Source organism: Vulpes lagopus, chromosome 10 (genome assembly GCF_018345385.1).
Source record: "Vulpes lagopus strain Blue_001 chromosome 10, ASM1834538v1, whole genome shotgun sequence".
Lineage (NCBI taxonomy): Eukaryota > Metazoa > Chordata > Mammalia > Carnivora > Canidae > Vulpes > Vulpes lagopus.
The window spans coordinates 55268067-55339776 of NC_054833.1; the positions used below are offsets into that span (position 1 = coordinate 55268067).

The 71710-nt window shown below is 42.2% G+C and overlaps 3 protein-coding genes and 1 pseudogene across 3 annotated transcripts; all 4 read left to right on the forward strand.

Annotated features, from left to right (window-relative positions):
* Positions 1-853: 853 nt before the first annotated feature.
* Positions 854-9410, forward strand: MMP3 (matrix metallopeptidase 3). The gene is made up of 10 exons (XM_041771851.1): positions 854-1004; positions 1772-2016; positions 2111-2259; positions 2393-2518; positions 4105-4272; positions 4444-4588; positions 5430-5563; positions 5942-6101; positions 7458-7561; positions 9038-9410. The coding sequence occupies exons 1-10, from the start codon at positions 900-902 to the stop codon at positions 9136-9138; spliced, it is 1437 nt and encodes a 478-aa protein (XP_041627785.1). The 5' UTR covers positions 854-899; the 3' UTR covers positions 9139-9410.
* A 19784-nt stretch (positions 9411-29194) lies between these two features.
* Positions 29195-37400, forward strand: MMP1 (matrix metallopeptidase 1). The gene is made up of 10 exons (XM_041771713.1): positions 29195-29387; positions 29833-30074; positions 30169-30317; positions 30556-30681; positions 31930-32085; positions 32199-32316; positions 34285-34418; positions 35878-36040; positions 36558-36661; positions 36841-37400. The coding sequence occupies exons 1-10, from the start codon at positions 29283-29285 to the stop codon at positions 36939-36941; spliced, it is 1398 nt and encodes a 465-aa protein (XP_041627647.1). The 5' UTR covers positions 29195-29282; the 3' UTR covers positions 36942-37400.
* Positions 37401-47554: 10154 nt separating this feature from the next.
* MMP10 (matrix metallopeptidase 10) lies at positions 47555-57590 on the forward strand. The gene is given in 14 exon segments (XM_041773006.1): positions 47555-47639; positions 47642-47664; positions 48493-48737; positions 48832-48980; positions 49114-49239; positions 50920-51084; positions 51271-51313; positions 51315-51413; positions 52983-53120; positions 55331-55407; positions 55410-55488; positions 56171-56229; positions 56232-56273; positions 57490-57590. Coding segments are annotated over 14 exon segments (1431 nt in total).
* A 12136-nt stretch (positions 57591-69726) lies between these two features.
* LOC121500905 overlaps positions 69727-71710 on the forward strand; it is a 6349-nt pseudogene continuing 4365 nt past the window's right edge.

Below are 71710 nucleotides of genomic sequence, written 5' to 3' on the forward strand. Positions count from 1 at the left end.
AAATAAATAAATAAAATCTTAAAAAAAATAAAATTCAAAGTATCTACAAATTTGAACTGAGGGATGAAGGAAAGAGATTGCAAGAGAATTTTGGTCCTATGCATGATGCACTTCATGTCAACTCCACCAGTAATTTCCAGGCGGCCATCAGAGATCTGCCACCTGCTCATAAATTGGGCACAGAATGAAGACAAACCAGAAGAGAAAGGTTACACCTCCTCCCCTTCACAATCTTCCTTCTGTCCATAAGCTTTCCCTCCTCAACAACTAACAAATCCAACCAGAAACTAATAGCATATATTTCAAATCAAGGAATCAAAAAATAAACTCTTCCTTCCAATTTTATTCTAGATGTATTTCTTCTGTTTTAACAGAATCTAATAGTATAGACTTGAGCTATGTAAACACAGCTTTTCATTTACTTACATCTCATTACATTTGATTTTAAGTATATTTTCCTTAAAATAAAACTGCGTTTAAATCTTCTAACCTATTCTGACTTTTTACCAACTCAGCTTTCCTCTTCTCTCAAACATACAAACATAAATTTTCTAGTAAATTCTGGTCACTTTTTTTTCCATAATAAAAAAAAATGCCCCAGTTTTCTTCTTACAAAGACAGGAAGCATTTCCTGGAGCTTAATCACTGTTATGATTTGCAAAATTGGAAAGGTTGAGAGAAATTAGTAAAGTAGGTTGTATCATCCTACTTTGGATTTGGAATTTTGGACATGGTCCTGCTGCCACTCGGATGAAAGCAATCATGAGTCAAGCTGCGGGTGACCTAAACCAACACTGTCGCCCTATAAAAGTCAGGGCTCCAGAGAGTGCATCCAGAAGAAGGTAGGCAGGGAGCAAGGCACTACTAAGACGTCATAGAGCCAAGAAGAGACTGTGGAAATGCAGAATCTTCCAGCTCTACTGCTCTTCTGTGGGGTTGTGTGCTCAGCCTATCCAGTGGACAGAGCTGCAGGGGATGAGAACAACAGCATGGAACTCATCCAGGTAAGTGACGGACACATCCCTACATGCACTGGCAGTGGGAAAACCATCTCTGCTTTCCATTCACCCAACACTCGGGATGCTTGAGGCTGACTGTGTAGGAGCCGTTCAGGGACCGAGGGCTATAGGGTAAGGGATGTGGACAGTCTTCTATCCCACCGTGCAGCCTCTTCTCACACAGGAACAAAAAAGGCCAGAAATATTAGGTGTTTATTTAAGATTGGAACCACTGTGGCGGCAGTGGCACGGGGGCTTGAGGTGCAGGAGTAACAGGTGCAGAGCATCATTAAACGTACCTTGGTTGGAACTTCTTGAGGCATTTTAACCCAACGAAAGTTTAGCTAGATATTTATATTGCTAGGGTCGTGTTTAGACGCAGGCAGGGATTTGTCCAACATTTTTCCTTAAGCCAGGTCCCCATGAGACACATAAAGTAGAAAGCCAAGGGAGTTGAATAAATGCGCTTGGGATACACAATTATGCCCAAAGAAGCCTATTTGCTCTGTGCTCCTCCTTTAAGTTTACTAGATACTTATCTTGATTTTCTGCTTCATTTTCGTTGCTTTGGGAGTAGACTAAGTTCTGGTTACAAAGATAAAACAGAAGTGAGGAGGAGTCTGTTACTGAAGAATTGAACAGAATATGACATTTATTTTGATTTCAGTAAACCAGAGGAATACTGTAGACAGATTAAGTCAGCAGTTGCCATTTACTATAAAAGGCTAAAAATCATAAGTATGACCTGAAAACTCTACTTATTATCCTATTAGCAATACCTAGAAAACTACTACAACCTTGGGAAAGATGTGAAACCATTTGTCAGAAGAAGGGACAGTGGTCCTGTCGTTGAAAAAATCCGAGAAATGCAGAAGTTCCTCGGGTTGGAGGTGACAGGGAAGGTGGACTCGGACACCCTGGCGATGATGCGCAGGCCCAGGTGTGGCGTTCCTGACGTCGGTGACTTCACCACCTTCCCTGGCATGCCCAAGTGGAGGAAAACTCACCTTACTTACAGGTAATGGGTCCACAAAGGTTTTCACATAATAACGACATTTTAAAAATTATGACCACAGGAGAAAATAACAACCCATTCAATTTTTTTCTTAAAGAATTATGAATTATACACCAGATTTGCCAAGAGATGCTGTTGATTCTGCCATTGAGAAAGCTCTGAATGTCTGGAAGGAGGTGACTCCACTTACTTTCTCCAGGACTGATGAAGGAGAGGCTGACATAAAGATTTCTTTTGCAGTTAGAGGTAGAGGAACAAAAACAAATAAAACATGAAACGCGTCCATTTAGCTGCCGTTGTTGAGGGAGCGGGAGGGTGGGGGATGTTCCAAAGAGATCCTAATTATCTATCTTTCCAATAAAAACATTTTCTCTGTTAGATCATGGAGACTTTAACCCTTTTGATGGACCTGGAAATGTTTTGGGTCATGCCTACCCACCTGGGCCTGGCATTTATGGAGATGCCCACTTTGACGATGATGAACAATGGACAAGAGATACATCAGGTTAGTTACACAGCTCTCAGAATGATTTTGGTGGGTGATTTTTTTAGATTTAGAAAATTCTTAATAGCTAAGAATCTTTAAGAAGCAGGCTTCCCAGATTTTCCAAATGGCTCAAGAGTTAGTAGAATATATTTTTGTTTTAACCATTTTTCAGATATCTAAAAAGTTTATTCTCTGTCTTGATCAGCACAGTATGGAAACATCATTAGGTACTTCTTTGATGACGACAGCTCTAGTGTGGGTTAGGAACATCATTAAGAGTATTTTCTCATTATATCAAATTACAGACATCCAAGGGATGGTGCATTGCATTAATTCTGCACTAATACAGGTGCTTGATACCACTTGTATCCCATTGGGGGAAATTTCTTCTTTACTCTTCAAAATGGAGATGAGAATTAAATGTCAGAAGCTGAGTTTTCCTGTTTGGGTTGTTCTGGTAAATCAGCATTTTACTGTCTCTAGGTTAACAAGAGTTTCAATGGACTTGTTCTGAAATAAAGCACTAGCCCCCAAATACAATGTCCAAATTTTTTAGATAGTAGAACATTTCTCAGTTCTTAACTGTATACTTTGAGGATTGGCTTCCAAAGTTTTAAAACAATTGGCTAAAAGAAATAATATAACTTCTGAAATTTATTGGGATTTATAATCAAAACACAAATAGAATCCCTGTAGACAGTATGAATGTGACATTAGTGTTGGATATATTTCTTTGTTTTAACTCAACAACTTCTTACTGCAAAGTCTCTAATGAGGACTTTCTAGGATCACAAGTTACATGTATAATGCTTACAAAAGTAAACTTAGCATGTCAAACATAATTATCCAATAACTTCCAATTTTGAGCATTCTGGGTTTACTTATTTATTTTTATTTTTTTAATTTTTTTTTGGAGGGGGGGTTTAAATAATATGAAGGAAAAATATGAATACAGCTAGTGTTTGTGTGGCCAAAATCTCTTTTGTGACAAATGCTAGGCGTGATTAGGCATGCTATGTTTTAGGCCAATCTTGAAAAATCTATGACAATTATCATTACTAATATTTCCAGACCCACTATATGCTTAATAATAATCTTGAGGTGGAAAAATTATGCAGGCAATAGTCCAATGGAAAATAATAGGCATATGGTTGTTTAAGGATTTCAGAATTGAGATGAATAAATTGTGATTCATTTAACTGAGACCATAACTGGCAAACATTAATATGCTGAAACAGTGTTTAGCTTTTCGTTGACAAATGAAGAGAAATATTTATGGATGTGCTAAACAAGTGGTTTGGTTCCCTTCCAGAATATAAGAAAAGGGACGTGGTTCTCAGGAAGTAAATAAGAGCCTGGGGCAGGAGTGGGGGGTAGATTGGACATGGCTGGATATTTTGTCTCAAAGATTGATTTCAAGAATGAGCCTTGAAGAACACTTGGCTTTCCATGAAGTGTATAATCAGCTGATCAGTTAACCAAAAAATAAGGCAAAGAAAACCCTGTGTACTTCCAGGAAGTAAACTAGTATAATACACAGAGGACTTAGGGGATATACATGTGTTTAAGGATGAAGTAACTATTATTTATTATTTCCTACTTAGGAACCAATTTATTCCTCGTTGCTGCTCATGAGCTTGGCCATTCCCTGGGTCTCTTTCACTCGGCCAACCCTAGCGCTCTGATGTACCCAGTCTACAATGTATTGACAGATCTGGCCCGCTTCCATCTTTCTCAAGATGATGTGAATGGCATCCAGTCCCTGTATGGTGGTAAGTGATGCTGGAAAAATCAAGCATGGTAGCTTTGCAGTGATAGTCTTCAGGAAAGCTTTAAAATGCTGCATAAAGCATTTGCAATGCATTTCAAAGCACCCTGAGAGTGTATGGGTGGCTGTCATCACATTTCTCCTTCTGTTTGCACCCCACATCTGTTCCCTTTAGGACCTCCCTCTGATTCCTCCAGTGACCCCGTGGTGCCCACGGAATCTGTGCCTCCAGAACCTGGGACACCAGCTGCATGTGACCCCACTTTGTCCTTCGACGCAATCAGCACCCTGAGGGGAGAGATCCTGTTCTTCAAAGACAGGTCAGACCAGAAAATTACATTTCTCTATCTATTCTTTTGGTGTACAATGTTTAGAAAGGAGAACAGAGACTTAATAAAGATTTTTAAATATTGAAAGCAAAAACGTTTTCTCTGAGCTTGAAATCATTGAGATCTAGTGCTTCGCCCTCCACATTCTCCTAAAAGTGTCAAGCTCTTTTTCAAAGACTTGATTTGATTCCTGTCCTCTTATTGTTGTTTCCAGTCACTATAAGCTGGGCTTGCTCTTCAACGGCTCAAGTTGAACATCAGAATCGAATTTTATCTTGGTCTCCTTTAAAAATGGCATCAGAACAGCATTACATTTAATCAATTAGTTTACTCACAGCTGGATAAATATGCCCATGATAACACATTCAAGCTGCACAAATAGGAAGAAAGTGAAAGGCAAGCCCTCACTGCTCTGGCACTGGGTTCCCCAGGCATCCCCCCACCCATCAACTGCTAAGGACTCTGTACATACTTCCAGAATCACCCCAGAAATACCGACATATACATATGCATGTACACACACCATCTACCTATTTGAATCTGTAAACGATGTGAGGACAGCTACATTGGTTTGCATGAATTGCTAATTATTGCACAGTTGGGTCGCCTTCTCTTTAGAAGAAGCTGGTTTGGAATACTCTGGCTGGAGGTCCAGTGCAGGCTTCCCAAGAAAAAGAAGATATTTTCCCATTGGTGATATCCCTAATTTCTGCCTGCCTTCGAGCCTAGAACACAAAGGGGGGAGGAAGATGGGTGAGGAAGACAATGAGAAAAATATGCTAAAGGTGAAAATCTGTTTTTCAATCTTCATTTCCCTTTTTATGTATTTCAGACATTTTTGGCGAAAATCCCTCAGGACACTTGAACCTGGGTTCTATTTAATCTCCTCATTTTGGCCATCCCTTCCTTCAGGCTTGGATGCCGCATATGAAGAGACTAGCAAGGATATTGTTTTCATTTTTAAAGGTAATTATTAAATAATTTCTTTAACTTGTTGAAATAAATGCTTTCACAGGAAAACTGAATAGGACTTGAATTTTCTCTACTTTGACGAATTGTGTCTCCTTCATTATTCTAAGACAGTGAAAAACATCTGGGTCTGGTACGATTTTATTTATATTTTACAGATAATAAAAATGCACATAGGAATACAAATCACTCAAAGTTGTAAATTCCCTCCTTTGATTTGTGTTCATTAATTCAATCTGCAAATTTTTGTTAGAAGCCCACTTTGAGCTGGGGATTAAATCTTCACTATGAAAACAAAGGTGCTGACAAATATTTTCTAAAACTCAGACTCGACTGTTATAAATTCAGTGTGACTCTGAATTATTTTCTTAACAGGAAATCAGTTCTGGGCCATGAGAGGAACTGAGGTACAAGCCGGTTATCCAAAAGGCATCCACACCCTGGGTTTCCCTCCAACCGTGAGGAAAATTGATGCAGCTGTTTTTGATAAGGAAAAAAAGAAAACGTACTTCTTCGTAGGAGACAAATACTGGCGGTAAGATGTGGTTGGGATGGCTTTGTATGAACCCCATTAGGGAAATTATCTTCTCTTTCCCCCCCCCAACCCCGGAGGAAACCTGCAGGTCACTCTCAGCGTGACCTCCCTTCCAGTATGAAGGATGGGGTCACACTTGCTTTCAAAGGCAGCAGCGCTGGTCACAGAGGCCTCTGCCTCACTTCTGCCTTAAGCCTGTGAGCAGCAGGCAGGAGCTTCCTGCTGGAACTGCCCCACCTGCCTGGAGGGCCTCTTCTCTCCTCTGCCCCCAGCCCCCACAAATCCACCCCCACCAACCCACTCACCTTTCAAGACCTGCCTCAGATCCCACCACCCTGTGGAGCTCTGTTCCTGGACTCCAAACCTAGATGGGCTTGGATTTTTTTGAAAGAAGCCTCAAGAATCCAGGCCACAAGTTAACATTCTTTTCCCATGGACTCATCATCTCTGTGGGTATTTGCCTCATCTTCCCCACTTAACTAGATGATTCTTCAGGGCTTCCCTTAACCTCATGCTCTCATTAGTGCTGCCTGTTTCAGAGGATGATGAGCAAGAGTGGTCCAGTTTTATGGCTAGAACCCAAGACTCACAGAGGCTAATTCCTGGGCCATCTGCCCAGACGACTGGGTGGACGAACCAATGTCCAGTCAGTGAGTCTGAAATACATTCACTGTGCTTTCCTTATCTCTGCCTTTTCCTAAGAGGCTGCCATAGGAAATCCAGATGTGCAGGGTACAGAGGACATATACGAGCTAAGTGTGGTAGAGAACTTGAAATCTGTATTTGAGATGAATGAGCCAATTCATCTGTTCATACCTTCATGTCTTTGCAATAGAAAGATAACTAATGTTCTTTCTGTCCAGACTTAGATGTATGATAACAGACAGCATCTGCTGGATCAGGATGTTACCTCTGCTCCTGGTGGAGATACAGTTCTCAGAAATAAGTTTGCAATACCATTAAAGGCACATATTTCTGTAATACTTAACATGTTTGACATTTATTTGTGGTGCTTGGGAAGCTTACTAGAATTCTACATTAAACCAAACATGACTTAAGAATTTCAGTAACTTGGGAATCCCTGGGTGGCTCAGCGGTTTGGCACCTGCCTTTGGCCCAGGGCGTGATCCTGGAGTCCTGGGATCGAGTCCTGTGTAGGGCTTCCGGCATGGAGCCTGCTTCTCCCTCTGCCTGTGTCTCTGCCTCTCTCTCTCTCTCTCTCTCTCTCTCTCTCTGTGTGTGTCTATCATAAATAAATAAATGAATCTTTTAAAAAATTTCTAAAAAAAAAAAAAAAGAATTTCGTTAACTTGGCCTCTGTGTGATGCTGTGCTGTGTTTCTTTTACTGGATGCAGATATGATGAGAAGAGACAATCCATGGAGCCAGGCTTTCCCAAGCAAATAGCAGAAGACTTTCCAGGGGTTGACTCGAAGGTCGATGCTGCATTTGAAGCATTTGGTAAGAGGACATTGTTTTGTTGGCAATGGGTTGCTTGAAACATTGTATGGTAGCAGAGGGACAATTGGATTAATTTGTAAGACAGAGTTTCTCTTTTTAAGATTTATTTATTTAGTTGAGACAGAGAATGACTGAGGAAGAGGCAGAGGGAGAGAAACTCAAGCAGACTTCCCGATGAGCGCAGGGCCCAATGCAGGGCTTGATCTCATGACCTGGAAATCAAGATCTGAGCCAAAATCGAGTCAGACGCTTAAGAGACTGAGCCACCCATGCGGCCCATGTAATGACAGATTTTCTTTAATCAGTTCCTTCCTCTCTCCCAGATTTCAATTTACTAATTCCATACCAGTTATATGACCACTTCATATAATACATTGATTTGAATTATAAAGACAATTAACACAAATCTCTATTTTGAATATGCAGAAAAAACCTGAAGTGCTCGAGTGTCACTTCCTTACATCTAGACTTTTCAAATTACCAAGCAGGTATAAAAATCCCCTCAAGTGAAAAAAAAAAAATTCCCTCAAGTGGTGTGGCTAGGTTTCACACTGGCTGGCTTTCCCTTCCACTCCATCTTGCTATAACTACTCATTCCCAGGGAGATTGCCCTGAGTGGTCAGTCATTGCCCACACTGGTCAGTTGTAAATAATTGCTTCTTCATGCACCCAAAGTTTGAAAAAAGTAATTTTGGGGGGCACCTAGGTGGCACAGCAGATTGAGTATCTGACTCTAGGTTTCAGCTCAGGTCATGATTTCAGCATCGTGGAATGGAGCCCTACAGCGGCTCTGTGCTCAGTGGGGAGTCTACTTGAGATTCTTTCTCTCCCTCTCCCTCTGCTTCTCCCACTCATGCTCTCTCTCTCTCTAAAATAAATAAATAAATCTTTCAAAAAAATAAAAATGAAAAATTTAGATTTTTTTCCTGCTCAAGGCTGGAAGCTGGTGATCCTTATTGAAAGGTAACCCAAGCACCATAATGGCAGAGCCATAAATGGCTCTCTGGTGTTCTGAAGGAGTTTCCATGCTTCTCTGGGACCAGAAATGACCCTCAGGCTGTAATGTGAGGAAAGGGGAGGAGGACTATTGGGGAAAAGAAAATAAAGAGATCATAGTATCCAAAGAAGCAGAGTTTTGTCAGACTGAAAGCAGAATAACCTAGTAAGTTGAGCCTGGCTTTGCCTTTAGGCAGTGCTGGGAGGCTGTCTCCAGCCTTTGCTCACTGAGTGACCTTGGGCAAACATAAGTTGACTCTCCACTTGCTTATCTGTAGAATGGAGTTAGATAATGCTTCCCTCATAGGGTTATTGCAGAAAGAAATGAAAAGACAATCATATAAAATGCTTATCATTGTCCCTGCACATAGTAAAACTCTAATCACTTAGCAATTTTAATTATCTATTATTCTGAGTTTTATATGTTGCCAAATTTATTTCTTGGAAAAAATATCTCATTTCCCTTGTCCATGTTTCCAGGGTTTTACTATTTCTTCAATGGATCTTCACAGTTGGAGTTTGACCCAAATGCAAAGAAAGTGACACATGTTTTGAAGAGCAACAGCTGGTTGAATTGTTGAGCTGCTGAGATGCACAACACAGTCATTTGAAATGAAGCTAATAAGTCTTTACCTAAATCTTTGTGAATTGAGCTGGTTTGTTTTCTTCTGCATGTATGGTGACTGACAGTATGAGGGTCACCTGCATGTCTTGCTGGCCAATTCACATTATTATTGGACATTTGAGCATGCTGCTGAGCTGGTGCTTTGATCACATGGGATAACTTCCACAGAAGGGGAAGCACTCATGTGCAAGACCAGTGACTGTATATAGACTATTTACTTGTTATTTAATAAAGAGAATTGGTCAGTTATTTTATCATTTTGTTTCAAAAACAAGTTGTCCTCAGAAACCTGGGTTCAGGGATCCCTGGGTGGCGCAGCGGTTTAGCACCTGCCTTTGGCCCAGGGCGCGATCCTGGAGACCCGGGATCAAGTCCCGCATCGGGCTCCCAGTGCATGGAGCCTGCTTCTCCCTCTGCCTGTGTCTCTGCCTCTCTCTCTCTCTCTCTGTGTGTGTGTGACTATCATAAGTAAATAAAAAAAAAAAGAAAAGAAACCTGGGTTCAGTGTGGACTAGACAGCAGACAGCCCAAGATCATTGACCAGTGGTGTTAGGACTTGGGTCTCTATGGCTGAAGCCTCACAATGGGCTCGTCCAGACCTGAAGACAATGTATATGTGCCCTTACCAAGCACCCTGCAAACAAGTGTCCCTATTTCCACCATTCAGCCATCATGTGTGCTCCTAATATACCCTAGGAGAAAGACCTAGGGAAGTTGTCACCTTGCAGGGCAGGCTCTAGGAAAAACTGGGAAGCAGCATTTCAGAATTATCGTCAATCACCTGGTTCACATACTTCATTTTTCAAGTGGAGAAAATCAAACCTGTTCTTTATCTTTTCCTTCTACTTTTATACCCCCAGTAGACTCCTTTGCCTGCCCTCACAAATAGGTTTGCTCATGTCCACTGCACATGTGAAAATATCCTCTTGCACTCATTTTGTATTTGTCCATGCTAAAAGCCCATGAGCAAATGCTTATCCTAAGATATATCTCCCCTAACTAACTTGTCTAGCACAATATCCTCTATGCAGTAAGAGCTCATTCGCACTCTAACTTTTCATTCATTTGAGAATAAGAAATTAATCGTATTCATATTCCACGTGCCAGGCATTGTGCTGGGTTGTATGCATAGGAGCATGACACAGCCCCTGCCTTCATCAAGATTATAACTCAGCAAGAAAAAGTATGTGCAAATAACCACAAATACATACATGCAACTCTAAATTTAATAAGAATCATAAAGGAAGGGCATCCCTGGGTGACTTAGCAGTTTAGGGCCTGCCTTTGGCCCAGGGCCTGATCCTGGAGTCCCATGATTGAGTCCTATGTCGGGCTCCCTGCATGAAGCCTGCTTCTCCCTCTACCTGTGTCTCTGCCTCTCTCTCTCTATGTCTCTCATGAATAAATAAATAAAATATTTTAAAAAAGAATCATAAAGGAAAACCATCAATGTCTTCAATATAATAACAAGAGGACCTACCCTTCCCTGGGTTGTCTTAGAACTTTAGAGGGAATGGCAGTGGAGGAGGTTTTGAGGGAAGGTGTAGACATGGGGGAAGGGATCATGCCTGGACTAACGCAGTCACACTGCCTAGCCTGATGAGTATACGCAAGATGGCAGGACTCTACGGGGGAGAAGGAAGAGGGAAGAGGCCATATAATTTCCAGCTTCCCAGAGCAGAAGGACAAATGTCACAAATGATGGCAGCATTTGCTGAGCTGGGGGATGACTTGGAGACACACAGCTTTGTGAGGAAAGGTAAGAATTGGGAAGATGTTGGCGATAGGATAGAGAATTTAGGTTAAGATGATAAGTTCTAGAGAGGTAATGCACAGCATGGTGACCACAGTCACTAAATATGTATTGTAGACTTGAATTTTGCTGAGGGGAGATGTTAAATATTCTCCCCACTCACCCGCAGGAGAAAAGGTTACTATGTGTGGTGGCAGATGTACTAAGTGGCTTGACTGTAGTAATCATTGCATGTGTTCACATATCAAAACACCATACTGGACACTCTCAAAATATACAATTTTTATTTGTCAATCATACCTCCATAAAGCTGGAAAAATTTTAAAAACCAAAACAATGAAAATAACAATATAGGAGTTGGCTGATTGATATTCGTTAAAAGCACAGTAATGATGCAGGTGTAGCTGTGGGGGGCCGTGGCTCTGGCTGCCTTACCGTCCTCTGGCCTGGCCCTTGCCCGTGTGGGAGCTGAGCCTCAGGGGGGCTGTCCCCACTGCAGCATGCCACCTCCAGCAGTTCCAGGCATCACGCCTATGGAGGCCACTGTGCAACCGCAAACCACACTGTGAGCCACCTATTTGGATTGTCTGTCATTGAGGGAGCATCCTAGAACGGTCACATCCTGGGGCATTCTGGAAAACAAAGAGAAGTCATGTCACCCAGATGTGTTACAGTGGGGCGGGGGTGGATCCTGAGGCAGAAAGCCCTGTCTGTCCTCCACAAAGATGTTTGGACAGGTGGCAAAGGGGAAGTACTAGGTGCAGATAATTCTTTGGAGGAGTTGGGCTAGGCATGAAGGAAGCAGTACACACATTCCTGGTACTGACAGACTCGATTCCTGGTTTCTCTTTATGTCTTTTCCTGGTTGGGGAAATGGCAGCAAACAACTGTTTATTGGCTGAATACATGGTTTTTGCCAGGCCCTACATGAGGGGCTTGAGGCAAAGTGTTCGCTTAGTCCTTGGAAGGGCTGTTGTCTCAGTGGCTTGTTTCCATCATGCAGAAGTAGAAGTTCAGAGTGACTTGGGGACTCTGCCATGGGGACATGCAAATTAGCAGAGTCAGGACCTGATTTCATTCCTTCCTGGTTCCAAAGATCATGTTCTTACTTTGTCTAGAATAACAGGCAATAAATCAGCCTGGATGGCCTTATCTCACTTAGTTTTGACTCTGTTTCAGAGCTAGAGGTTGTGCTATACCGTATTGCATGACCCCAAGGAGAGGAAGTTGATTCTTCCTCAATCCTGCATTTAAAATTTCCAGCCCAGGGGCCAAGGTTCTTGCATCGTTTCTGAGATCTGTTCTCTCTCAATTCCCCTGAGCCATCCTAAATTATAAAAAACCATGGGGAATCTCCCACCTGCTACCATTCTCCTGTATACATTTCCCCAAGCAATCTTGTTCCTGAAGGCCTGGAGTTATGTTTGTATGCTGACAAGCCATCCACCCTTGTTTCTTGACACCAAGTAGAGGCCAAGTGCTAGGGACCAGGCTTGTAACCCGTGTTAGGACAAGTCCAGCCCTGATGGTGACGTGATGCTGAATCCCAGGATGCTGTTCAAGAACTGGCTTGATTTCTCTTGCCTTAGGACTGTAGAGTACATCTGCATTGCAGGAAGTGATGCTAGATTGGAGGGTGAGGGGGAAAAGCAGGAGCTGGGAATTAGATGAGTACTTGGATTTAAAACCCACAAGAAAATAAAGAGTAAAGAGGGTACAGAATCTCTCCCTTTCTTACAGATGGGTTGCTGTCTCAGAAGTGACATGGAAATCAGTTGTGACCCCTATCATGAGAAGAAACAGTGGGAAGAGCATGCTGAAACTATTACAATGCTGCATGAATAATTTATGAAAACAATTTTCTGTACAATTGAAGACATTGGCAGGCATTAATTATAAGAAAGTGTTAACCTGGATTTCAGATTAGAATTAATTCAATTCTTCCCTTTATTAATAAGAATTTCTTAAACACTTAGAAATACTCTGATTTTAAGTCTGCACAGATAGATTTGGATTATTTGGAAGAATCAGCTATTTTAATATCATAATCGTAATTTGAAGTGTTGATGAAAATATTTATGAATGCAAATAGCATTAAATGTTTAAGATATTTGAAAATTTTAACCATACGAATCCATCAACTATCCATCAAAAAGCTAATGAAAGTGATTATAATTATGTTAAATACATTTCCTAGATTAAAAAACAGAATAACAAGATTAGAATGTTGACTTTAAAGTCTTAAGAAACCTTAAGATTTATTTTTTTATGAATTGAATGTTAATTACGATGCAAGTAAAACTGTACTGATAGGCATGCAAAACAAGCTGTGTTCAGGCATTAACAAATCCAACTGAAAGGTTGTCATATATTTCCAGTCCTATTTTAATGCAGAAAAGAAACAAATACTTTACATATATTATGTCTTTTTTTAAGATTTATTTTATTTATTCATGAGAGATACAGACTGAGAGAAAGAGGCAAAGAAACAGGCAGAGGGAGAAGCAGACTCCTCGCAGGGAGCCCGATGCGCACTCTATCCTGGATCCCGGGATCACGACCTGAGCCAAAGGCAGAGGCGCAACCGTTGAGCCATCCAGACATCCCTACGTATAATATGTCTTTTAATTCTCATTTACAAGGTAGGTATTACTAAACCATTTTTTTCTAGATTTTATTTTATTTTTTTTAAATAATAAATTTATTTTTTATTGGTGTTCAATTTGCCAACATACAGAATAACACCCAGTGCTCATCCCAAGTGCCCCCCTCAGTGCCCATCACACAGTCACCCCCACCCCCCGCCCTCCTCCCCTTCCACCACCCCTAGTTCGTTTCCCAGAGTTAGGAGTCTTTATGTTCTGTCTCCCTTTCTGATATTTCCTACCTATTTCTTCTCCCTTCCCTTCTATTCCCTTTCACTATTATTTATATTCCCCAAATGAATGAGACCATACAATGTTTGTCCTTCTCCGATTGACTTACTTCACTCAGCATAATACCCTCCAGTTCCATCCACGTCAAAGCAAATGGTGGGTATTTGTCATTTCTAATGGCTGAGCAATATTCCATTGTATACATAGACCACATCTTCTTTATCCATTCATCTTTCGATGGACACCGAGGCTCCTTCCACAGTTTGGCTATTGTGGACATTGCTGCTATAAACATCGGGGTGCAGGTGTCCCAGCGTTTACTAAACCAGTTTTACAAATAGGATTGCTGCCACTCAGAAAGACTGGGTCCCATCCTCAAGGTCATGCAGAGAAGCGGCAGAGCCAGAGCTCCTGACCCCACTCTGGGGTTTGGTGCTCTCTGCTGTCCCCTACTCTGAATGTTGGCATGAATTGATCAAAGTGATTAATGGCAAGGAGGGAAGATGAGGAGCAAAGCAAAGACCTACAGGGGAAATAAGGCAGAAGCTGAAAAAGAGAGAGGAAGGGGCTGGTGGTGGACAGCAGGTCAGTTGACCTGACTGACAAGGGGCTGCATGATACAGACATTCAAAAGTCAAAGACTTATCGCTTGAGAAGCTCCTGTAAGTGCTGTTTTTTCCATTTAGATGAGGAATGTTAAGCATGTACTAGAATATTTCATGTGCATCTCAGTGAATAGGAATAAGATCCGTTATTAATAAAGTAGTCATGTCATAATTCAAGAAAATCTGATGATTTACCAATGGGATTAATTCATTAAGAAATCACTGCAAAACCCGATACCACAGGGAGTGGCGTGGTGACTCACAAATGCACAGTGTGGAGCCCCTCCTGAGGGACTGAGGTGACATGTGACTAGTGAGACCACAAGGAGGTTTCTGAAGGCATGAGAATATTTTGTAGACTTGTCACAGAACCTCATTCAAGTTCTGCATCTGACAATGACAATGTAACCCTTAAACTTTTTTGTATGTTCACTTGTTTTGAATTTCTTTTCCCACAAAGCCCTAATATGTCACCATTTAATGTGAAGCAGAGCATCTTTTGTCAGCATTCTCAGCCCACAGCCATCTTGTGACTAATCAGGCTCAAATGACATCCCTGTGAGTGAGTGATAAATGCATAAAGGGAGTCACAGCCACAAGACTACAGTTTGCAGAAACTGAGGTCAAAATTTGCTCTGCTAGGAGAGGACAGAAATGTTGCCTACCCTTCTGGGGCTCACAGTCTGGGGAAGGTACCACTGATTCGGAGATAACATAAAGGGCGGACACGGTAGGAGACGTTCACTAGTTTCTTTGCTCACTCACTCTTAGCAATACCTCCCAGGCCGTCCCTACACGTAAGCACGCTGCTGAGAGCTTGCACTCATCAGAGAACAGAACACAGATCTTTGTCTTCTTAGGACTTACATTCATGAGGCAGGCAGATAAGAATTAGAATTATAGACTATAAATACACTGTACCGTATGTGAGATGGGGATACATGCTCTGGAAAGAAGAAAAAACGTAGAGTTTTTTTTGTTTGTTTATCTTTTTTTTTTTAATTATTACAAAGACAATACATTTTGACCATAGAAAAATGAGAATCTACAGATAAGTCAAAAGGTGAAATAAATTTAAAATCTCCCACAAGCACACCTCTTAAAGAGAACTACTGTTAATACTTTCACAAACTTATTTCCACACATTTTTCCATCATATATATTAGTGTCAATATTATATTCTGCTTAGTAACTTGAATTTTTTACTTAACCATACATCATAAATATCTATCAATGCTAATGGATATTTATCTGCAATATCATTTTTAACTAGATTAAAGGTGTTGCATTTTATTAATGCACTATAATTTATTTAACATAAATTTATAGATAGATATGGTTTATAGATATTAATAGATATTAATGGTTATAGATAGATATTTATAGATATATTTATAGATATTTATAGATATCTATAGATATTAATGGTTTTTTTCCTATCTTTTTTTATTATTTTTTAACAAATTTATTTTTTATTGGTGTTCAATTTACCAACATACAGAATAACACCCAGTGCTCATCCCGTCAAGTGCCCCCCTCAGTGCCCGTCACCCAGTCACCCCCACCCCCCGCCCTCCTCCCCTTCCACCACCCCTAGTTCATTTCCCAGAGTTAGGAGTCTTCATGTTCTGTCTCCCTTTCTGATATTTCCTACACATTTCTTCTCCCTTCCCTTCTATTCCCTTTCACTATTATTTATATTCCCCAAATGAATGAGAACATACACTGTTTGTCCTTCTCCGATTGATTTACTTCACTCAGCATAATACCCTCCAGGTCCACCTGCACCCCGATGTTTCTAGCAGCAATGTCCACAATAGCCAGACTGTGGAAGGAGCCTCGGTGTCCATCGAAAGATGAATGGATAAAGAAGCTGTGCTCTATGTATACAATGGAATATTCCTCAGCCATTAGAAACGACAAATACCCACCATTTGCTTCAACGTGGATGGAACTGGAGGGTATTATGCTGAGTGAAGTAAGTCAATTGGAGAGTTTTTTTTTTAAGATTTATTTATTTATTCAGAGAGAGGGAGAGGCAGAGACACAGGCAGAGGGAGAAGCAGGCTCCATGCAGGGAGCCCGACGTGGGACTCCATCCCGGGTCTCCAGGATCACACCCTGGGCTGTAGGCGGCACTAAACTGTTGCGCCACTGGGGCTGCTGTAGAGTTTTTTTTTTTTTTTTTAATTATTATTTTTTTATTGGAGTTCAATTTGCCAACATATAGCATAACACCCAGTGTTCATCCCATCAAGTGCCCCTCTCAGTGCCTGCCACCCAGTCACCCCCAACCCCCGCCCACCTCCCCTTCCACCCCCCTAGTTCATTTCCCAGGGTTAGGAGTCTCTCATGTTCTGTCACCTTCTCTGATATTTCCCACTCATTTTCTCTCCTTTCCCCTTTATTCCCTTTCACTATTTTTTATATTCCCCAAATGAATGAGACCATCTAATGTTTGTCCTCCAATTGACTTACTTCACTCAGCATAATACCCTCCAGTTCCCTCCACATCAAAGCAAATGGTGGGTATTTGTCGTTTCTAATGGCTGAGGAATATTCCATTGTATACATAGACCACAGCTTCTTTATCCATTCATCTGTCGATGGATAAAACATAGAGTTAAGGGAATTCAAATGAAGGAGGCCGAGGGTGGTGGTGGGTTGCAGCATAATTTACATGGTCAGTGTGAGCTTTTTTCCCCAGAAACAGAAAGACAGGACACAGCTTTCAGAATATAGCAAGTCACTTTCGATCCCCAGCTATTCTCTGTGATCTGTGCCTGACCAGCTCTACTCGTCCAGCACACTACTTGCAGAGCTTCCTAGGAGCTGTTAGAACAAAGGAATGTGAAAACCCCAGTCATTAAGTATTGTAAAACAAAAACAAAAACAAAAACAAAAACAAAAAACAAAAACAAAAACAAAGGGAGTCCAAAAATGATCAGTCTCTGCTGGGCCAGCAAATAGCCTAAACGACATCAGAGACAATAATCAGTGGTCAAACCTCAGCGCTGTTTCAAAAGTAAAGACTGACCTAATGCACATTCTTGAGTTGTTTTTGCAGGATTGAGACCAGGCCCCATAGGGCTCTTGAGATGGAAAGTGTCACCAGCAGGACTCCCCCTGGTCCTCCCTCTTCATCACAGGAATGTTAACCTTATCTTTCTGAGGCAAAACCCAGGTAGAGCCCCTGCAGCCATCGGGGCTGGACCACCAACTCACAACTGCAGGGAGGGGCCATGGAGTATCTGACAGTTACCTCTTCCTCATTATAGTGCCCACGTCTTGGCCCCTGGAGCAGCACATGAGCCTCATGAACATACGACATGGGTATACACATGTTTCCTGTGTGTGCCAGACCTTACACCCACTTCTGTATCCAACCTAAATAAAAGAAACCCACTTGCCCCCACTTGGGAGCCCCAGCTCCGGAAGCCATTCTCCATGATCTCTTTACTCACTGCAAATAAAGCTTCCTTTGTGCGACAACTCTACCTGATGTCATTTCTACCTATGACTCAGCAAGGAGTGAACCCACGGTCCTTGGTTTGCAGGGCTTCTTGAGGCCACAGAAGTGAGTGGGTGGGGTGGAAGGTCTAGAAGATACAGCCAGAGAGGTAAGGGCTGAGGTGGGAACAGACCACGTGGAGTTATGGAGGCCAGTGTAAAACTGGTTTTTACTGTTGAGTGAAACGGAGGAGCCAGTGGAAGGTATGGACCGGAAGAGCGTCTGTGTGTTCTGCTGCATTGGATTCCAGGGGAGCACAGATTCTGGTCAGGAGGTCCTGCAGGGCTCCAGCAGGAGACGGCCATGCCTTCCACCAGGGAAATGTGAGAACAAGAGAAGGGTTGAGAAGGACACAGCAGCTGGAAGCATGAGGCTGCCGGGTCAGCACCGCCTGAGAAACATCAGGCTGTGGGCAGAGCAGAGGCTCACCTTCAGCCGTGTTGCATATCTGAGATGTCCATCTTCATCGTGGTACTGACCAGGAGCATCATGGTCGTCAGTAAAATAAAGCAGAATAGCAGGGTGTCTCAGAATCTGTAACGACAGATTGCCTCTTCTTGCTATTTGTAGGAGCCCAGGATTATCATATGTACACAGAGTGCCTGACACAGAGGGTAGAACGTGGTATGGGGGTGCCATGGACACTTCGGGGTGGGAGTGCAGAAACCTTCATAGATGATACAATGATGAGAACGTGGGTAAGGAAGCATTTCTACAAGTCAAGGGAGGAAATTAGGGAGAAGCGAGTGAAGAAGGGAAAGGATTAAGATGACAGAACAGGGAATCACATGAAGAAAGTGATCTAGAGTGGTCACGTAGGAAGTGGGTGGGGTACAAGGAGGAGAGAGGTGTCTGAAGAGAACTTTCATCCGGATCCCAGGGCTGAGGCCTGAGACCAGTTGGGGCGGGGGGGGTGTTCATTCCTCACTGACTAGGGCTCGAGAATGCTCCAGCTGGTCTGAGAAGCAAAGCCAGCCTTGGCCTCTCAAGCAAGGAAAGGGGATATGGCTGTGGCTTGACTTATCTCTTTCTCTCATTCATTCATCGATTTATTCGCTCATTGATTATTCATTCATTGATTTATCTATTACTTAAACAAATATTTACTTGATGCTAAGACTGCCAGGCCCTGTGCTAGGAGAAAGGTACATAAGATTTCCCTCTTATATTCTAGCAAAAGAGATAGAAAGTGAACAGGTACTTGGAATGCAGGGTGGGCCACGAGCAGTGTCAGCAAGCACACAGAGGAGGGAGACATACGTGGCTAGCCCTGTTTGGGGAGGTCGAGGCAGGACTTCAGAGGAGACACAGCTAAGCTGAAACCCACACAGCAAATACTTACTGAGCAAAGGGGAAGAGGATGAATGTCTCCTCCGGCATAACATATACGAAGTGTTTCCACAACTTGGCTTTTTAATCGCTCCAGCTCCCAAGCAGGGCATCTTTATGCCACCTGCTTGCTTCTGTATGTCATCGCTCATGACGTCACACCCTGAGCTGATGCCAGGTACATGGAGCCACCTGAAGTTCTGTCCATAAGCCAGTTCTCTCTGCCTCCTCCAGCCCACCTGTCCCCATGGCGAGGATAGGATCTGTAAGGTCACCTAGGCTTGAAATCAGAATTAGGACCATGGTCTCTCAAAGTTTTGCATGAGCTTGTTTACAGGGAGGCATCATCCTTGGAGCAAAACTGGTCTGCAGAAAAGCGAAAACCAGCAAATTCTCAGGCTCAGGCTAAGAACAAGAGTGAGAGACAAAGACAGAGACAGAGAGAGCCTGTGATCTTCTCACTTCTCAGGATGGCTGTCCTGAGATTCCCCAAGTTCCTTATTATAAATCTACTCTAACTGACCTCCCAACAAAATGACTCTTGGCTTAGGCTTATGTTGGAAGCGGGTTGACAAACTCAGAACTTCAGAGAATGTGTGGGTTTGGCTGCGGGGTCCCAGCAGGGCAGAGGAAAGTGTTATGTCTCAGTGAAGCCAACAGTCGGTGAGCAGAACAGTGGCTGTTCCGTTACTGTCTGTGTTTAACAGTGTGTTTTTGACATCTCCCCACCCTGCCTCTGGCTGTGTGCAATCTCCCTCTTATGTACATCCATTCATCCATGTGTGCTGTAACTGTCCTCGACTGTGTCCTACATTGGACTGCCACCAGGGCCCAGCACAGCTCTGCCTCTTAACTGTTGCTTATTAAGCTCTTATTGAATGGATAGATGGAGGATGGATGGGTGGATGGATGAGTTTAGGAAGGAAACAGTGCTTGATCCTCAATGTTCTTTAACCAGTAAGAGTCTAACAGGCTTGCATGTGGAGTGTGAGGGAACAGCATGTGCAGTGGTGTGAAGATGTGAGAGATAACACAATTTGGGAGAATCACAAGGAGTTGGCTTGACTACAGTGAAGAAAAGATATTTTTTTTCTGAATCCTATTGTAAAGAGAATACCAAAAATTCAACTTGCTATTACATAACCAAATACATTACATTTCCATTAATAAATGTAACAACTGAGAAGACACTCCCTGAAACATATTAATTAATTGGGTCCATGCACAACTCAGCAGTAAATCCATATGGGAAGTCATCAGGCTTCATACAATAAACTGAACTGGTAACTTGACTGAGCATTACCTCCTGCACACATAGCACGTCTTTAGCATTTCTGAAGTAGATCAAACAGGCCTCAGACAGGGGCACAGCATTCATGGGATAAGTGCCCCGGCCTTCTGGATTTACCAGAGAATCCACAGAGTCCTTTAAACCCTCGTTCGTCAGTAGGGAAAAGCCGCTTCAGAGGAGATGAGGGAGTTTAGGGGGGAGTCCCACCCTGAGGTACGTCCCGAGAAGTGACAGGCCACACCACAACAGCTGATTCATAACGCAACTGTACTTATCAATAAAAGCTCCTCAGCATGAGTAAGAGGAAGCTGTTTCACTTTCCCAAGATAAAACTGAAGGTGAGTATGTATGTTACATGACTTCCTGGCAATGATTTATGCAACTGAGAAATCTGCCACCTCGACATTTAGTGTTAGAGGCACATGCAGCCGGAGATCCGTCTCATAGTTTGGCTGCTTCTTGCGTGGGCCTCTGAAGTTAATCAAGGAGTAACTCACTGTGTTAGCTTATGATGGGCATTTTAGCCAAAAACTATATTGACGTTGACTTGCTGTACATCACTGCATAATAACAATTTCTTCGAGAATCGTGATAAATTTACATTATTGATAGTTTTTCACTAGCAATATTTGGCATATTGACATGTTCTCATCATCATAGTTGCAAGAGTTTTACTTCTAATAAATAAAACAAATGAAAATCTAGGACCTTGATTTTCTCACGTCCAATGTTGTATGGCTAACGTAGATGATTTTAGGAGTCTTTCCCCTCTACAAGGAATAGACACTCATTGAGCAGCTACTATGTGACGAGCATGATGTATTTTTGCATTTGGGGATTCAAGTAGTCCTAAAGCTATCATGGAAAATCTTGATATTATTATTTGCATTTTATATGTGAGAAAATGAGAGATCAGAAAGATTAACATGCTGAAGTTTACAAGTCTAAAAACCTGCAAAGTCGAAGTATGAGTTCAAATCTGCTTTACAGAAAAATTAGATTTCTTCCATGTTCAGAATGCTGCATCTGGTTCTGTGTTCTGTTTCTGTGTACATCCATAATAAGTCTGCTTTGTAATCATGCTGTCTGGAGTATCAATCAATGGGAGTCAGTTCATTTGTAATGCATGTACAGTATTTTGGTTAATATTCTAAGGGCAAATTTGTCTTTTTATTTCAAAAATGCTAACTACAGACCCAGAAAATTAGTTTCCTGTCTGTGAACTCGGGTTATCTTGCACTGCTGTGGAGCACCTGATCATGGAGATGGTCGTAAAGGTCAGGAGGTAAGGACAATCACCATATACAGTCATTCCATTTATGAGATACCTGCTAGTTCGATCCTATCATAAATACATGGGTTAGGCATTATAATCTCCTTTTTGCAGAAGATAACAGCCGAAATTGCTCAGCTGTGATTCAAACCCATGTCATTTGACTCAAAATTCTGTGCTTTTCCTACCACACCTTTTGGACAGTACCTGAAGGCAAATTCTCTTATGCATCCTCTCCGCATGTACAGGATAACCAACCCCACTCACTACAATTAGAGCCACTGGTTTGTGAGCAAACGCTAGTCCTGGAACACACAGTGACTTGGGAAATGGAGAGCCCTGGGCTTAAATCCCCACTGTGCCACCTCCCGGTTCGTGGAGAAGACAATGTGTGTTTGCATTTCTCCTCACCCAGTCATGGAAGCATCCAGCTCTAAGGGGCCTAGCCTCCACACACCCACCCCATGGCCACCCCCAGGAGCTCCCAAGGAGCAGGAAGAAGAGTGGGGGTCTGTAGGCTGCTGGAGACAGCCCAAATGTTCCCTTTTCCAGTTTATGGAAACTGCTCTCTCTCATGCTTCCCTCAAAACTTTCCTTTCCCTTCTTAGTTAAAGACACCTGGCACAACCTCCCCAAATGATATTAGACTTTCCCTGAAGTTGGAAAAATACTGCTTTTAATCAGGTACCTTTTGACTATAGTCCTGAAGACGCCCCTGAACTAGGAACACTGAGTTCTTGGCAAGGTCAGGGGAAATTATGGGACAAAACATAAAATTGACATCCCAATATGTTAGCCCATGACATATATTCTCCATAGAACTGCATGTGTGTATTCTCTCACTGTGTTAAGTGTATATATGAAGTTCATTAGATATGCATATTTATAGATTTTGAGTCCTGAAGGTCAACATATATCTATATCTATATATCTATCTATATATATATAGATATTATAATGCAACACACACTGGTCCCCTTTACATGGAGCCTGTGCTAACCCCTCAGCATAAACGAGGGTACAGATTTGCTCTTATGACCCTGAAAGCAGATCCTGGGCTGGAGGAGAAGCAGGACTCTGAGGATTTGAGGAGGCTCAGGCTGAACTCTGAGGCCAGGGAAGAAAACACCCCAATGTTCTAGTTGTGTAGCTTTTAGGATAGGGCTCCTGGCTTTTCTCTTTGGGGTAGACTTCTCTAAAAACCCTTATGCCCTATTGACTATATCTGTACACATTCTCCTGCTCCTTTCAAGAGCAGTATGGCCTGGGAACCTAGCTTCCTTTCCCAAAACCATGGAGGGGAACCACATGCCTAAGAGGAAGTCACTGCCTTCTGAGACCTTCTGCATGGAGCCTGTGCAAGGCTCAGGCCCCCACAGAATCTGGCTAAAAATAATAGGCTACAGGTACCTCTGTACCTTATATTGGACTTAATTGGTAAAGAACACCTAATAATAAAAACAGTGAAGCTAACTCTTCCTTAGTACTTACTCAGTTATACGGTGCCAGGTACAGTGCATGTATTTAGAAAATAATATTATGCTACCCCAACATAACATATGTTATGTTGCCACCTAACATAAAATTAGGGAAGCAGAAGTTGATGACCTTTTCAACTGATCTCTAAGATTATGTCATGAGGCAATTGAAAGACTTGGCAAATTTGCCCCCTTTCTATCATGGAGTGAATCTCTGAAATTCTCTGCAATGCGATACATAATTCTGAAATCGACTAGCTGCATGTCCTTCCTGCTGCACCAAATCCTGATACTTGCTCATGGTTTAGTGTGCACAATGGCTTGGGAGCTCTTCACTCTCATCAGGTGCCTGGGATCCAACAAATGACCCTCCAAGGAGCTCATTGGAAGGTAGTCCAAGTCAACATCTAACAATGCAGCTGCAATAAGACCCCCTCCGCCTGCCTCTCCAAGAACACCCAACTGATGCTACTTGCACCAACATGACAAGATGTGTTACCAGGGCTAGGTTCTAAGAACTAAGTACAGAACTGATGCAAAAAAGAGACTTTGATTGAATTTGTTTTGGTCATTAAGTGGATTTCTGGGTAAATTGTCTATAAAGTACATCTTTGTGTTTTAAATCTTGTTTTTCTTTTTGTCTTCCATAAAAATTTTGGAGATACGTGCCTACATAAATATTCATTGGAGTAATACAAATTACATTTAAAATTTTTGACAGCTACTTCAAGAAATGATTATACAATAATCAGGCTGTATCCATTTTACGAGAGAATTAACTTCTGAGAGCAAAAATCAGTATCCAATTATTTTTGCCCTGGAAAATGGAGAGAAAAGCAAACACATATAAAAATAACAGCTCTCTTTTCAAAAAATTACCATCCATTAGGACAGTCAAGTCCAGGTAAGGAAAATATGAAAAGTGCTTTAAGAAAGTGTAACGTTTTGTGAAAACACAGACTAAGGAGGAGACAGAAAACATTGTGGATGAAGTAGCGCTTACACAAGCCCAGAAGGATGGGCAGAAGTCTGTAAAGTAGGCACAGAGGGAAACAGATAGAAGTCGAGTTGGATCAAGGGCAGGGCAGGTCTGGGAAACAGTGGAAGCAATTTGTGCAGGGGCGGGGGGTGGAAGTGGGAAGTCACTCCAGGCCTGAGCTCAGCAGGTCTCCCACGCTGCCATCGTCTTTGGTCAATAAAGGAAATCACGGAAGGATTTTATTCATAAAACAGAATTATGAGGCTTTTGTATTTACTGCACATGATGTCCCAGCCACTGGACTAGGATACCCTACATGTGTTTCTCCATCTCAGAAACCTGTCTGAGGCACTGTTTTTTTCCAGTTTTTAGGGGAGAAAATCAAGACATTAAAAGATTGGTAAGATGAAAATTGAGAGGAATGTCAATCCCATAAGAGACTCTTGACTCTAGGAAACAAACTGAGGGTCGCTGGAGGGGAGAGGGTAGGGAGATGGGGTAACTGCGTGACAGGCATTAAGGAGGGCACATGATGTGATGAACACTGGGTGTTATACACAATTGATAAATCACTAATTCTACCTCTGAAACTAAAAAAAAAAGACATAAAAAGACCGAGTAATAGGCTATGTGGTCAGGGCTCTGCTGATGTTTGAATTCTGGTCTGTGGTTTAGTTTGAAACTCTGTTCCAAGTAAGAAGTTAAAACAGTGAAGATTACGAGTCTCACTTTGGAAGGAAATAACACTGCAGCTCCAGGTGGTGCTGTCCCCACGGCAGGTGAAGCTGAGATAGGAGTCCAGGAAAAGACCCAGTCCGCGTTCAGGGAGGAAATTTTGTGAGGTTGAAGGCTGAAGTTACAAGAGAAGAAAACACTGTCCTGGGATCATAAGTGGTCAGAGATGAGAGGTGAGGACTCAGAGCAGGGCCTGAGTGAATGGACAGATTCAAGAGGGGGAAAAGGAAGAGATGCCAGCAAAGATGAGGGAGTAATCAAAAAGCATAGGGAGAAAAAGCGAAGTGCAGAGACTCCCACACCAAGGAAAGAAAGATCTCCAAAACAATGCCAGAGAGTGCCAGTGGCAACACGAACTGAGGAAAAGCCATTTGACCTGGTGGTGGAAGTTAGCAGTCTGCTGAGAGCCCAGTACAAGGGGTCAAAGCCAAGATCAAGCTCAAACTGTAAAGTTGATGGTAAAGAGCAAAGAGGTGGTTGAGAGGTTGTGGTCATCAATCTGTTCCACAGGGCAGACAAGTTCACAGGAATTTGTACCAAAGGAGATGCTTACGGGAAAACAGAAGGGTTGAAATCCCAGGGGAAGACATCAGCTTACACCCAGAGGGACTCTTCCACACTCTTTCACTGGCTTTTCCACAACAATTCCCTGTTAGGACGAAGAGATGCATTCCAGGGTTAGACATATAGAGATGTCTGCAGGATTCAGTTAGGATCCTTTCAGGCCTGAGGGACAGGGTAGTGGCATGGAGACATTATCATGGACATGAGAGAACTAATGGATCCAGCCTCATGTCTCACAACACTTCCTCTGATAGGGAGGCAGAACCTCCACACCCAGAGCGTGTGGGTCATGTCTGGTGACAGCACACCACAAGGCTGGTGGACTGGAGTTGCACAGACACATGTCGGTAAGCGTCTCCAGGCTGGTGTGTCAATCATTTCTAGCCAGAAGGTAGCCATGTCGACTGAGGCAATCAGCAGGTGCGCAGAGTCTGTTAAGTGTTGGGCACACACCGGCTGTCCACAAAGCTACCTAGGGCCATATGTAGGGAGAACATACCAGCTGGGGCAAAGCTTTCCCTCATGTTACTCCCAAAACAAAACAGCATGAATTATTTTTAAAGGTTCTGGCTAAAGGTCATTTCAAGACTCATGGGACTAAAAAACTATAAAAAATTATCTGACACTCAAATAGAATTATAAAATTAAAAAGGCTGAATTTCCAAGCATATGAAGCAAGGTTGATATTCCAAGACTGAGTTTGATATGGAAAAACACAAACATGCTCTCCTTCCAAAGAGCAGCAGGCATGAAGTGACCAAGGAAACCTTGGAAACAGTTTGCCTGCTTGGAAATAGTCAGGAGCCAGTTGATGCAGCCACCCTCACTAGAGTCCATTTCCATCTACTGTTCTCCAGGGATACAGTAGAGGAATAATTTCCACAAAACTACATCCAAGCGAGGGTTATCAGGAAAGAAGCAGCTCCCAGCGAAAAAACATTCAAAGGTGAAAAACAATAAAATCCTATCATGTCTTGAGCTTCTTGGAAATGTGCCATGTTCAGGCATTGCTAGGATTTTGGTGGGATTTAATCCCTAGCTTTCTGGTATAGTTTTTTATGTTTTCTTTTCCACTCTCCAACATATCATATGCCAGCACTAACCAGGGAGTTACATGTGTTCTGCTATGAATATTTGCCTATTAATTTCGAGATTCAGGACCATGTGAATCTTTGAGGCTGACTGCCCAACCAAAACTTAATTTAAAATTCTTTGTTATTTCGAGAAGAAATTTAACAACAAGCAATTTTAGTGACCAGTTTGCAATCCACGCCAGCATCCTGAAGTTGTCATGGAACACTTATGGCTTTTAGGTCAAGAACTCTGCATTCAAACCAGGAGCAGAAGATTAAGTCCAAGCTGTATGTACCCTCCCCGACCATGTCCCCCTATCCCTGCAGGGGTGTGACCGCAGACCTTCTCTCCAGTCTCTTCATCTGGAAAATCAGGGTGCTGGGCTAGACCCATGGTTTCTGAGCTTCATCGCAAGTGAATCATCACTGTTGAATAAAAGTCGAAGACTTCTCTGGAGGAGAGAAAACAGGGGACCAAGTGGGAGGGAGGGAAGGAGGGAAGTGAGGCTCTCAGGCCCTGTTTCCCACTTCCATCAGGACACTTCTGCTTTACAAGTTGGATTTCCAGAGGGATTTTGTCTAAAGGGTATAGTAGTTTATAAAAGTTGGAAAATTTATAGACCATAGGATATGTAAACTTTTGCCACATTGAATGTTTTAAGAGACTTCCCAGGTGATGCCTCTGTAATTCCTTGCCCAGCCCCAGCTGGTCACATGTTCTGAGTTAACCCAGTGACCATGATTCCCACTGCCCAGTGGAGTGGGATGCATCCTCTTCACACTGACCAGATTCCCCAGAGGCAGGGTGTGTCTGTCGTTCCTTGACTTTATCTCAGAGACTCTTTCGGGATTCCCCTTGCCTGCACTAAAGTCAGTTCAGTGGCTGCTGTTCTGTGGTCCTGGCCCCATCTTCCATCTGATGCCCTGCAAAGGAGAGAGTTTCAACTTCATGAGAATTTCTTGTAATTCCTCTTACTGCTTGAACTCATGAAGTACTCCACTTAAATGAGGAAATTGTGGTTAGATAATTAGGGAGGAAATGAGCTCTTTCACATCAATCCAAAATACACTGAAGCAATATTTATGCGCAAGATGTTGTTCTTTGTATGGCAAGGGAAACAGAAGTTGGTGAGGTGAGAAAGTCCCGAGAAAGTTGGCCTGACAGGTGGGAGAGGCAGAACGTCCTGTTAGGTGCTGAAGGGGGAAAATGTAGGCAAGTGGCTCTCAGCGTCCTGTCTCATTAACACTTTCTAGGAAGGAAAGTGGGTAGAGGAAGCCACAGATTAACATCATCTTTTCTCACCAAGGGTAGAAAGGACACCCCCACAATACACTTTAATATAGAACACAGATGCATAATGTACAATTTGCATTACATGGCCACGTATTTATTTTAACATGCATACAAAAAAAACTATGATTTTACAGACAGGATAGCCTGTTATGAGGCAAAACTTGTAAATTTCAAGAAAAATACAAAAATAATACTAGAAGGTGGCACTGGATTTGGCAAAAATGATGATGGAGGTAGGAGGATTAACAAAGGTCAGGAAATACAGACTTCGACCAGTTCTACAGTCTCTTCTCCCCCAGAACCTTCTGGCAAAACTAATATGAGCAGCTTTATATGGACTTCTGTTAAAGCCATCTTAAGATGTCTCATACGATGTCTGTTTACTAATTAACCCCTCCTATAGAAATTGCTGAGCAGAAGATGCTAAATAAGATCATTCGAATGGATGAATGCATAAATACATGAACAAATAAATCATTGCTGCCTAGCCTCAATGGGCAAAGATGTGCCCATATCAAAGGGAGCGAGGCTGATTAAAAATAAGACAACAGACTCCCAGTAAGACAATAAGACCTGGTCTTCCTTGCCTCATCTGGTACATTTTGACAGGTTTCAGAGAAGGATCCTCTTTGCCCCATGATGCCAATGGGCAGTGTCTATACAGGGTAAGTTATCTCACACCCCACCACTGGGTGGGGGGTTCTCAGCCAACGTTCTCAACTCTGGGCCTGAGGAAAGATTAAGAGAAACGATGGGAGCCTGGAAATAGTTTCCCAGGCGATGTAGCAAAGGCTGAAGAGAACTCCCCTTGAAGCCAGGAGAACCGCCCCATGGTAAGCGCCTGCAGGGCTGTAGGCTTGCAGTAAGGTGCTTGCTGGACGAGCGCACAGCACACCTACCAGCTCAGCAGCTCTGCCCTCTGCCCTGATTGGGAGCAGGGCGTGTGCACTCTGGAGCACTTCATAGCCAGCAGATTCCAGGAGCAAAGCCCTACTTTTCAAAATGCTCAGGGAGTACTCTAGTCCCCTTTGCAAAGAGGTTAGAATTGAAGAAAACAACTGTCTTGTGCCTCCTTCACACACGTCCTGTTTGATATTAATCATAGTATTGCGACACCAAGTGAATCCAAATAATCTGCATGGCGTCACCATTTCTGATAATTGCTCCAGCTATTCATCGCTAATCAAAGAGGATGTTATGAAACGTGAGTCAGCCAGCCTCCGGCTTTCTGGAAGTGTGGGTCTGTATATAAAACGGGATCTTCCTTGCTGAGACACTGGACAGGCAGGCAGGGGGGAGCATCAGAGACCTTTAACTGAGAAGGACAACGAAGCTCAGCATGCTGAGCCTTCCTCTGCTGCTGCTGCTGCTCTGGGGCGTGGGGTCCCACGGCTTCCCAGCAGTGACTTCAGAGACACAGGAGCAAGATGTGGAGATGGTCCAGGTAAATGCTGAATTTCACACGCCACAAATGCAAGAGCCTTTATTTGCATTTTTGCAGAGTATTATGGAGTAGCAATGGTACCCTAAGGAGGTTTATGTAAGGGTGGATTTCTTACAAAGAGAAATTTTTGGTAGAAAGAGCTCTCTCCCCCAAACTGTATCCAGCTACGCACAGCTTCATCTTTTCCCTTTCCCACGTGGAGGTGAGTGGGAACTAACTACCATATGCCAATGTGACTCTACAAATTGTGATTCTGACTGCATACTGACTAGTCTAGGGAGATTTCTACCCTGAAATTAGTTTCCACCAATAATAATTTCCACCATGACATCTAAACATGATCTTTAAAAGTAGTTCTCCATTTCAGCTAAAATTTCTTACTGTCAATCTTCAGAAAACAGAAAGATGTCCCCCCCAATGTTTCAATAATTTTATGTTTCATCAGAACTACTTGGAAAAGTATTACCATCTGAAGAGTGATGGGAAGCCAGTTGTGAGGCAGAGGGACAACAGCTTAGTGGCTGAGAAGCTGAAGCAAATGCAGGCGTTCTTTGGGCTGAAGGTGACTGGAAAGGTCGACACGGACACCCTGAATCTGATGAAGCAGCCCAGATGTGGGGTGCCCGATGTGGCTCAGTACGTCCTCACTGATGGGAGCCAATGGGACCACACACATCTGACCTACAGGTAAGCAGACTGAGCGGCAGACGGAGAATGCTATTTCCCGTCAGAGCCGTGAGCCATGAGGTCCCATGTGTCTCTGTGTTCTTTGATTTTTAAGGATTGAAAATTACACACCAGATTTGCCGAGAGCAGAGGTAGACAGTGCCATTGAGAAAGCCTTTCAGCTCTGGAGCAACGCCTCTCCCCTGACCTTCACCAAGGTCTTTGAGGGTCAAGCAGACATAATGATTTCCTTTGTCTGGGGAGGTAAGCTCTTCTTATATCATAGAAGTATTTTCACCTTAACTTCTCCTTGCTCCTCAATCCCTTCATCTTTGCAGCTGGAAGAATTTAAGAGGCTATTTGATTTTATGGGCTAAAAGAAGGAAACTATGTCACATTTGATGGAAGTCTGTTGGCCTCTCAGCAAACCTAATGCTTTTCTTTCCTGGATTAGCCTAAATTGGAACCAAGAGGGACATTTGTTGAATTCTGTTTCTGGCAGATCACCGTGACAATTCTCCCTTTGATGGACCCAATGGAAACCTCGCTCATGCTTTTCCACCAGGCCCAAATATAGGAGGGGATATTCATTTTGATGAAGATGAAACATGGACCAACAATTTCAGAAGTGAGTCCACTCATCTTATTTCTCTTGATTCCCCCACCCCTACTTGCTTCATTGTACTGTTGGTTGACTTAACTGAAAGAATACATTTGTAGAAGTATGTATTTTTCTACTACCACTTATAAAATTAATGATGCATTTGGAAAAGTGGAAGAGAAGAGTATTTCTGTTAGTAATAGCATCTCTTTGGTTGCAATTAGGCTACTCTAAAATTTGTATTAAGATTTTTTAAATCTTATTAAGTTTTATTAAAAATGTTATTGAGAACTTTGATGCTATCACTACAATTCAGGGAGAAGTGATGTTCTTTAAAGACAGGTAGAACATTAGTTCCTCTTTGTCTTTTGTGTCTGTAATAATAACAGCTATCACAACTGTGAGTGCCTATGGGCCACTACTGTGCACACACATTATTTATCTTACCCTTGTTTGCATACATAATTATAAATATAATTAAAAGGAAGCAATTACGTGCATTTTCACAACATATTTTCAAAATATTGAAAATCTTAATGTTTTGCTTATGGGCATCTACATAGAATTTTTTTTTAAAAAGGACACACCAAATTTAACAGTGTTAGTAAGATTATGTGAAAATTATTTTTTAATTCTTTTTATTGGAGTTTAATTTGCCAACATATATATAGCATAATACCCAGTGCTCATCCTGACAAGTGTCCCCCTCAGTGCCCATCACCCAACCACCCCAACCACCTCGCCCACCTCCCTTTCCACTACCCCTTGTTCGTTTCTCAGAGTTAGGAGTCTCTCATGTTTGTCACCCTCACTGATATTCTCACTCATTTTCTTTGAGGCACCTCCACACAGTTTTCCAGAGTGGCTGCAGCAGTTCAGATTATGTGAAAATTAAAGGAGAGATTGTGTTTTCCAAAATTTTCAGCATAGGCATAGGAAGAAAAAAACTAACAGAACTCCATTGTCTCTCTGTGAACTAATAGACACCATCTAACCACTGATAAGACTGACCAATCTGTGCAGGACTCAAAGCCAGCTGAGCTTGCTTTGTCATTATCAGTGTAAACATAGAGTTTGGGCTTTAGCCTGTGTCTTCACTATTAAGAAAAGTCTCCCATCTTCCCACCTTTGGGGAAAAGTTTTATAGATATTTCAAAAAGCTACTGACAAAACAGAAGCATTTGTCCTTGTAGAATTGTAGACTACTTCCTAATTACATGTCTCAAAACTGAGAACACTTCAAATAATGGCAAATGGTTTTATTGGACCTTTTAGATTACAACTTGTATCGCGTGGCAGCTCATGAATTGGGTCATTCTCTTGGACTTTCTCATTCTACTGATATTGGGGCTCTGATGTACCCTAACTACATGTATAGTGGCAATGTCCAGCTATCTCAGGACGACATCAATGGCATCCAGGCCATATATGGTGAGTGTATAGAAAATTATAGACAAGGGGCCATTAAAACAGCTGTTAGCTGTCTCCTTTAAGAAGCTGTCTAATACTGGGCAGAACTAACTCCAGATGTCTTTTTCCTTCAGGACCTTCCCCAAATCCTGTCCAGCCAACAGGCCCCCAAACCCCACAAGTGTGTGATAGAAAGCTAACTTTTGATGCTATCACTACAATTCGGGGAGAAGTGATGTTCCTTAAAGACAGGTAGGACATAAGTTCCTCTTTGTCTTGTGTTTGTAATAATGATGGTACTCACAACTGTGGGTGCCTATGGGCCACTACTGTGCACACACATTAATTATCTTACCCTGTTTGCATACATAATTATAATTATAATTATAATTAAATGAAAGCAATTATGAGCATTTGCACAATGTGATGAACTTGTAATAGCCTTTCCCCTACATGTCTTCTGTTGTTTGGTTCTCAGAAAAAAATACCATTGAAATAGAAAATTCAATAAATAGAATCCCATTTTACAGATCAGTAAAGTAAGACAGAGAGAAGGAAAGAGATCCTCTCAGGGCACAGAGTTCTCTGGTGACAGAGTAGTAACTGATCTTCTGATGCCTGCTCCTCAGTTCTCTCATTAATGATGAAATAAGAATGGAGGAATGTTACTACCTCATTAGGAGAAACCAGTCCTTTTTGCAGCACCATGATGCTGAGCAGGGCTGTGTAGCCACTCTGTAAATATCACCCTTCCATCCTAGTAAAGATGCCTCCCACCCAAAGCCTGTGATCTGCAGAGACCTAGGGAAGGGAAGGAGCCATCATGGGGAAAATTCTCAAGAGTTCATGAGGACCCTCCTGTGAGCACATGTGTGTGGTCACCACATGCATCTTTCCTCACAGGGAGGTCCTGGAGCCCAGGCAAGACACAGGCCTACTCTCTGTATCGTCCTGATTCCCAAAGCACCACGCAAAATAATACTAGAGTAATTTTCTGAATGATGTCATTCACAGAAAGATCAGCACTGAGGGAGGGCCAGGGCATCAGTACGTAGATAGTAGGGGTGCCCTGATGGGCTCACTTCTCAGCCCCTATTCCCGGAGTCTTGTCTGTGCTGTTTCACCAATCTGTCAGTAGTCATGTCCACCCTATAATGGAGAGTATTGGTTCAAAATGCTTTCCATTCTCTTTTTTTACTGAAGAAAAGGCTGTATGCAAACCATATAGGGTATGGCTCAAAGCTGGGGAGAGCTAAGGAAATAGTTGGTTTTAAAGGAAAGTTCTCAATATGACAGGACACACCTATCGAAGCAAGTGTTTGAGGGATTTCTTCAAGAACAGGAGCAAGTCTAGGATTTGGAAGAACTGAAAGGACACTGAGATCATTTCAGCATGACCAAGTCATAACACTGTGGGAGGCTGGAGACAGTAGCAAACTTGCCCGGGGTCTCACAGTCAGCAGAGGCAGGACTGGACCTGTCAGGCAGGCTTCCAGATTCCAGGGCCATCATCTTCCCTGTGGACTGTAGAACCAGCTCTGTAAACCACCAACTGAAGGAGGACAAAGGGAGTGGCTGCCAGTTCTGAGTTTAAAATTAACCTTTGCGTCTTATCAGATATGTGGCCTTAGACACCTCCCTTCACCTGCCTGACTTCAATCTCTCGTGAAATGTGAGATGAGAGTAACAGGCTCTTCTAGGGTTTCTGTAAGATGTGATGTAAGGAGAGAGCCAGCTGCCCTAGGTGTACACTCAGTGTTGGAGAGCAGTGTTGGGTTCTGGCCGCTGGTGGTATGCCACTGGTTCCTAATGGCTCCACCAAAGCCAATGGTTAGATTGTGAAAATTTGTGCAAGATGATTGTTAAATGCGGCTATTATTCAAAGTTAAACTTAAATTGTATTAATCCCAAAGCCACTAAAGAGAAGCAAAACTGATCCCTTTGTAATTATTTTGACTATGTTCTTGAGGTCGACTGGGCCTGCTGTGTTTGTATGGCAACAGCAGTTATCACACATCGGCACGCTCCTGGGAACCTCTTGAACTCTGCCCTGGGGTTGTCACAGTGGAAGTGAGCAATCACTACCTACCAGGCCATCCTCATCCCATCCCAGTCCCACCCCTATCCCCCATGTCCCGGAGAGCCAGGACACCACTGGGCTGGATGTCAGCCCCCCTGGTATCCAGTAGATCAAAATCTTTTTCACTTTTTTCAAATCAGGTTCTACATGCGCATAAATCCCTTCTCTCCGGAAGTTGAGCTTAATTTCATTTCTGTTTTCTGGCCAAACCTGCCAAACGGACTTCAGGCTGCTTATGAAGTCTCTGAGAGAGATGAAGTCCGGTTTTTCAAAGGTAACACTTCCAACCATTGTTCAGTTTCTGCGAATTAATCCTCTGTCTGTTCTGGTGCTGAGATATAAGAGAGTTATGGCCGCTTTCTCCCTGTGGACTTCTGAAAATCTGACAATCTCGCTTATCACACCAATGGCAGTCCATCACCTTAACTAAGAATTACATAGTGCATTTCTGAGTCATTTTAAATAAAAAGTCTGTTTATCAGTGTTCTGCTGGTCAAGGAACCTGGACTTATTAAAATGTTTTCTGTGCAAACAATTATGTACCCACCCTGGGGATGGTCAGGAATAAAAGAGAGAGCCTGAGGCCCGTAATATAGAAAGGATGGTGCAAAAACAAGGAAGTGTCCAGATTTCCTAGAGCCTATTTTAATACAAATGAGTCTCCTAAGGGAGGGAGAGGCTACCCTGGGCAGCCGGTTGTCAAAGTACGGTCCCTGGACTGGCAGTGTTGACATCCCCTGGGGAGTCTGTTAGAAACACAGACTCTCACTTAGCATTACTCCTCAAAGTCCATCCACATGGTCAGCTTCCACTTTAGACCTTCTGGAACTCTAACAAGATTCTTAAGCAATTTTTATGTACATTAAAGTATGACAAGTCTTACCATGAACTGAATGGGACAAACATTTTTGACTCTATCATAACAAAATATAATCCAATGATGGGGCTCTTGTCTTTGAAGACACTATGCCAAATACCAATATTTCTGCAAATAGGTGTTTGGCATAGTACACATAAGCATTAAAGTACTTGACCCAGCCAAAGGTTTGAATGTGGTTCAGATGGGCAAAAAACTTTGAAACAGGCTTTCTGATCCTTAAATCACAAAATTAAATAGGATTTTAGAGGCACGAAGTTTCAAACTGCTTTTTTATAAGGGTCAAATGATTGTATTTGTGCCATGAGAATAATCCTGGCTTCAAGGTCTAAGACCTTGTTTTACATGATGTGTTTCACATGCTGTGGGATTTACTAAATGTCAATACACAGATCTGAACACAGCATAAATTAGTTATTTGGCACTGTATTCTAGTCCGATGCCATGTTTTTTATCTACAGAAGTTGCAAGTCATTACATATTCTGAATCATTACAACACTCTGGGCTTTGGGAAACCTTTGGCATGAACTTACACAGCCCTTGGGCAACTGGGGGAGTGAGCCTTGTATCGCTGAGTGGCACGATGAACTCTTTAGTCATTTGAATATCTGACTTTGGAAAAAAGCCCTCAACCCCACAAGCCAGTCACTCGCCAAGCTCACTGCAGATTAGAATTATGAAGGAAGCTTTAAAATATGTACTAATTTCATTGATCTGGGATATGATATTTAAAGGTCTCCTAGATGTTTCTACTGTGCAGACACAGATCTAGCATGAGTCAAGGAACTTGGCTGAAAATCAGATGTCTTCTGGTGCCCCGGACAAGTATTTTAAACCTTGTCTTTTGATTGGCAGGTAATAAGTACTGGGTTGTTCAGGGTCAGGATGTGCTATACGGATACCCCAAGGACATCCACAGATCCTTTGGCTTCCCTAGAACCGTGAAGAGCATCGATGCTGCTGTTTCTGACGAAAATACTGGGAAAACATATTTCTTTGTTGCTAACAAGTACTGGAGGTAAAGACTGAATACAAAAGATGTTAGTGCACCGTCTCTTTCTACCTAGAGAGAACATTCTAGATTGAACCATCCCCAAATGTACTTCATACTGCCTTGGCTAGCTGCCATTTCTGTGAATGGCTGTAGTCATTCTAGCATCTAAGTCCATCGTTCGGTGATCATCGTGCAACACATGTGCTGTGAATCCAGGAAACACATGCAGCTGAATTTGGGAAAGGACACCTAAGGAGGAGGGCACTTACCTTCACAGAGCCCCCTCTGCCAATAGGAACATATCTTTCACTGTAGTTTACAATGTGCGGCACCTCCTGAACAATTAGAATTAGTTATTGGTGTTGAGAGGGACCTTAAAAATCTCCTAATACCCAACGTCCCACCTCAGCCCCACCTTGCTACACCAGACCTATGGAGTTAAAAGTTCTTATAAGAGTTCTGCTGCCAAATCTTCTGTAATGACCTTGAGAAGTCTACACATTTAACACCTTCTGACACTTCCAATTATTTTTTTGACCAGGTATGATGAATATAAGCAATCCATGGATGCAGGTTATCCCCAGATGATAGCAGCTGACTTTCCTGGTATTGGCCATAAAGTTGATGCTGTTTTCCAGAAAGATGGTAAGTGATTATATATATATTTCCTCTATTTTGTTGTCATAGAATAGCATTAGTATTGTAATTTGGAACAGCAATTGCCAAAAATATTTGTTCTCAGAAATGACAGGGTTTTTTAAGAATTCAAGTTAAACCCAGAAATCATTTGTAAAATGTAGTAAGCATCTTTTGTTTATTTCTAGGATTTTTCTACTTCTTTCATGGAAAAAGGCAATACAAATTTGATCTTCAAACTAAGAGAATTCTGAGTCTTGACAAAGCTAATAGCTGGTTCAACTGCTGAAGGAATTGACCAACAATGTTACAACAGAAAATACATTTCAAGATCCCATGGACAGAGTCTTCCTGAAGATCTGTTTGTTTAAATGAAATACAGAGCTATTATGTATAATAGTATTTATACCTCATTCTGCACTTATTTTTTATGCTTGAGAATGCAAAGTGTTGCATACTGCTATAATTTAGTTCCACAGCTGAGAGCTAAGAAAGGTCAGGCTCATGGCTTATAGGTTCAAATGGGCCAGTTTGGCAGAGAAAAAATCTTTTCCAAAGTATAAGACTGTGACATTGATCATGAAATGCAGCTCTTCAAGAGAGGAGCCCAGAGATATAAGTCTTCACCAGAAAAAGACAGTTCATGAGCATATGAGCAGCCACTAGACCATCCTAATATACAAGGAACAATTTTTGTTACAGAAAATATTGTGAGTTTGGAATAAAGCCATCCATGTCTCTGCTGTTTTATAAACTTTCTGATATATTTATTACATTATTATCTCCTGATGATAAAGCCATACTTACTGAGGTTTGAAAATTTGAAATGGGAATAGACAAATACACAAAATATTCACATGGGAAGCTAGGATATACAATAGGTTGGGATATTCCCCAATTTTCATGGAATTTACATTATGAAAAAGAGGTTAAAACTTATTTCCCATGTCCCATGTAAAGATTCCAAAATTGGTTTTAGCTAAAAACAATGGCAGCTGAGTAGTGTTTTTGAAGGTGACATCTTGCCCTCTCCCTTATGAGCTGGGGGGCTCTGCCTTCCCAAGGTCCCACTCCTTGCCATTGTGGAGGAGGGGTGGGTGGCAGCATCTAACTAGTCCTAGCCAGTGCATTGTGCCCAAAAGAGACCCATATCACCTCCAGATGGAAACATGTGATTGCTGGTACAAATTTCTTCAGTGGTCCCCTTTGCTGTGGTGATCATGGAAGACAGCTGGAACTTCCACAAGGTGGAAGAAGCTAGAATTCCCAAGATACCACTCCAAACAATTACTCCAAACCTCAGTAGATTTTGCTTAAGAAATAAAATTTGATTGTTCTAAGACACTAAGATTCTAGATTTTGTTAAGGCAACAAAATCTAGTTTTTCTTCATCAAGGTTTCCATGCCTCCTTTCGTAGGATGTTATGTGAGTAGGAGTCCTGCAGGTAGTATCTGAGCCCCACAAGGAGGAGCTTGTCGGTGTTCATGGTGTTGGTGGACTCTCCAAGTATGTTGAGAATCTTAAAAAATATTTTGAGGTACTCATGGTTCCGGGGCAGGCAGTTCTCAACTCAAGAATCTGGAAAGAAGTGTAACCTCTCCTTTGCCAAGTCTCTCCCTTTCTCATAAACATTTTGATATTGAAGTATATACTACATAAATACAGAGAAATGTGCAAGTCGTAAGTATTCTTATCAATGAGTTATGACAAAGTTAACAATCTCATGTGACTCTCATCCCGGGTCAAGAAATAGAACATTACCAGGGACACAGTAGGCCCCCTCAAGGTCCCCAGTTACCGCTCAACACTGTGTCAGCTTAGTTCACCACAACCAGAGCCTAAAATAGGAATGCTTCACTGGGGCCCCTGGGGGAGGGCTGTTCTCAGTAGAAGAGTGGGAAGAACACTGTGGAGCAGAGAAACAGCTATAGAATGAGGTCTTAGATCACTCCAATCTCATGAGCAAGGGGTCTGGAGCAAAACTTGAATCATGGTCTCACCTTGAGGCAAAGGGGCCAGGCTTTTTAGCCCTGTGTCAATCAGTCCTCAGTTGAGGACTGGTTTGGGGGAGTGGCATAGCTTCCAGGCAAAATGGCTCCTGTTTGGCAAAGAAATGGGAAAACTGAGAACAGCAAGCACCTCAGACCCTCAAAGTAGCCAGGGGATGGGCACCCTGGTGCTGATGTGGGTTTGGAGATACGACCAACCACATCCACTATACATTCTCTATTTCCCAGAGGCAGCCACCATGCTGACTTTAGACTCTGAGATGAAATTTGCCATTTTTGAACTAAACTAGGTCAAGTATATTCTCCTGTATCTCCTGTATATTTTCCTTGCTGCATTCAACATCATGTTTCTGCACTTCATTTGCTGGTAACAAACTTTGATTTGTTACCATCTGGGGGTTTTATAAACAAGGCTGCACTTATGTAGGCACTTCTGTTGATTATATACCTAAGAGCACACTTGCCGAGCCATAGAGCTTCTCAGTGCACATAATCTCTGCAGGTCTTCCCTTGGCCTCCTGTCTTTCCAGCCACAGCAGCAGTGACCAGTTCTGCCCAGGTTTTAAACCAGCTTCTAGACTTGCAGCTGCTCTCATCATCGGGCCCATGCTTTCTGCTCCAGGGCTCACGTGCCTTTTCTGTTGATGCTGCATCCAGCTCTGCTATGGAATTCACTTAGAACTCATGCATAAGCAACTTGCAAGTGAGAAGAGTGGTCACTTGCGGGGCAACCATTTTACCAATGTAAAAGACACAGATGAATGAATGTATCTCCCTCTCTTTCTTCAGAGAGATGTTCCTAAGGTGTATTTCAAGTGGGTCCTCCAACAGTCCCATTCTGAGCAAGATGTTTTTTTTTTTATCTCTGCCTGGCTGGCAATCCATCTTTGCATTGCCTCTCCCACTTTCCTGTTTTTCTCTCCCCAACCATCAATCCAGCCTTCTCTTGCAGAAGTGAGAGGGACAGCCTTCTCATTAATCAGCCTTCTCTCAGTAGGTACTTACCCTTAACATTTTGTCTCAGGCTCTGTTTTCTAAAAATACTGGATTCAGGTAATTTGTTCTGGAAGTGGGATAGAGATGACCCTTGGTATCAGCATGTCATCACAATTACTAAGACTCTTATCTGTGGTTGATTGTGAAGAAATAGAGGTGAGCAATGTGTAACAGGTCATCAGCTGGCCATGACAGTTACATGACATGAGAAGAGTGGTGGTTATAGGAAGTATACAGTGGGCTGGTCAACTACACTGGGAGTTTGGTAGAAAGAAATAAATTATTTCAGCTAAGTATCAAATGAAGACACACTGTGAAAGTCGAAAGGCATTGACATTTAAGGAAATCCTCATCTATTGTAGACTGTGCTGAAAATAAGTCCCAGGTCTAATTTCAAAATAGGGCTAGGAAGCTGGAATAATGGGGGAACAAATCTGAAAATACTCAACATCTAAATTTTCTTGAAAGCTCTAGATAGGCAGGAATAGGCTCTCTCTCTGTCAGAGAAAGGCAACATATCCTTGCATAGGGAATCAACAAACCCTTACCTGAGCCAGTACCTCAAAAGATAATGCTTATCCTTCTCCCAATTTGCTTCCTACACTCATTGTTTCCATACAAATAAAGTCAGGTCTCAGGATAGCTCAAATCCTAGCTATGGCAGGAAATTGCTTACAAACCCAAGGAATTGGAAGATACAGTCCTTAAGGATCATCAGGAACCAGGGGGACTACATGTGGGAGTAGACTTTAAAGGTATTAGACCAGGGTGGGGGAATGTAAGGCTGGGCAGGGAAGAATTTATTAACATTTATGTAGGTATTTCTGGTGCACTCATTCTTGACTCATAAGTCCATATTCTGGCAAGGAAACCAGCAGTTGGTTCAATACTTTGCAGACTTGGAGTCTCTAATCTTGGACACAAGGATATCCTACAGTGGTATGCCAAACCTTCAGTAACATCGTATTAGGGAATGATCCAGAAACCACAGAGAGATGGGAATCTTCAAATAGATTTATTACATGAGACTGGAGGACCCATCTCTGGACTCCTCCTGGTCCAGAGGGCACTCCTTCACTGAAGCTGTACAGAACGCATTAGTGAGGGGACATACTGGTATCTCAGAGATACACAATGATGTTTGTTCTATGGGTTGGGGGTGACAGAATGAGGTATCTCTTGGACTTGGGCTCTCTAGGGTCATTAGAGATGATGGGATTTCAGGATGGTGAAGGGCAGATGCCACACTTAACCACCAAAAACAAGATAAACAAAAACAACTCTAATTAGTAGAGAGCAGAACAGTACCAGAGGGTCTTCATCTCCCCAGATCATGTGTTTCTAGTAGTATGCAGATAAACAGCCAATAGAGGTATTGCTGAACTTCTAGTTCTAAAAATTAAAAATTGCCAGTATCAGTTACTATAATAAAAAATCCCTGTTTCTCACTTAATTTTCAAATCTAAAAATATTTACATCTTCAAGGTCATTAATTGCAGAGGAAGCTAGGTCTCCTTGAAGAAAGATCTTCCTTCATATCTACACATATCTAAGAAAGACCCTTCTTCAAAGGGGCTATATTAGTTTGCTAGAGCTTCTGTAGGAAATACCACAGATTGTGTGGCTTAAACAACAAAGTTGTTTAGTTTCTCATGATTCTAGAGGCTATAATCCTAAAATCAAGGTATTGACAGGGTTGGGTTCTTCTGCGGTTTCTCCCTTTGGCTTGCAGATGGCCATCCTCTCCCTGTGTCTTCCTGTGGTCTTTTCTCTGAATGTGCTGCTGTCCTAACTTCCTCTTCTAACATAAACACCAGATATATTTGATTAAGTCCAACTTTATGACCTTGTTTTAGCTCAGTTGACTCTTTAAAGATCTTGTGTCCAAACTCAGTCTCATCTTGAGTCATGGGGGGCTGTGACTTCAACATATGAATTTTGGAGAAGACAAAATTCAATCTATAAGAGGAAGTTAGCCTGTGTGTGTGTGTGTGTGTGTGTGTGTGTGTGTGTGTGTGTTAAATTATCCCCACAAAAGGATTTGTATCCATTTACCAAGGTAACTGTGTTCTGGGGAAAGAGAAGTATCCAGATTTTTCAAAAACAATTGAATACCAGATCTGAATGGACATTGATAAAGAGATCTCAAAATAGCAACTTGATCTTCTAGGTTAGAAAGGAGCCTTATGTTACACCTGAAACTCATATTACACTATATGTTAACTAACTGGAATTTAAATAAAAACTTTTTTAAAAAAAGAAGCCTTATAGAAGTTAGTAATAAATAAAGCTCTGACTCAAGCTCACAGGGGTCCAGTGGGTCCATGGACATATCCTGTGGCTATTTCTTTGGTCAAACTTTCCTCTTGGTTTGTTGACTTGTGGAGTTAGAACCTTATCGTAGGAAGGATCAACTGGAAGCCTCTGAAACTGCTCCTCCCTAAAATATCTGGCAAGATGGTGAATTAGAAACAACAAAAAACCAATACCACATCCTGAAGGATTGCATAGAACGGTAATACCATCAAAGACCTAGAAGTAGGGATCCCTGGGTGGCGCAGCGGTTTGGCGCCTGCCTTTGGCCCAGGGCACGATCCTGGAGACCCGGGATCGAATCCCCCATCGGTCTCCCACTGCATGGAGCCTGCTTCTCCCTCTGCCTATGTCTCTGCCTCTCTCTCTCTCTCTCTCTCTCTCATAAATAAATAAAAATTTAAAAAAAAAACTTAAAAGTAGCAGGTACCATGGTCTCTATAACAACCCCATAGAGTTTATCATCTGGTCCTTGCTTAAACCAAATGAACCATGGTGGGTGATGGTGGACTTTCATCCCAGCCGGACACATCCCAGCTACTGTGTCAGACATGATTGCTTCACAGGAGCAAATCAATCCAGTTGCAGAATCTCAGCATGGAGTGATTTACGAGGAGTGTTTGAATATTTCCCTTATTTTCTATGAGCCCAGATGCACTGAAAAGTAGAATATTTGCTTGTTTATGTTTTGTTTTGGTTTTAAAGAAAAGTCTGGCTTTTCTAGTTGAGGGCCTTTGGGAGAATTTAGCTCCAAACACTATAATAGTAGTAGCTTTTTTCCTAGACCTATTCCATGTGTCTTGAAGAGCCAACAAATTGTAGTGAAAGCCAGAGATCTGCTCTGCTACTCAACTCTCTGATCCTAAGCAAATGACTTGGACTTTCTGGATTTTCACTTCCTATCTATGACAAAGGAAAAATACTGCAAACTCCCAGAGTTTTCCTAAAGATGGACAAGGCTACATCACCTAGCATAGAACCTACCACATAAAAAATAGTGAATAAATAATTATTGTCTTTTCTTTTAACATTCTCCTAAGCCCAGAATTTTTCATCCTTGCTACTCTACTTCCACATAACCTTCTTTCCCTCAAAAAAGCCCACCATACTAATGAACCGATCCAACAATGAACCTGAATCCAAATTGAAAATATAGTAGCATTATTTTGTGTATCCAACTATTATTAATAATAATGACTATTACAGGTCACCATATTTAATCACACTTTCTAGTATTTACAATAAAGCACTGAAGCATAATTCTGAGACATGTCTAGCCCCTATTTTAACACTTTGTCTCCTTACTTGATAGTCATTTTCATGGCAAAAACTTGTGACCTAAAATATTTACCCAAATTATTAGAAGGGAAAGAAAATGGGTTAAAATTCAGCAATAAGCTGTGTTCCCACTCTGAAGCAAACTAGTATAAAAAGCATGAGAAAGGAAGTGGACTCATCACTTGTTCTCAGTCTGTGACTTAGCACAATAACCTCAAACTGTACCAACATCAGGAGTTTCCAATGAAAGAAGAAGTTGCAAATTATTATAGCTGGTATCATGACACAACTGACCTTGTAGTGTGTACCTACAATCTTAGAATCAAAGGTTGTTGAAAGTTGAAAATTGATAGGTAACCAGTTTTCTAAGAATTGGACCATCTCTACATGGGGAGCATGATACATCTCTCAGGCTTGGTCACAGGATACAATGAATCCTAGAATATGTCTATCTGGATGACACCTGTGCAGATGTGGGAACACTGACTCTTTCTTTGGCCTTCTGTCTTCTCCCCACTGGAGCACAGATGAAGCCACTTCAGATAACTAGTAAAGAGCCCCTCTGGCACTCAAGTGGTGCCCACCTTAGATAACAACCCTGTGAACTTACCACCACGCCTCTCGCTCCATCAAGGCTGGGGGAACAGGAGGCAGAGAATGGGTGGAGAGGAGGTAGGGGTTAGAATATGTATGTGGTAGGGCTACAGAGTGCCACCTGGGTCATCCACCTGGCTGCCCCAGCAGTAAATTACCCTGAATAGCATTCAGTAAATGGTATGGAGTGGTTTGCTTTGCTTTTCAGCATTAATGTGCCTTCTGGGTTTGGGGGACACATCCCCTGGCCTTCTTCCATCTTCTAACACCAAGTCAAAAGCTGTAGGTGGCAGACCAGGTAGACATAGACCAAATGAAAAGCCTGGATTACCAGGATGATCAGATAGTTGAGAAAAGAACAGATGCTAACGAGGTAAATTGTAGGCAATTTCAGACGTAAGCCTCAAGAACGAGAAAAACAAAAAGTGTCAAATGTGAGAGAAAAGTATTGGGGGAGAGCCAAGTTTCACAAGCCAAGAAGCTTTGGTAAAAATATAAGTTGTAATGGTTAGAATTCTAAGTAATCCTTTCCCATTGTTAGCTGGCTGACCTTGCCTTCATTAATTAATTTTTCTGATACTAATCTACCCTGTTGGGTTGTTCTAACCATTAGAAATAACACACATGTTAGGGCCTGGCATACAGTGGCACATACTTACAAAGATTTCAGCTTTCCTTAAGGAACAATTCTATACTTGCCTGACCATATGCACACTTTAATAATGTGTTTAATAATGTAATGAATAACTTACTGGCAAACCTAGGCTCTTCCTGCCCGAGTCCTTAGTTGCATCCAGGTGTGACAGGTTGGTAAAGGATGAGCGAACATACCAGCATCCCTCCCATGAGACACATGCTTTGGTGTCAGACAATTATAATCACAGCTCTCACTCTCACATGAACTTTCATTGTGTCTTTACCACAGAATAATATCCATCAACAGGGTGTGCCAATACCAATAAAATTATGATTCAGTTGAAGACAAGGCATCACAGAGCTTACCAAATCAGTGCCTGTGAGAAATGCCACTGGTTTGTCAGGCCAACAAGCTTTGTCTGGTAAAGATTTGGAAATCAATAAGAGAAAACTTGCTCCCCAGCATAAAAACACATGATAACCCTGTGAGTGAGGTTATGTCTACCCCATTTTTGTAGACGACAAAACAATGGTCCACGAAAATGCTACACTTGGTCAGCATCCAGCTGTCAGCCCCACCTGCCCCCATCTCAGGCTGAGGGCCATCCATGCCACTCCAAGACCCCGTTAGACCACAGGTGGATGAGGCTGGCTTAGGGTGTACCCATGCTTACTCCAACTCTGGCATGCAGGCACCAGAACTGGTGCCCCACCCAGTACAGTCTTCCCTGGTTCCAGGCAGGGGGCAGGTGGTGCTGAGGGGGTATTCCTGAACTCTCCTGAACTGACACTCTCGTTGCATTGATGGGCTACATACTTCAGGCATGGTAGAGTTAATTTATCTTTAGGAAGAGAATATCAGAATTCTATACTACAAGAATTTTAGGATTCTCCATATTAATAGGTTAATTTGGTAAAAATACTTTTTTTAAATTTATTTTTTATTGGAGTTCAATTTGCCAACATATAGAATAACACCCAGTGATCATCCCATCAAGTGCCCCCATCAGTGCCCATCACCCAGTCACCCCCACCCCCTGCCCACCTCCCTTTCCACCACCCCTTGTTCGTTTCCCAGAGTTAGGAGTCTCTCATGTTCTGTCTCCCTTTCTGATATTTCCCATTCATTTTTTCTCCTTTCCTCTTTATTCCCTTTCACTATTTTTTATATTCCCCAAATGAATGAGACCATATAATGTTTGTCCTCTCCTATTGACTTATTTCACTCAGCATAATACCCTCCAGTTCCATCCACGTCGAAGCAAATGGTGGGTATTTGTCGTTTCTAATGGCTGAGTAATATTCCATTGTATACATAGACCACAGCTTCTTTATCCATTCATCTTTCGGTGGACACCGAGGCTCCTTCCACAGTTTGGCTATTGTGGACATTGCTGCTATAAACATCGGGGTGCAGGTGTCCCGACGTTTCACTGCATCTGTATCTTTGGGATAAATCCCCAGCAGTGCAATTGCTGGGTCGTAGGGCAGGTCTATTGTTAACTCTTTGAGGAACCTCCACACGGTTTTCCAGAGTGGCTGCACCAGTTCACATTCCCACCAACAGTGTAAGAGGGTTCTGTTTTCTCTGCATCCTCTCCAACATTTGTGGTTTCCTGCCTTGTTAATGTTCCCCATTCTCACTGGTGTGAGGTGGTATCTCATTGCAGTTTTGATTTGTATTTCCCTGATGGCAAGTGATGCAGAGCATTTTCTCATGTGCTTGTTGGCCATGTCTATGTCTTCCTCTGTGAGATTTCTCTTCATGTCTTTTGCCCATTTCATGATTGGATTGTTTGTTTCTTTGCTGTTGAGTTGAATAAGTTCTTTATAGATCTTGGAAACTAGCCCTTTATCTGATACGTCATTTGCAAATATCTTCTCCCATTCTGTAGGTTGTCTTTTAGTTTTGTTGACTGTTTCTTTTGCTGTGCAAAAGCTTCTTATTCCATCAAAATCCTAGAGGAGAACACAGGCAACACCCTTTTTGAACTTGGCCGTGGTAACTTCTTGCAAGATACATCCATGAAGGCAAGAGAAACAAAAGCAAAAATGAACTATTGGGACTTCATCAAGATGGTAAAAGTAAGTTATTGAAGACTAATGATGTGAAAAACATCCCACTGGGATGAGGAAAGAAGGAGAGAGAAAGTGCTATGCATGTGCAGAGGTGAGTGGTGATGGGGAGAGCCTGACATCACTCCCCGTTGCAAATCTTATCCGCCTCCTCCTGTGCACTTGGTGGGGGTGTGGGAAGGAAATGAGGACTGAAAAAAAATATTTTTTTAAGCAAAGAAGAAGGAGGTAGAAGGTATTTTTCAGTCTAGGATGCAATTTGACTATTCCAGTGTAATGAGTTTTTACAGAGTGTTTAAGCAAGTCTTCATTCTGAAATGCAAGGCATCCACTCAGCCTGAGCTAACAAGGCAGGACAAACACTGCACTCCCTCCTTCCTCTACAGACCCTCCTTTCTACCACTTGCTTCCTCCGCTCAGTGCTTCTCCTCCCCAGGGGCAGGAAATCCATTGGAAAATCAGTAATGGCTGAGTTCTAGAACTCAAGAAATGAAATATCTCTTCTAGTATCTTCTAGATAACTATTCCCACATTTAGACCAAAGTTATATCTGGAATTTCTTTCCATTTTCATTCTATTTATTCCTAACCTGCTTATATTTGAGTTTAAAAATCTAACCTTTTGAAACGAAAATGGCACTGCTTTCAAAATGTCTACTCATGTGACATTTGATCAGGCTTTTCAGATACTCCTCAGTAAACACACTGAGGTGAATAGTCCATTCTTTTTCCTCTGTAGAAACACAGAAACCATTTCTTAGAAATCAATTATTCTTTCTTCATCCAAGTTTAAAAGGGAAAGGGAGGGGAAATTGTGATATAGATTATATCAGCTTTACATTAAATTTTTATGAAAATTTTTGGTGTTCAAATTTTTAAAAAACACATGCATGAATCATACCGTTGAGGTAAAAGCAGCATCATTGTATAAAAGGACAGCCATTAGAGGGTAGACATAGTAGCCAACAGGCAGGAAAGGTATTTTCCTGAGGCAAGGACTATGAGAGTGGAGCATCTCGCGATCCTTGTGCTGTTATGTCTGCCAGTCTGCTCAGCGTATCCACTGAATGAGGCAGGCAGGGAGGAGGGGTGAACATGGATCTCGTGCAGGTACTTGTGGTGGTGCCAGTGGCAGCCGCTGGCCGGTTCCAGGGTGGGGTGGGGTGGGGTGGGTGTGCCTGCTTGCTGTTGCAACACAAAGCATGGTGATGTGATTGGCAATTACTGTGCTGTAATAAGTTAGCTCTGGACAATGTTAAAGTGACAGAGGGGGGATGTCCCTATGTTTGAACAGAGAAGAGAAGAAAGGGGCAGTAAGGGCATAGAATTCCCCAACGTGGTATAATAAAATACTAGCAGCTGCTTTGGGGCTAAATGAGAGGAACAAATGGGAAATTCTTTAAACTACTCTGGCTTTAGAATTTCTGATTGAAACTGTTAGGGAGGAGGAACATGATCATTTTGATTTTCAAATAATTCCAGGTAATAACGTTGTTCATGTTTAGGAAAAGGAATTTATCCCACCTCAGTCTTGAACCAGATCTGCAATAACAGTGTAAATTTCTCCCCCCTCTCTGCCTTTAAAAACCTTTCCTTTTCTAAGGCTGGATGGAGCTCCTTTACACTTCCTCACTGGATTGCTAAGTCATCAACTATTTAATAAAGCCAATTTGAACTTTTATTTTTTAAAAGATTTATTTATTCATGAGAGACACAGAGAAAGAGACAGAGAGAGAGAGATAGACGCAGAGACACAGGCAGAGGGAGAAGCAGGCTCCATGCAGGGAGCCCAACATGGGACTCGATCCCCGGGTCTCCAGGATCACACCCTGGGCTGAAGGCGGTGCTAAACTGCTGAGCCACCCGGGCTGCCCAATTTGAACTTTTAAATTATTCAGTTGAGTTTTTGTTGTTGTTATTGTTTAACACCCCCATTAGCAATACCTGGAAAAGTACTACAATCTTGGGAAAGATGTGAAACCATTTGTCAGAAGAAGGGACAGTGGTCCTGTCATTGAAAAAAACCAAGAAATGCAGAAGTTCCTCGGGTTGGAGGTGACAGGAAAGGTGGACTCAGACACCCTGGCGATGATGTGCAGGCCCAGGTGTGGCATTCCTGACGTCGGTGACTTCACCACCTTCCCTGGCATGCCCAAGTGGAGGAAAACTCACCTTACTTACAGGTAATGGGTCCACAAAGGTTTTCACATAATAACGACATTTTAAAAATTATGACCACAGGAGAAAATAACAACCCATTCAATTTTTTTCTTAAAGAATTATGAATTATACACCAGATTTGCCAAGAGATGCTGTTGATTCTGCCATTGAGAAAGCTCTGAATGTCTGGAAGGAGGTGACTCCACTTACTTTCTCCAGGACTGATGAAGGAGAGGCTGACATAAAGATTTCTTTTGCAGTTAGAGGTAGAGGAACAAAAACAAATAAAACATGAAACGCGTCCATTTAGCTGCCGTTGTTGAGGGAGCGGGAGGGTGGGGGATGTTCCAAAGAGATCCTAATTATCTATCTTTCCAATAAAAACATTTTCTCTGTTAGATCATGGAGACTTTAACCCTTTTGATGGATGAGGGCGTGCTCTGGCTCATGCCTACCCACCTGGGCCTGGCATTTATGGAGACGTTCACTTTGACGATGATGAAATATTGACGGAGGATAGACCAGGTGGGGCACATACCTCTCTGGATGGTCTCAAGAGTATTGTCTAACGCTATCCAAAAATAGTGTGGTTATTTAGAATGAGCAGTAAATGTAATATCCTAATAAGTACGATGTGTGATTGTTTGAGTGGTAACAACCAGAAGCACTGTTATTTCAATCATGATTGAAGAACATTTTCTGACGTCTGCATTTCTTTCTTCACTCCCAGCAAGCACAATCTGTAGGCATCTTTCCATCTTACTTCCACAGCTCAGGATGCCGTAGAGGTTTTATGATGGGCATTTCACAATGTTTTTCATTATTTTTAACTAGAAATGGTAAAGGTAGAATGAACTGCATTGAATCCCTTCCAACCTAAAATGCGACCCTGGGTTTCTTCTTTTCTTTCTATTTGTCTCTTTTTCTCTTAAAAAGATTATGAAAAATGCCAGAAAATAAAGGAAATTGTTAAGTCATCTATTTAAGTAAGCATGTAACTATCTTCAGCATAGGAGTTTTTTTTCTAAATTAGTTCTGAAAGATTTTACTAGATTTAAATGCAATGACTAAAGTTAACTACACTTTATTTATTTATTTTGAACAGCTTCTGAAGTTTGCAAACACACAATTGAACCATTTGATATTTTCAAGATTGTTTGGATTTCTAATGCAAATGCAAAGAGCATCTTTAATGAGGGTACAAACTTGTGCTGCAAGAAATGATCTTGTTTTATTCGAACAACTATTCTTCTCTGCATAATTACTTGGAGCCTAGGTTAAATAATTTGTACTGTTAATTTCAAAAAAAAAAAATTATATAAAGAGGGATCCCTGGGTGGCGCAGTGGTTTGGTGCCTGCCTTTGGCCCAGGGCGCTATCCTGGAGACCTGGGATCGAATCCCACATCGGGCTCCCGGTGCATGGAGCCTGCTTCTCCCTCTGCCTGTGTCTCTGCCTCTCTCTCTCTCTCTCTCTCTGTGTGTGTGTGTGTGACTATCATAAATAAATAAAAATAAGATAAATTTGAAAAAAAAATTTATATAAAGAAAAGCTGAATTCAGCTGTGTTTGGGCTGTAGAAACTGTTGTTGGCCATATTTCTGTTTTAAATATTGTACCTATCCCATGGTACCAACTACTGGAAAGGTTTTTAACCCTCAAAAATTATTTGATTATTTTGAAAAGGAGGAAAAACATCTCAGGCTAAAACCCCACAGGAAATGAGCAGTTTTTGTTGCGTAAGAGTTTGAGGAATAACATGAATCCTCTGTGATTAATTTCAACTGAGGCTACAACTGGCACATGTTACTAAATTCGAACAATAACCGACTTTGTATTTGTAGAGACAATGAGGAGTTATATGTATTGACATGGTAGTCTTGTACCTCCAAAAAAAATATATCTTTTGTGTATTTTTACCATGTTTTACCAATGTTTATCATTGTCACTATGGATGAAGTGACCAGGCTTCCCTGTCCGAAGAGAGACCTATCAGAGACTCTCTGATTATATTGACTTCAAGTCAACCTTGAAAAATAATTGAATTTCTATGAAGTAGGGAATATACCAATCAACAAACCAGTTCACAAATGAGGAGATGCCATGAGGTTCTGAAGACAGCCATACAACTGGCATGTGTTCTTCTTACACATGTTTAAGGGACTAACAGCTGTTAGATTCTGAACTTTTATGATTTTTCAAATAGGAATCAATTTATTCATCGTTGCTGCTCATGAACTTGGTCATTCCCTGGGTCTCTTTCACTCGGCTGAGCCTAGCACTCTGATGTACTCCTTCTATAACCTGCTCACAGACCCAGCCAGCTTCCGCCTTTCTCAAGATGATGTGGATGGCATCCAGTTCCTGTACGGTGAGTGATGCTGAAACAATGCCTATTCATTCCTGATGTTTTTTTAGGAAAGTATTACAATGACGGTCTTCAGGAAAGCTTTAAAATGCTCTGTGACATTTCATCTCAAAGCACCCTGAGAATGTTTGGGTGGCTACTGTCATCACATTTCTCCTTCTGTTTGCACCCCACATCTGTTCCCTTCAGGACCTCCCCCTGTTTCCCCTAATGACCCCGTGGTGCCCACGGAATCTGCCTCTAGGACTGGGGACACCAGCCGCATGCGACCTCACTTTGTCCTTCGACTCAATCAGCACTCTGAGGGGAGAGATCCTATTCTTTAAAGAGAGGTCAAACTAGAAATTACGTTTTCCTATCTATTCTTTTGATGTACAATACTTAGAAAGGAGAACAGAGATGTGGCAGAAATGTTCAAATAAAATGTTTCCTCTACATTTTAACATCATTCAGATCTGGTTCTTGTAGCATTTTAACATCTCTTTAAAATAGTCCAGACAATTTTTTTTTTTTTTATGATAGTCATACAGAGAGAAAGAGAGAGAGGCAGAGACACAGGCAGAGGGAGAAGCAGGCTCCATGCACCGGGAGCCTGATGTGGGATTCGATCCCGGGTCTCCAGGATCGCGCCCTGGGCCAAAGGCAGGCGCCAAACCGCTGCGCCACCCAGGGATCCCAGTCCAGACAATTTTTTAGCAGACTTTCAAAGGATGATTCTGGGTCACCAGAATGTAAGCTGGATGAAGGCGTGGGTTTTATCTGTGTTGTTCACTTGTTGGTCCTCAGGGCCTGGCATATGCAGCGAGACAGTTGAATAAGCAAATGAGCAATTGCTACATTTAACTATCATAAACCATATCACTGCTTCCAAAGGCACAGGCATCTTTAGAAGTAGAACTGTATGTTCCCCTTTACTGGCAAATGCTTCTATTTAAATTAATTAATTTTAGAAAAAGTGATATATGCTCTGGCACAATATTAAAATAGCACCAGAAGACACAGAGTGAAAAAGAAAAATCTCTTTTCATGACTGACTTATGCAGTCTCATTCTCCTCATATGTGCTAGCACTATGACCAATCCTTTGTCTCTTTACAGAGACATTCTGTGTGCATACAAACATAAATAGGTATAGTTTTTTCTGCTACTTTTTTCAAAAATATTAATGAGTGCATAATGTACATACCATTTATGGGCTTTTAGAATGATGTAGGGGCCAAGGCCCCAAAATGTGCCACTATGGCATATCAATTATTTAAAATAAAAGAGACAGCCTGGGCAGGAAGGCCACTGAGACTGTCCTCTGTCCCCCTGAAAGCAAGAGACAAACATCCAGGTGAAAGGTGCCCTACCTGTGCCAGGAGGTAAAGACATGTCCCTGTCCCACACGTGGGAAATTCAGAGCCGAGAAGGCTGTGTCAACCACTCTCATACTCTTTGCTGATGTGCTATGCCAGCCCAAAGTCTGTTCACAACTCCTTAGTATCTGAAGCTGCCAAAGCTATGTTCTCTTTGTCCTGTCAATGCCCCACAGATTTACAGGCTCTCTGTCTCCAAAGTATAACAATTGCCTGCCTTGGTCATTTCTTCAGGTCTCAGTATCTTAACATGGCCTCTGTGGGCACATACTAAACTGTGGGGTTTTCCTCCTGCTCGTCGTCATTTATTTTCAAGTCCAGCTGGAAGAGTCCCAAGGTAGAGAAGAATTCTCCTTCCCTTCAGTGAATACTGCTAAAGCTTAATAATTACACTGCTGTGGGTTTCATTACCCTGGGATAGCAGGAAGGAAGATGGTCCCACACAGACTTCTGAGTCATCATTGACTGAAAAACAGAGAGTATGTTCCTTTATGAACATATCTAAAGCAGAAAGACAATTATAATTAATTGTTATGTGTTCCAGATATTTTTGGCACAGATCTCACTGGAACCTCAACCTCCAATTTCATTTGATTTCTACATTTTGGCCCTCTCTACCCTCAGACTTGGATGCTGCATATGAAGTGTAAAGCAAAGATATCCTTTTTGTGTTTAAAGGTAAGTACTATATAAGAATTTTAATTTGTTGAAATAAATCTCATTTGCAAAAATTTCACCAAGACATGAATTTTCTCCATTAAATTAAAATTTTTATGGTTTATTACTGCAAGACCTAGTCCCGACACTTAAATAACATGTGTACAAAGAAAATTGTAAGTTTTACTTTAAAAGACTCAACAAGACCTAAATAATAGATGCTATCCCATGTTCATGAATAGAAAATAGTAATAATGTAATATAGTAGTTTTATAGTCAATATAGTAAGAATATCAACTTACCTATAGATACAAAGAATTTTCCATTTAAATGCCAAAATATTTTTCATGGAACTTGGCAAACTAGTTCTATAACTTATGTGGGAGGGCAAAAGCCATGAATAGGTAGGATACTCCTGGAGAAGAATAAGATGAGGAGGAAGGTCTTGCGTCGCAGCACTTGGGTGGATAAGATAAGGCAGTGTCAGAACAAGGATGGGTGCAGTAGCTAATGGGACTTGCCAGGCCTTTGTGCTCCTGTGTCAGATTTGTCAATTGCTGTTTCCACTTCCTCCACTGTTACTACACTCTTAGAGCTGCTGTTAGTTCTTGAGTCAGTTTTGCTAACATATTTTTCTGGGAATTTATCAGCTCTGTCCGTTTTCAAATCAACTGGTATGAAAGTCTCTGAGTGTTATTTCATTATTTTAATCATTGCGGAAGTTTTGTTCTCTTTGTCCTTCCTAATACTAAATCTTTGTGCCTCTCTCTTTACCAATCTCTGGGACAACAGGATATGTAACATGTATTATTCATCCTCTCAAAGAACAAACTCTCAGTTTTGTTAATCCTCTCTATTATATTTTTATTTTTTTATTTAATTAGTTTTTGTCCCCATCATTATTGCCCAGATCTGTGCTGCCATTGAATTTATTGCTGTTTTTTATAGCTTAAACTTGGTCCTTTACTTGTAGCCCTTTTTTCTTTTCTGTTATAAACATTTATGCCTGTAAATAACCTTTTCTTCTCAGCTTTTGCTTCATTCCTACAAGTTTTGGTATTTTTGATGTTGTTCATTTTTAAGTTTTTAAAAAATTTCCATTACTAATTTTTTCCCTTGACTCTTAAGTTTCTGGGAGTATTTTTAAATGTCAAACTGTGTGAGGATTTTTCAAAATTAGATATTTCTGACAATCTCATTTTTATGAGGAGTCATTGAAATATTGAAGTTGCATTGGATATTGTAAAGGGTTCTATAATTCTGAAATATTGCTATCATCCATGATTTATCTTGTACTACTTTATCCTAGCAATGTGCCAGGCAATGTACTCGTTAGTAGAGGTCAAACCAAAAGAGAGTCATATTCTAGAGAGGGCAGCAGAGATGAAGCCAAGAGTGTTCTGTCCAGTAAGAGCTGGGATTGAGGGAAGCCAGATGCCGTGGGAGCACAGAGGAAGAGCCCAAGACCTGAACCCAGAGCTCAGCAAAGACCCTTGGAGGAGATTATATTTAGGATGCATGTTGAAGGAGAAGAACTTTGCAGTATGGGCAGGGTCTAAGTGTAGAAAAGGACTTCAAAGCAGAAGGAGCTGTCTATACCAAGGGGTGACTGCATCTGGAGCTGCTCAGACAGGTACACATCACTCAATTCAGATGAAGCAAGAGAGATACACAACATATGGGCATTTTAGATTCATTAATCTTGCAATGATACAAGAAGGGATTCGGGGTTGGCATGGAGGGCAGATGTGATGAAATAGAAGCAGAGACACTGACGAGATTCCACTGTCCTGATTCACTGAAATTTGGGTGGGTTCCTAAGGTATTCTGATGAAGCACAGCCTGGACTAGTGACCATAAGATACCCAAGAGAATGTGTCCAATAAGTAATTCACTTAGTGATGCAAAGTTTACAAGAGAATTCCAAGTTAGAAACTTAGATTAAGAAGTCACTGGCAACTGTAAGAGACAGCCAGGACCAGTCATAGTAATTATAAACTACAATAAACTCTAGTACTTATAGACAACATAAGATCCAGAAAGGACAGAGACCAGAGTCACTCACCTATTCATTCACTCATTCGGGGAATATTTGTTAAATACTTGGTATCACCTGGGCATTGTGTTAGTGGTTGGAATTAAAACCAAGGCTTCCTATTTTCCACAAAAATGTACAAAAATATTTTTAAATTTTTGTCTTCACTAAAATTTCTTGGCTTTCTTTTTTTTCATAAGAAATCAGTTCTGGGCCATCAGAGAAACTGAGGTACAAACAGGTTATCCAAAAGGCATCCACAGCCTGGGTTTTCCTCCACCATAAGGAAAATTGATGCAGCCATTTTTGACAAGGAAAAGAAGAAAACATACTTCTTTGTAGGAGACAAATACTGGCAGTACAATGTGTTTGGGATGGCTTTGTATGGAGTTTCATTAAGGAAATTATTTTCTTTCTTTCTTTAAGGATATCCTCCATTCCCACCCTCTAACTTGCTCTAACTTCCAACTTTCTGATTATGGAGAAGACAACTGACAGTTACTTGAATTCTCAGATATAATAAAGCACTGTCTGAATGGCTGGGCCCTGGGTCCTAAATCCAGATACCAGAAGACATCAGGAGAAGCTACCTGAGATACAGACAACAGGCCACCAGAGGAAGCCCAGATGTATCAGGCTGTAGAGACAAGGTCTACAGGGCAGGTGTGATAGATAACTGGAAGATTTTTAGCCAAATGACTAATTCACTTTGCATCTAATGTGTGTGCAGTCCTCATGTATTTGTGATGGAAGGGCACTGGGGGTCTGTGTCGATGCTTAGAAAATTGACCTCAGACATACATATATGGAACCTCCGTGGAATAGCATGATACTCATCTCCCTGGAGGAAATGTTGGTTTCTGTGCTAAGCTTACAGTCCAGGAAAGTCATACATTTTTGTAGTCATAAAAATGTTTAACGCTAGTTTCCCCTACTTGAGAACGATCTGGGATTCCACACTGGAGCAGTAACATATCATACCATCATATGTAATGGAGCCTCTGCACGAGGTTGAGCTGTACTTCTTTCACTTGGTACAGATTTGATGAAAACAGCCAGTCCATGGAGCAAGGCTTCCCCAGACTAATCGTGGATGACTTTCAGGGGTTGAGCCAATGGTTGATGCTGTATTTCAGGAGTTTGGTAAGGAGGCACTCCTTTCGTTGCCATTGGGGATACTCAGGAGCATTTTATGGAATCAAAATAATGTGGAGAATCAAAGCAATGTTCAAATCATCAGTCCTATAGCCTTTTTACTCTCAATTTCTGAACATTTTAACTTTCTAATTTGTGCGAATTGAGTTGAAATTTTATTTTTCCTGAATAGTTTCCAAGTCTCTCTGTTTCATACCTGAACATAAAATCAAAGGGTACTTCCTCATATCATAGCTGTTATTACTCAGGTCACTGTGTTGGTATAGAAATGCCACCAGATGTGAACTAGGGTTACTATTGGTGGGTTATCATTTTCCTCTCTCATCCTCTTGCTTGTTCTTTCCCATCCTATCCCAAGGGGGTCTGTTGCAGTCTGCAATTGCCTGCATTAAATAATTCATCTGTAAATAAATAGTAGTCTTCGCATGTGTTCAAAATAGACAAAATTTGATTCCTAGTAACGAGCAAATGGGAGGGTAACATTTGTGCTCATTCTGAAGAAATTTTGCCAGGAGATGCCAGAACTTGACATTCATAATGCTAAGGAGACTCGTGATCTTACTGCTAAGATACCTTGACTTTAGTGTGCACAGAGCTTGAAATGGACCTCCAGTGCTTTGTATTGTTGGCCTTAATGTCCTGGGTCCAATTGCTTCCCAAGCTGCACTTGAAGACTGAGTAGAGGAGTATTTAAAATACCATTGAGGGCAGCCCAGGTGGCTCAGAGGTTTAGCACCGCCTCCAACCCGGGATGTGATCCTGGAGACCCGGGACCAAGTCCCACCTCGGGCTCCCTGCATAGAGCCTGCTTCTCCCTCTGCCTGTGTCTCTGTCTCTCTCTCTCGCTCTCTCTCTCTCTGAATAAATAAATAAAATCTTTAAAAAAATAAAATAAAATACCATCGAATTTTGGAGGTAGTATAATCTAAAGTTTTAGAGCACTGGTTTTGAAGTCAGATGAGATGGAGTTCTCCCTCCATGTTTCATTAGAGATGTTACCTTGGGGAAACTGCAAAATCTCCCTAATTCTCATCTTTGTCCTGATTAGTGACATCTCACACTTTTCCAGTAAGGATATAAGAGATGCACAGAGTAACCACTTCTTAAATGCCATTCATTATTATCACTCTTATTCTGAGTTATGCATGTTGCAAAATTGATTTGCTTGAAAATGTCTCATTATTTTCCTCATCTATATTTATAGGATTTTTCTATTTCTTCAGAGGATTGTTACAGTTTGAATTTGACCCTAATGCCAAGGTGGTGACACATAAATTGAAGAGTAACAACTGGTTATATTGTTAGATGAGAAATGAAGGAAATAGATTCAAATGAATATAATAAGTATTCACCTAATTCATTATAAGTTAAAATGATGAACTTTTCCTACCTGTGCAGTGGCCAAAGAAGATGAGTCTTGTAGACAATTTCCTGTGTCACGGAACACTTATCTGGACCACTTCACTTGCCGTTAGGTTATATTGAATAGAAGTGGGAGGCATCCATCTGCACTAGTCAGAGAATGTATCTCCATGGGTGTTTTATTTGCTATTTAATAAAGATTTTTATTTTTGGCCTGTTCCTTCTTTCTAGAGTAATTCATTTTTAATATAATGACCACAGTGTGGACTGAGCACTTAACAGATGTTCTGCTAGTGGGTATAGTGGGAACACACACTCTGTGGATGGAGCATTTGACTGTCATGTACCCTCTTCCATTCTCTCCATCAGTAGGATGTTTATTTTTGCCCCCAGATATTGTAAAAATTCCTTGCACACCTAAGGAAGAAAGAGCTTAGTCAACATAGTCTTGTAAGACTGGGTCTGGACAAAGTTGAGAAGTAGAATATTCTAGAATAGTGGAGCTTAAAAAGCTAGCAAATCAGCTAGTGCACATTATCATTTACCAATGAGACAGCAAAACTAGCTTGGAATCCAGTTGTCTTTTTTTTTTAACCCAAATATTATTCCAGTGGTGCTCTGTGACTGCCCTGGAGACCAAATTTCTCATATCCTCCTTCTTCTTTCATTAAAATATTCTCTTGTTCCCATTTTATGGCTGGAAATAGTGATAATAGTGTCTGTGGACATGCCAACTGTATGACAGGTGTATCATCACTAAGTTGTATGCCTCACACCATACCAGGTACCCCAAAGAGACTTGTTCATTATTTTACTGATTCACTTAAATGACAGACACTGTCTTGAATACAATGCATGGGAGAGTAAGGAAAACTCATTGAACCCAAACTCTGAATTCTGTCTGGTGGGAGTAAGAAGTCAAACACAAGGAACACAAATTAATAGATAATTATAAACTATAAAGATGCTATTGAAGAAATGACACAATGGTAAGGGAGGTTAAATAATGTTGGGGGTGAAAGGAAGTTACCAGCTGGAGTCTGGTTGTTCAAAAATGTCTCCCCAAGATAATAATGAAAGCAGGGGGGAAGCATCTAAATTCAGCAAGCCAGGCCAGGTGGATGGGAGGAGATACACCATTCTAGGAAGAGAAGATGTAAAATAATGTCAAGGCTCAGAGGGGGAAAAATCCTGGCGTGTTCAAGGAACTAAGAGAAAGTGTGTGCCTGAGCTATGTGTTGGAGGGTGTATATGGAGTAAGAAGGCATTAAACAGGTAGTCCAATCATATCCAGTGAATTAAAGAACTATATCTTATTTTAAGTGCATTATGGATTTGTTGAAAGAATTTCTAAGCAGTAAAGCAACACAAGCCAGTATATATGTTGAATGACCACTTTAACTAGAGAGAATTGGAAGGAAGTAATGTTAGAAGTTGGAGGACAGGATGCTTATAGGTGATGGGAGATCGGGATACAAGATGAACTTGAGATTTAACATCATTCAGATTCAGTGGTCAGCTGATTGGGAGGGCAAGGAAGGTGTTCAGAACAACGGCTGGGTTTCCAGTGTGAGCTGGAGTAGCTGTGCCTCTAAGGTAGTTTTGTGGGAGATGGTTTAGAGCGAGGAAGAACCATCTCCTTCTTGAAATTTAGAAATTTTTGTGAGGTAACCAAGTGAAGTCATCAACAGGCCATTTGATAAAGGAAGATGGAGTCCAGCACACAGGACATGAAGCTGTGGGAGACGGGGGGATGTGTTGAAGTCATAGGAATAGGTAAGGGTAGATGGAGAGGCTGCAGGTTAAAGAGGCTGTTGAGGGACTGAATCCTATGGCATGAATGTCACTCAGGCTGGAAAAAATAGCTCTCATGTCTCTGTGGATAAAAGTAAAAGCCCATCATGGTGTTCTGATGGGATTTCTACTCCAGGTTGTCCCACTTCAAGACCCAGCAGATAAAACAGCCACCCCTTGAGCTGTGTTCTTTGCCATGCAGAGGGAAAGGGTAATTGGTATGCTTCTCACTGCCTCCTAAAACTCCATGGGGATAGAGCAAACATCCTTCTGTCTATAGGTCATTGGCCAAAGAAAATGTGCTTTGCCTCATGTAACGCCAAAGATACACAAATGCTACCCTGTCATGAGCCTGAGTGGAGTCAGAAATATTTAGCAATCATAACCACAAGTCATAACCACAAAGGATTTTTCCTTACAAAAATATGTACATTTAAATTTTTTCTGCAAGTACTTTACATCAGATTTTTTGAGTTGGAAGTACATATAAATGGCCCAAAGTCCAAAGGAAGAAAACATGATTTAGTCAAAAGTTTTTCTCCTCCCACTACCCAGCTGTATTTCCCAGAAGTAAGCAGTTCTAATTCCCATGAATCTGTCCATCTGGTCTATGCATTTATAAGCATCTCTGCGAAGTCTTGTTTTACCCCAAAGGGTAACCAATACTGTTTTGATTTTGAAAGCAGTAATGTAATGAACATCATTTTACATATGTCATTTCACAGATGCAAATGTAACTGCTGAAAAGCTTTAGCACTGAGCAGTGAGGTTGGAGGAAGCAGGGCTGGAAAAGCAACTCATTAGATCAGATCACGTGGGCTCCACTGGGAGCCATCCCGACAACAGTGTGGGCACAGACATAGTGGCAGAAATCTGACCGCAGTGTCCCAGGATGATTTGGCTGTAGAGTGATTAGTTAGGTGGCTCATGGACTAACAGGAAACATCTTACAGCAGTTTCCAAGATTTTCCTCTCTGCTGTTTAGGCTCTGCACTCAGAATGATGGTTTTAGCCTAGAGGCTAGATCTTCTCATGGTGGTGTGGAAGCTGCAGTTTTTACCTTCTTCAGCATATTATCTCTATCCACCAAATACAGTTGTGCTCTCCTCCGAATGAACTTTGTTCATAGGGCACACTGAGTCAACCACTATGGGAAGGTGAGAGGACTCCACGACTGGTTTAGACCAGTGAAGGTGGGGAGTGCTTAATCCCAATCTCATCATCCTGCCGCTAGCAAGTATGGGTGGACAGAGCAGATGTAGAAACAGCAACGGGGTAGACAGAGCGGATGTAGAAACAGCAACATCAGTGTTTTCCACCTCGAATAATGTGAGGTAAGAAAGTGCAAAGTGTGCACAATCTCAAGGAAATGTTGGCAAAGAAAGTGCTACCAGAAATGTTTTCTTGGGGATCCCTGGGTGGCGCAGCGGTTTGGCGCCTGCCTTTGGCCCAGGGCGCGATCCTGGAGACCCGGGATCGAATCCCACATCGGGGTCCCGGTGCATGGAGCCTGCTTCTCCCTCCGCCTGTGTCTCTGCCTCTCTCTCTCTCTGTGACTATCATAAATAAATTTTTAAAAAATTAAAAAAAATTAAATAAAAAAAAAGAAATGTTTTCTCGTATGTTTCCAGGCTAATGAATGCCTTTATTTGGTTGAGGGCTAAGGAAAACATGGGGTTTCAATATGTAGGCCCTATACAAGGTGCTTTATATGTGCAACTCAGGAGATCTTCCTAAGAACTGTAGTAAATAGCAATGCCTAGCTATCGCACAACTTTGTCTCAGAAGGATAGACTTTCCCAGGATCAGTAATGTTAAACAGTCCAAGATTCACTCCAGAACTCTGTGGCTTCAAACATTTTGCATTTCCTGAGGCTAGATCAACAGACCATAAATCACCCCAATCTAGTTTAAATCTGTCTCCATTATGTGCTAATGTCATTGCTTTTAAAGGACAAAAGTTCACTGAGATTGTGGTTCCCTGAGATAGCTGCAGACCTCCAACGTGTTCCTGATTCCGCAGACTTTAGCGTGACAAAACACCTCAGGGCAATTAGCACAAAGACAAAAATAGATTCTGACTCGCTCTCATAATTGGTAGGGAAGTGTTGGGCTCATGGCACTTTGTGCGTGTTTAGAGACGTTAGGCTCAGCAATATTGAGTGGACTCCTTTAGGTTCTTGAAGACAGGAGAAATCTGACTCTGCAGTTCTATCATTCCCTTAACATACGAGCCCTTCCTGGACTTGTTACTTCTTCCTCCTTCCCTAGTTCAGATAACAGCACCACCTTCTTCCTACTTCATCTTAAAATCTCATTCAACTTTGACTTGTAATTTGGCTCACAGGCTACAATCCCTCAGTTACCATACCCTCTAAAGTCTGCCTGTGCCATGGGTGGAGAGAGCACAGTACACTTCAGCTGGAGAGTGGCAGTGTGGACAGGGGGAACTCACAACTCAGTCTTCACAACTTCACAACGCTGGTGCTCACATTCCCCACCTCCCAGCGCTCTCACCCTCTTTACCTGCAGAAAACCAGTCATCTCTCAATGCCTGCATCATTGTCCATCTTGTCTCTGATATCCTCCTACACAAAATTAACTTCTGATAGGGATTTGGTAAATCTTGGAATCAATATAAGTGTAGCCAATTTCTTAGAGCAAGAAAGTGTTTCAGATGCAGATGCTGATGAGGATATTGAACCCGGGGGACAAAACACACATCCAAAGGGGTATAAAGCTGTGCCTGGTCATAATGTAGACAAGCAAATGAGGTTTGAGGATGGGTCAGTGGAGATCTCAGCAGGTGGGAGGAATACTGAGCAGCACAATCAAGGTAAGCAATACTAGGAAATCCAAGCAGGAGATAGATTTGGACCCCACATCAGGACAAGACCAGCTTGGGATCAGTTGGTGCAGATTCCCAGTGGAGGTAAAGTGGATGTTTTAGTGATTCCTACCTCTGGTCAATTTTGGTTCAGGCAATTGTAAGAAGTGTGCCTTCACCTAGAGGAAAGGATTGAATGATTCCAGCTTTGGGGGGACAGGACTGCTGAGGTTGCAAACAGTTTGGAACTGTCAATAAATAGCCATATGATGGTGGGAATGAGATGGAAGAAATTAAGTGAATACAACCTGAGTGAGCTTGGAAGTAGATTTTCCCCCATCTCCAGATGAGACTGCAGCCCAGCCAGAGCCTTAGGATTTTATGCAAGAACCCCATAAGCCATAGCCAGATTCTCGTGCCACGAAAACTAAAATAATAAACTAAAACAAATCATGTATTAATCTACTAAGTTTGTGGTAATTTTGAAATCAGCAACATGTACTAACATGGTGAACGATCCCCCAAGGAAACCAGGCCTGATTGCTCTGCTCGTGGAGGGAGGAGTGAGCGGTCCGCTGCTGCTGGAGGCTGGATGGCGGTTCTACCTTCTCACTCCTGTGCTCCCTGGGTAACCTCCTCACATAACAGAGATGCGGGAGGTCGCACAGAGCAAGACTAGGGGAAAGGACTAGGCTCTGTTCTGCCAACATTTACAATCTCCAGGGGGACAAAGAAGCGAGTAGTCTGGCTGACTTGGGACCAAGTGCTGCGGCCATAGTGGAGGTAGCTCATAAAGCTGTGGGATCATCAAGAAGGGGCTCCATCCCAACATCCAAGACTGAAGTCAGTGGAAGCCACCAAGGGAGACAACCACATAAGTGAAAAATCCAAGAGCAAGAATTGAGGAGGCCTCTGGAGGGAGTGGCCCAGGAGGAGGGAAAGGAGAGGTTGGGGAAATGTCTAGACCTTGTGCCCCAAAGCAGGGCTTCTCACACCACCTGCAGTAAAGAATCAGTGTCTTTAATTTTTTTTATTGGAGTTCAATTTGCCAACATATAGCATAACACCCAACGCTCATCCCGCCAAGTGCCCCCCTCAGTGCCCATCACCCAGTCACCCCAACCCCCCGCCCACTTCCCCTTCCACCACCCCTTTTTCATTTCCCAGAGTTAGGGAAATGTCTCTCATGTTTTGTCACCCTCACTGATGTTTTCACTCATTTTCTCTCCTTTCCCTTTATTCCTTTTCACTAATTTTTATATTCCCCAAATGAATGAGACCATATAATGTTTATTCTTTTCCAATTGACTTATTTCACTCAGTGTCTTAAATTTTCAATAGATGACAGACCAATATATTTGTAAAATAGAGTAAAAGGAATTACAAGGGAAACGAAATGACCAAGATTTTACAAGGGCCCAATTTTTACCTTACATGCTTTGCTAGACCCAGATTGCTGTGAAACTGCAAGGAGAGCTTCCAGATGTTTCTCCCTTTCTGTACTTATGACAGGATAATGACCAGCACTCTTGGGCCAGCAGGAGCAACACTGAGTACACTGACCTGTACCAGTCAAGACAGGCAGCAGAGAGACGGGAATCTCTGGGGTGTCTCCTGCCAGAAGCACTGTCTGGGTGCAGCCAGCACGCAGACTCCTGACAGTCAGCTGTGGAAATGGCTGGTGCACGTGACTGAATGGTTACCACTGAGTCCCCAGCACCCTGATTGTTAACCCCCAGGTGGCTAATCTGACAGAGATGGTGGGCTCCCAGCAACTGCAGCAGAGCAGGCTGGGGAGACCTGGAAGAACAGATGGAGAAGCTACCTCTCGCTTTCTGCCACATCTTCATGGTACTCTATTACCCGGTGCTGAGCAAATACTCAGCACTACTACTGAGTATAGCAGTACACTCAGTACTACTTACTGACACTGAACCCTCTCCTAGTTCAGTTTCATGGACTTGATTAAAAACATAAGCAGAAGCTTAAACAAACCACAAAGGCTCTCCCCCGTGCTCTCCAGCTGCCTCCTTGCACTTCAGGACCCAGTTTAGGAACTAATTCTCTGGAACGTGCCTCTGGGCTCCCAGATGTGTTGTACATCATGCCCTAGGGTTTCCAATATACTTCTCACACTCCACTCTCATTTCTGCCTCAAATTCATCCCATATCAGGCTGCAACCCTCTAGCGTTATCTGCCACTCTCACCTACTCAAAGACACAATGATTGGCATAAAGCAGGTGGTCAGTAAATGACTGCTGAGTGAATGCAAAAATGAGTTGGTAATCCTGAGGAGGAAAGAATGTTGGACCCTAGAGTAGAGAGTGGGAATTGTCAAGCCACAGGTCTGGAGAGGGAGGGCATCCCCAGGAAGGGAATGGTGTGAGCGATGGCACACGGCCATTACAGGCACATCCTGGTTGGGAATCCGAAGACACCTGGTTAGACTCAAGAAAAGAATAGGTCCTTTTGATGTCTGTTTTGGAGATAACATTTTGAAGCCTTCAATCTGTCAACTTATAATGAAGAGCATGAAATTTTGTTCAATATATGAAACAATTTAATGAAAATCTCCACAAAGTTCATATCACACCTGACCTTACATTTTTCATGATTCATTTACCACATTCATTCATTTATTACTTCAATTATCATTCAATCACAGCATCAAATCCATTTTTAAGCAAGCAAAACGTAAATTGGAAAAGAAGGTACTTAGCTAGGAAGCACACCAAAGTACCCTCTGCTCTGTGCCTGTTCCATTTCTTCAGTAACCTGGTACACGCACATGATTTTAGTATGTGTGCAGGGGAAGGAATGACAAGGCCTCCAAAAGATGTAATCAAGGGAGATTTTCTGGTTGTTTATTGCTATAGAACAAAAAGCCACTCTAAAACATAGGGGCTTGAAAAAAACAATCCCTCATGGTTCTGTGTATTGACTATTTACAGATCTACTGTCCTTGCTCAGGTGCTTATGAGGTTGTGCTCAGGTGATTACTGAGCCTGGGGACATAGACCCGATCTCCCCAAGGCTGGGGTGGAGGGGCAGGCATCTTAAAAAGCGAAGGTCATTTGTTTACCTGCCACAAAGGTACTGACGGATTTATAGAACCTTTGTTCCTGAAAAGTCAGTAGGAAACACAGCTATTTGGGGGAGAGTCCTCCCTGGAGCATGGACTTGCTAAGTGATAGATCAGTTGATATCTGAAGCTGATTCATAAATGTATCAGAAAGCATTCCTAATAAGATTAAAGGGGTGGAATTGCACTGCCATTAGCAAAACCACAAGTTTGATTATGCAAGATATGTGACTTGGGCCACAGTTTATCTCTCTTGGAAATGTGCCATTTTAGCCATTTTTTAAGAGATTTTATTTATTTATTCATGAGAGACCCAGAGAGAAGAAGAGACATTAAGTAGAGGGAGAAACAGGCTCCCTGCAGGGAGTCCAATATGGGACTCAATCACAGGACCCTAGGATCACACCCTGAGCCAAAGGCAGATGCTTAACTGCTGAGCCAACCACTCAGCACTCAATTGCTAAACCCCCCATTTTAGCAATTATTCTTAGAACTGTATTCAACTTATGGTGGTGCTGATCATGATGCAGGAACATCTGACCACATGGCTGTTTCTTGGGCAAGGCTCCCAAATTTTTAGAGGAGATAATTCAAAACGTAGTTTATGATGTGGATTCAGCTAAAAATACTTTTTGTTTTGTCTCACTGAAGAAACAGGAGTCACATTTCTTTTAAGAAGTTGAAATCTACTTTGAATGATCTCATCCATCCCTCAATCACTTCCCAGCCATTTTCTTTCAAGAAAACAACTGAGCATTTCTGGATCTGTTTTCCCCCCTGTCATGTGACAGCATTTCATTAAGCTATTTTCTAGCAGATCTCTTTCAGTTCTAGAAAGAATCAGCATTCATTGAGCAACGTATTTCAATGTGACAAGCATTGATACAAACACATGATTCCACTTAATTACCCCCAAAACATTTCTGGGAAATATTATTCTGATTTTCCCTATTCTCCAGTAAAGGAACCCATCTCTCTGGTTGAGAGATCAACCAGCCAAGTCCCACTGATGGGTATCAAAACTGATAAAATCATATTCAATAATGACCTATCTTCTATCTATCTATCCATCTATGTTTCCTCCACAACTCATTCAAAAGCCAAGATGTTGGATGTTCTCTGGTGTGTACTTAAAGCTTGGTTTTCTATTTTGGGGCCCAGAGACCTGAGCCCCAGACTGTCCCCCACGACGTGGTGGCTGCACAATCTCAGGCACATCTCCTAATTCCTGTGGGGAGCTAGTTCCCTTATATCAAATAAGACTAATACTATCTGCCCTAAATGCTCTATAGGGTTGTTGCAAAGACAAATTTAAGCTCATTCTGTGAAACGGGTGAAGCCCTACATGTCAAATACTGTTCTTTTCCTCTGGTGCACATTTGACCAAGAGTTAACTAATTAAAGAAAAGCCACAGGTCAAACTATTTGGCCTTGAAATAAACTAGGACCAAGGCATGAGGAACCTAGAAAAATAAAAATGCAATGCATAGGAACTGTGTAGGTTTTGTATCATGTGAAAATTCCTCTTCATCCAAAGCAGAGGCATGTTCAGCAAAACAGAACATAATTTGTTTCATAATCTAAACCTGATTCACAGATAAAGGATCTGAAGGCAGGAAATCAACACACATTAGAGACACACAAGCAAGCAAGTCATAGTCTGGATTGCAGCATGAGTAAGATCAGAGCCCCATGCAGGGGTGGGGGGTGAAGGGAGTCAGGTCCTCACTCATCCTGGCTCGGCCACACCACAGCATTTAGGTTCAAACTCCTTTGGGAAGAGCATACTTAAGAGAGAAGTTTGGTTCATGTGAGGGCTGCACTCTCTGTAACTGGTGCCATAACCCAGAACATCTTACTGATTATTTCATAAATTACACCAAAGAGGAGCCATTCCTGGCATGCAAACAAATGAAGTGTGGAGTCCAGGCTGAAAGGAACTGACCTTGGTGGGGCATACTAATCCTGAAGTAAGGGCATTTCACTTGAAGCATCCCCTCAACATCCATGCCTGCTCTAAGATATTTTAAGTAATTATTCTCCCCAAAGTAAAATAAGAGTGAAAAAAACAGAATCTAATCATATAGTCAAGTATTTTTGCAAATTGAGCCTGAAACAAGCATCCCTTTCATGTGTCCCCCATGTGGTTAGCCTTATGGATCACATCTTTACCATCAGCCGTGGCCATGGCAGGAGTGACTATAAACTCTCCTTGGGGGAAAAATAGATGTGATGAAGGGAAGAAAGACAGAGCAGTAGTGTGAAGAGGAAGTGTGATTCCAGAGAGTTTCTTTTAGGATTCAAGGGGACAGGAATGTGGCAGGGAAGAAAGAGAAGAAAGTCCTTTGAAAAGATTGATGAGTCCGGTGGCAGACCTGGAGATCACTGACTAGAGGAGGAAGTGGCGGGGCAGGTGAAATGGCAGCCATGGAATCTTCTGTGGGGTTGGCAGTTTGGACATCCCTGTCCTTGTGTGGTTGCCCCGGAGCGGGGCAGAGGCTTCTGATCTCAGGTGAGTGTGCATGGGTGGTCCAGGGGACCATGGGACGTGCAAGAACCACTGGATGGCACCACTCCCCATTCAGAAAAACCAGAGCTGGACAGTGGTTCAAACAGGAACATCAGATTCTGTTCCAACACAGCATGGGAAGGTGGGCGTGTAGTCAGGGGTCAATTGATGGAAAGTGCTACGAGGAAGCGTCAAAGTTAAGGGGAGACCAGCTTGGCAGGATCGCTGCCGAGTGCAGAGCAGCGTGATGAGACACTGAGAGGTATCAAGGGTGTAGTTAGTTTCCCTTTAAACAGACTTGGCGAGGTTCCCGCCATCACTGGCCGGGGCAGGGCCCGAAATCAATGGGGCCCACCATAATGTCAGGGTCACTGCTTGGAGAGTAGAGATTTATAAAGCCCACGGAACTCTGTGAAATCAAATTGCCTTGGAAGGAAAGTAGAGAGACACCTGCCAAAGAGGGAGGAGCGAAGAACCCAGCATGAATATCCCGTCCACTTTGCCCGTCCAAGTCATGGTCTCAGGGAAGGTTGTGCGTCTGAGACAAGGGAGAAGCCATTGGGCTAGAGCCCTGAGGCCCACGTCCCTGCCTAGTACAGAGATGCTAATCATGTTTCCATTGACATCAATGATTAGAAGCAGGTTGCATTTTTAAAGGATTGCATTCTAAAAAGAAGACAAACAAGTTCAATGTGGGGTATGGAGATCTGGCAAACATCCAGGAGGAGGAATGAAGGTTAAGGAAGGTCAGGAAACACAGGGACACCTTGCCTGCCCGCTCACCCGGCGCCCCCAGGGAGATCAGTGTCTCCATCTTCTCCAAAACCGAGGCACTTTGTACCAATCTCCACAGCATCAAACTCTGCTGACCCACCTCTCCTTCGCCCGCTTGGTGGCTGAGGCTTAGAAGGTACTATGCGCTCATCTGCGGAATGGAGAAATAGGATGGGAAAGAGTAAGTAATCATCGTCCAGTCCCACACATGCCCCAAACCTGCTCCGTCCCCAGGAGCAGTTGATGGCAGAAAGGGGAACTCAGCCAAGGGACTTGCAGACACGGCTCTACCTGGGACCTCCTCACAGCTGTCCATCTGTGGCCCAGGAACAGGCAAAGTGGGATTGAAATCGAGAGATGCTAACATCCACCCTATGTAATCAGCTTTCTCATCAACAATGTCACTTCAAGCTGATTTGTGATTTAGGCAGTGCATGATTGCTATAAAAACAAATTATATCAAGAAGCTTAAAGGCAGAAGGAGAGGTGCCTAGGTGGCCCAGTTGGTTGAGCATCTGACTTTTGGGTTCAGCTCAGGTCATGATTTCAGGGTCTTTGGATCTAGCCCCACATCGGGCTCCCTGCTCAGGGCGGAGTCTGCATCTCTCTCTTCCCCTCTGCCCTGCTTATTTTCTCTCTCTCTCTCTCTCTCTCTTAAATAAATAAATAAATAAACAAACAAATAAATAAATAAATAAAATCTTAAAAAAATAAAAGTCCATGGACTGCTCTGTAAGTTGTACATTATAGTGTAAATAGTAAGGGTCTTTCTTAAGATATCACAGAATTAATAGAAGACAATTGTGAAGGATGAGGTGTATCTCTTTGTTGATGTCCTGTTTGATCACAATCATAAGATTGCGAAGACAAAAAGATTAAAGATTAATCTACCTTATATTACAGTTTTTGAAAGTTGAGGCCACATGTTGCAAATAAAGAGGATGTGAGTCCTCTTGTCAGAGGTGAATCAGATAGCCTTTGTTTTTCTGGGGCTGCAAGGACCCTACATAAAGACTACAGCCGAAACCCTGGAGCAGCAAGAAGGAGGGAGCCGCAGGATGCCCTGGGCAGAGAAGAAAAATGAAGCTCAGCATGTCCAGCCTTCTGCTGCTGCTGCTGCTCTGGGACATAGGGTCCCCTAGCTTCCCACGGACTTTAGGGACACAGGGGCAGGATATGGAGATGGTCCAGGTTAATGCTGATTTTCACATGCCACCAACACAGGAGCATTACATTCTCATTTTTCCAAGGTCAAGGAGTAGAAGCTCAAGCAAGTGTGGGATGCATTCTAGGGTCAGTACTTTGTCTGAAACAGATCCCTTCATTAAAAAAAAAAATCTACTTACCTGTCTATAGACTTTCCTTCAGAAGATGGAGGTAAAAAAAAATAAATAAAAATAAATAAAAAAAAAAAAAAAAAAAGAAGATGGAGGTAGAGAGAGTGTCCTGACTACCTTCACACCGACGCCCAACAAAACTAGACTTTGTCACCACGCCAACAGTAAGCCTATGAAATCACTCCCTTTGCAGACAGGTTTTTTTTCCTTTGTACTAAATTTTCAAGACAAAAGAATTTCTCTGTCACCACAGTGAATTCCTAAAGATTTTCAGGAAAAAATAAGAAGGATTTCACATCCTGTGTTTCAATATCTTTTTCTTTATCAGAACTACCTACAGAAGTACTACAACTTGAAGACTGGAACCAACAAATCTGTGAGGCAGAGGAACGACAGGCTTAGTGGCTGAGAAGCTGAAGCAAATGCAGGCGTTCTTTGGGCTGAAGGTGACTGGAAAGGTCAACACGGACACCCTGAATCTGATGAAGCAGCCCAGATGTGGGGTGCCTGATGTGGCTCAGTACGTCCTCACTGATGGGAGCCAATGGGACCACACACATCTGACCTACAGGTAAGCAGACTGAGTGGCAGATGGAGATGCTATTTCCCATCAGAGCCGTGAGCCATGAGGTCCCATGTGTCTCTGTGTTCTTTGATTTTTAAGGATTGAAAATTACACACCAGATTTGCCAAGAGCAGAGGTAGACAGTGCCATAGAGAAAGCCTTTCAGCTCTGGAGCAACGCCTCTCCCCTGACCTTCACCAAGGTCTTTGAGGGTCAAGCTGACATAATGATTTCCTTGGTCTGGGGAGGTAAGCTCTTCCTGTCTCCTAAAACCATCCTAAACGTCACCTGAATGTCCACCGCTGCTCCCAGACCTGCTCAGCTGCACCAAGGACAGAGTGTTCCTAACGGGCTGTTGATTTTATGGGCCAAAGGGAGGCCTCTTGGATGAAGAAGGCCTTTGGGCTCCTTGCAACTGTCCTCGCACCTCCTGGGGAAGCTACGTAGAAATGGCGATTTGTCTTTGCCTTGCTGTTTGTCACAGATCACAGAGACAACTCCCCCTTCAGTGGATTTCGAAACCATTTCCCTCATGCTTTCCCACCAAGAGACATTGGAGGAGATGTTCATTTTGATAAGGAAAAACATGTACCAATGATTTCAGAAGTGAGTCCACAAATTCCTCCAATTTTTCCCTTTCATGGGTCAAAGTTTTATCTGAAAGGACGCTTTAGTAAAATGAGCCAATGTTGTGATCAGCCTTAAATACCTTAATAAACATAAGTTTTTATTAAAACTATAATTGTTTAGAAAGGTAATGGTAACTCCTTTGTGTCCATTTATTTAAAAATGTAAGGGAATATTATTTCTGCAAGTAATTTTTACCAACAAAATATGTTACTCTAAAAATGCTGCTACCATGTTTTACTTGTTTATTTATTTTTACATTTTTTAAGATTTAAATTCAATTTGTCAACATATATTATAACACCCCATGCTCATTCCCTCAAGTGCCCCCCTCAAGTGCCTGTCACCCAGTTACCCCAACCCCCCACCCAACTCCCCTTCTGCAACCCTTTGTTCATTTCCCAGAGTTAGGAGTCTCTCATGCTTTGTCTCCCTCTCTAATTTTTCCTACTCAGTTCCCCTCCTTTTCCTTATAGTCCCTTTCACTATCTCGTATATTCCCCATATGAGTGAAACAATATGATGATTGTCCTTCTCCAATTGACTT

Excerpts from the sequence above, each read along its gene's own strand:
- MMP1 (XM_041771713.1), top strand. The coding sequence starts at position 29,283 with ATGCTGAGCCTTCCTCTGCTGCTGCTGCTGCTCTGGGGCGTGGGGTCC. Across the intron at positions 29,388-29,832 it reads AAGATGTGGAGATGGTCCAG|AACTACTTGGAAAAGTATTA; the intron begins GTAAATGCTGAA and ends ATGTTTCATCAG. Across the intron at positions 32,086-32,198 it reads TGGCATCCAGGCCATATATG|GACCTTCCCCAAATCCTGTC; the intron begins GTGAGTGTATAG and ends TTTTTCCTTCAG.
- MMP3 (XM_041771851.1), top strand. The coding sequence starts at position 900 with ATGCAGAATCTTCCAGCTCTACTGCTCTTCTGTGGGGTTGTGTGCTCA. Across the intron at positions 2,017-2,110 it reads AAAACTCACCTTACTTACAG|AATTATGAATTATACACCAG; the intron begins GTAATGGGTCCA and ends TTTTTCTTAAAG. Across the intron at positions 2,260-2,392 it reads GATTTCTTTTGCAGTTAGAG|ATCATGGAGACTTTAACCCT; the intron begins GTAGAGGAACAA and ends TTTCTCTGTTAG.